Source organism: Bufo gargarizans, chromosome 5 (genome assembly GCF_014858855.1).
Source record: "Bufo gargarizans isolate SCDJY-AF-19 chromosome 5, ASM1485885v1, whole genome shotgun sequence".
Classification (NCBI taxonomy): domain Eukaryota; kingdom Metazoa; phylum Chordata; class Amphibia; order Anura; family Bufonidae; genus Bufo; species Bufo gargarizans.
This window is the reverse complement of record NC_058084.1, coordinates 224,013,893-224,085,981: the sequence shown is the minus strand read 5'-3', so window position 1 is coordinate 224,085,981 and position 72,089 is coordinate 224,013,893. Positions and strand designations below refer to the sequence as shown.

Genomic DNA, 72,089 nt, shown 5'->3' with positions numbered 1-72,089 from the left:
TTCAGGGTACGTGACCTCTGAACACTGGGCATTATTCTAGGGCCAAAGGAAATCACAGCACCACGACCACGACAGCCCCTGCCTATCATTTTTTTTTTGTGGTACTATGTGTGCAAGCTAACGTGACACCAGATATTAGTGGTGGCACTGGGCACTGGCAGTAGTGGGCACAGTACACGCTGTGGGCCTGACACACACGCTGGCAGGCAACTGCAATAATATTACAGTGAAAAAAGTGTTTTACTGTTTTAAATGCAAGCTACTGTGACACCAGATATGAGTAGTGGGCATAGTACACGCTGTGGGCCTGACACACACGCTTGCAGGCAACTGCAATTATATTACAGTGAAAAAAGTGTTTTACTGTTTTAAATGCAAGCTACTGTGACACCAGATATGAGTGGTGGCACTGGGCACTGGCAGTAGTGGGCACAGTACACGCTATGGGTCTGACACACACTCTGGCAGGCAACTGCAATTATATTACAGAGAGAAAAAAAAAGCAGACTGATGTACCAGCCCTAAAAAGGGCTTTTTGGGGTGCTGTCAGGACGCTGTCCTGACAGCAGATCAGATGAGTCTTTGAGGACTGGAGTGGACACTGAATACACTGGTCTAGCTTTCGATTTCCCTATTAAATCAGCAGCAGCTGCATTGTACCTGCTCTCACTAACACTGCAGCTTCCGAATGAATCTGGATGCTGTCCTTTCTTTTTGATAGGAGGTGGGAGGGTCTGGGAGGGAGGGTATGCTGCTGAATGGCTGGAATGTGTCTGCTGACTGTGAGGTACAGGGTCAAAGTTTGCTAAATGATGACGTATAGGGGGCGGACCGAACATCACAGAAGTTCGCCCGCCGCAGCGAACGCGAACAAGTGATGTTCACCGGGAACTGTTCGCCGGCGAATAGTTCGGGACATCTCTACTCCTCAGACCAGAGCACCTTCCTCCATACATTTTTGGGAGTCTCCCACATGCCTTTTTCGCAAACTCACAACATGCCTTTTTTTCTGAAAGTAATGGCTTTCTTCTGACCACTCTGCCATTAAGCCCAACTCTATGAAGTGTACGGCTTATTGTCATCTTATGTACAGATACTCAAGTCTCTGCTGTAGAATTCTGCAGCTCCTCCAGGGTTACCATAGGTCACTGTGCTGCCTCTGATTAATGCCCTCCTTGCCCGGTCTGCGAGTTTTGGTGGACGGCCGTCTCTTCACAGGTTTGCTGTTGTGCCATGTTCTTTCCATTTGATTATGATAGATTTGATGGTGCCCCTGGGGATCATCAAAGATTTGGATATTTTTTTTTATAACCTAACCCTGACCTATACTTCTCAACAACATTGTCCCTTGTTTAGAGAGTTCCTCAGTCTTCATGGCAGTGTTTGGTTAGTGATGACTCTTGCTTAGGTGTTGCAGCCTCTGGGGCCTTTTAAAAAAGGTGTTTATATGTAATAACAGATCATGTGACACTTAGATTTCACACAGGTGAACATCATTTCACTAATTATGTGACTTCTGAAAGTAATTGGTTGCACCAGAGCTTTTTATGGGCTTCCTAACAAAGGGGGTGAATACACACACACATGCCAATGTTTTGTTTTCTATTTCTGAACAATAGTTTTATTTATATATTTTTCTCATTTTACTTCACCATCTTAGACTATTGTGTTCTGATCCATCACATAAAATTTAACAAAACATTGAACTTAAGGCTGTAATGTAACAAAATACGAAAAAAGTCAAGGGGTTGAATACTTTTGCAAGGCACTTGTGTGTGTGTGTGTGTGTGTGTGTGTGTGTGTATGTGTGTATATATATATATATATATATATATATATACACACACACACACACAGACACACACTCGCATTATGTGGCAGATGATGTGCCACTTTGACTGCACACAGGGGGTCTGAATTAAATGTGACTTCTGAAGTTATTTGGTTGAACTAGACCTTATTACCTTATTTAAGGGGTTTGATGGCTAAAGGAGTGGATACATATGCACTGACAACTTTTCAAAAAATTTTATTTTTATAAGTAAGATTTTTTCCATTCCACTGTATCAGTGCGGTCTATTTTGTCAGGTCTTTTACTTAAAATTTATATAAAAATTCATTTTTGCAATGAAACAAAACTGGAAAAATCTCTAAGGGGTAATATTTTCTCAAGGCACTATATGCATTTGCCAGATGTCAACTGTAGCAATGTTTTGATAGTCACCCATACATATCAGCTTCACCATTTTTAGTAGTGCATTTCATCAAATCTGTTTTAATTTATGAAAAGAAAACAAAGTTTCTTTTGGAGAATCTTTTCCTGCTGCTCCATTACATGATGTGATGCCATTTTTAGCTCTAAATATGTGGTTCTCACATGCAATATGATCTTCTGACTAAAGCTCAAAGGCTACTTCTGGGAAGCAGGCTGTGACCTACTGTTGAGGTGGATCCATGTTTTTGGCAAGACTTATCAATATAGGTGGCACCATATATAAGGTTGTATTATGTACGTCCAATCTAGACAAACCCTTTGAGATAAAACAATTGGCTGGGGTTAATTCTGTTTACATATGCATTAGGTTGACACAGAACTCACATTGGAGAAATTATATTTTTTGCACATTACAGCTATATTTGGAATCTGTTGAGCCTCAGCTAGAATTTTCTGGTTGTTCACATACACAATAGCAGAAAAGTGCATTTTGCATAGACAAACTATTTTCTTTGTTTAACTTCTGTTATCTGACAAGCAGCAATGTACAAAATCCCTCAGCTGTAAGAGCAGATTATAGTGATGTTCAATGATAAATGCTGTGTGTGTGCTGCAAGACTACAAAAACCTTTTAGGTACATTTATCTTTAGTTCATTCTTGATACAAATTCTAAATATTTGATCCTCATTATACAGTATAAGCAGGAATGACCTGGACTAGTTCCATGTAGTTTATAAACATCTCCTGTGCATGTACTTACTTGGCCACTATGACAGTGTCTGTCTCTCCGCTCAGCAGCCGTGCAGTGGTCCTGGAGGAAATCAGGAGTGGTGCATGTGGTAATCCCACGGACATTTCTGGAAGGTTGCCATGCTGACCAGTCAAGTCCTGGTTGGTTCGTCTATCTGATTTAGAAACAGGCACTGACTCCTTGCAATTTTACATGTGTTCTGGCTCCTTGTTGTCCTACTCCTACTCCTTGATGCCCTACTAATTTTGCTCATACCCTCTGTCTACCAACTTTGGCTTGGCTCCAAATTAACCTCTTGTCTACTGATATGGCTTGTACTATGTTTCCTGGTTTTGACTTTGGCTAGGTGGCTACTCTTCTGTTTTTCTTTGGGTCATCCAGTATGGACTGCTACCTGTCAGCTTGCACCTATTTTCTGCTGTTTTACTCTGCTGATGTGACATAAGTGCCTAGAAGCTAAGTCCATCTGGCCTAGCAGCAGGCTCTGGTGAACAAATAAGGGTTGCTTTAGATTCTAACTGGAGTGGTGTAGTAAGATTGGTAGCACTTTTGAGTTTGCTGGTAGAGATAAGCAAATTTCTCAAAAATTGTTAGCCGAATGTTTCAAATTTTGGTTCAATCAGAACTTATTTTGGGCGAATCGTGTTAAAAAACGGCTATTTCCTGGCTGCAGAGAGCCTTTATAGTGGTGTAGAACACTGCGCCTTGCAGTAACACGCATAGTGAGTCTGCTGTGGTAGTGAAACAATACTATGAGTCAGTATGACATGCAGATGACAGGCGTCGCTCTTAGAATCACTGCACACTTCACTTATTTGTGCAGTTACGGGGCCAAAACTGACCAAATAACTCAAGTGTAAACTCAGCCTTACAGGTCAATGTTAGCTTCAAGAAGGAGGGCACTTCTTTTACACCATCGGCAGTTGATACATACATGTCTACAGAACCTGTTCTATTAAACGCTTATAAAAGTAGAGCCCCCCTGGCAGAATGGAGAAGGTGTCAGCAGTAAGATTGTGTTGACTTATTTTTACCTTCATGCAGGCCTTACAGCTGTTACATAAACAGGATCCGTTGTGCTTCTCATTTTTCCTTCCTTCTGACAGATCAGAAGAAGGGTAAAATAAATTATGTCAGCCAGACCGAAAGGCAAAAGAGTGGCCCAGTCATTAAATTTGGAGGGTGGGATCAGAATGAGAGGTCAACAGAGTGGCCCTATGACATAGTGGTGAGGTGGAAGCAGCATGAGAAGACCACAGTTTGGCCCAATGACAGTATGGAGGTGGCAGCACCATCAGCAGGAAGCCACAAGGCGGCACAATGACAGTGTGGAGGTGGCAGCAGCAGCATCAGGAGGCCACAGAGGGCCATCAGGAGGGCACAATGACAGTGTGGAGGTGGTGGCAGCAGCATCAGGAGGAGGCCACAGAGTGGCACAATGATAGTGTAGAGGTGGCAGCAGCAGCATGAGGAGACCACAGAATGGCACAATAACAGGGTGTTGAGGTGGCAGCAGAATAAGGAGGAGGACACAGGGTGGCACAATGACAGAGTGTGAGGGGGCAGCAGCAGCATCAGGATGAGGCCACAGGGTGGCACAATGACAGTGTGGAGGTGGCAGCAGCAGCATCAGAGGCCTCAGAGTGGCAAGATGAGGCCTCAGAGTGGCAAGGTGACAGTGTTGAGGTAGCAGTAGCAGCAGCATCAGAGACCACAGAGAGGTAGAGTGGTTGGAAATCCTGGCTGATCCACGCCTGATTCATCTTGACAAAGGTAAGTCTCTACACATTTTGGGTGGACAGGTGAGTTCTTCTGGGGGTAACTATGCCCCCTGCCACTCTAAACACCCACTCTGATGCCACACTACTGGCCAGCCAGGGCAAACTCTGCCAGTTGTTGCCACAAATCCAGTTTGGCTACCCAGTAGTCCAGAAGATCTTCAATGTGGGGTGGCCAAGTATGCCACCACCTGCTGGTTTAGGTCCTGCTCCAGGTCTAGCTGTTGCTGCTGGTGAGTAGTTTCTTCACTAGGGGGGTTAAGAAAGCTGCTCATCAGCGACTATAGACTCAAGTGGCTGTTAATGGAGCTGGAAATGTTCCTACCCCCCACCCTGCCACAGCTTTGGCAGAGGAACATGAGCACAGAGGGTCCCCCCAGTCAGACCTGCGAGAGGATGGACAATGGTGCAGATAGGCAGCAGCCAACTGATTACATAGGATGTCTTTATAGTAGTTCAGTTTGTCCTCCCTCGGGTGTAAAAAAGGCAAGGTGACAATTCGGCTATCACTACACAAGCAAGTGAGCATGCATTGGGCCATTTGTGCAAGTGACTCAGAGGGACTCCCTGCCTCCATCTTCACTGCATACTGCCTGTGTGTCTGGGCCCTCTGACTCATCTTCCTCATCACCCTGTAGCTCCTCTGGCTGCTCCTGCTCCTGCTCCTCCTCTCCTGTCACCTGTGTAAAAAAAACACCCATTTCGCTACACATTGCTTGTGCTCCAATGTACTCCTCCTCCAGTTCAGCCCTCCCCACAGGGCTCATGTGGCCGTGAGATCTAGGCGCCACATCTACAGTCCCCTGACCAGCCAGATTTACCAGCATCTGTTCCAGAACATGAAGCAATGGGATGACGTTGTTCATCCCGTAGTCCTGGCGACTGACAAATACGTGGCCTCCTCAAAGGGCCTGAGCAAATTGCAGGTGTCATGCATGACTTGCCACTGGCTGACATCGAAGTTACACATTGGAGTACTCCTGCCCGCTTGGATCATCAATAAATAATTTATGGCCTTTCTCTGTACGTATAGTCGGTCCAACATATGGAGGATGAAATTCTAACAGTTGGAAACATCAGATATCAGCCTATGTTGGAGGATGCCGTTCTGCCACTGCAGCTCAAGGAGGGTGTGCTTTGCGGTGTACGAGTGGCTGAAGTTGCTGCAAAGTTTCCTGCCCATTTTTAGGATGTCTTGCAGATGGGTGGAAGACTTCAGGAACCGCTTGACAACCAGATTGAACACGTGTGCCATGAAGGGAGCATGGCTCAGCCCTCCTTGATGCAGAGCCGACACCATGTTCTTCCCGATGTCGGTCACCATGGTTCCGATTTTCAGTTGCCAGGATTCTATTTCTTGAAGGACACAGAGCAGTTCCTCCTCTGTGTGACTCCGTTCGCCCAGGCAAATGAGGTGCTGAACAGCGTGACACCACCGTGCCCTGCACATGTGGTTTGCTGGAGGGGCACTGTGAATTGTCCCTGCAGTGGAGGCTGATGACACTGTGGAATATGAGGAGGCAGATGCCGACATTGTCACAGGAACAACAGCATGAGAACGTGGAGGCGGAAGCGGCGTCACCTGGTTAAGTTGCTGGTGTGGCTGTGCAGGAACCACATTCACCCAGTGGGCCGTAAAGGACATACGGTATATTGTCCCTGACCATTGTCACAGCTCCACACGTCGGCGCTGCCGTGCACTTTGGCAGACACCGACAGGCTCAAGGACTGGCCCACCTTCTGTTCTGCATGTGTGTATAGGGCTGGTACTGCCTTTTTGGCAAAGAAATGACGGCTTGGGACTCTCCACCTCGGCTCGACACAAGACATCAGTTCTCTGAAAGGTGCAGAGTCCACCACTTGGAAAAGGAGGGACTGTGACACCAGCAACTTGACCAGGAACATGTTCAGCTTCTGCGCCATTGGATGAGTGCACGCATACTGTTGTCTCTTGGCAATCGCTTCGGTGATCGAATGACTGACGACGAGCAGCAGGAGCATCAGGACCAGCAGATGATGGGAAGGACAGACAGCTCCCTTCGGCTGAGGTGGTGAAGCCTTGACTGCCTGAAATCAGGTGAGTTTCACTGGGTGATGCAGCGGTTGGTGACGCTGGCTGGACCACCATATTGGAGCCATGGTTCTACCAGACCACTTTATGGTGACGCTGCATATGTTGACGCAGGGCTTTGGTGCCAACATTGGCACCCTGGCCATGCTTCACCTTCTGCCCACAGATTCTACAAATGGCCATGTTCATCTCTTCCGATGGCTTAACAAAAAAATTGCCACACCTCCAAGTAGGTGATTTTACCCCCAACACTCGGCACTGACTGACTGCTACCATCGCTGCTTCCATGAACCCCTGCACTACTACTTTCCAGGCAGATAGGCTCCTGCGAAGCAGGAGGTCTACCCCAGGCACATTTGGCTCCCAAACTCACACTGCTGCCACCCTGCTGACTCTCGGCCACGCTAGCAACTTGCTGGCTCTGCCACTGCCTCACGGGCCAGCTGCCACCCTCTTCTCCCGATGATGATGATGAAGCCCCTAAATCACCCAGCTCCCAAGTGCGATCAGATACATCATCATCATCATCAAGTACTGTCTGCATGTCACTGATGTCCTCCTCAATGGTCTCTGGGTCAGGAGCCTGACCGCTCGCAACACCACCTACCGGAGGAAGCGGCAGATATATCCTCTACTTTTTGGCTGGCCAGTAGCTGCCGACTGTCCTTTAGTAGCTCGTCCTCGCTGTATAGGGGATTTGAGCCCACAACAAATAATACTTCTCTGGCTGAGGGAACAGAAAAGGACAGAGGCAGGTTGAGGACAGGTGATGGCACAGGGCCTGCTCCCGGGCCATGCCAACTAAGGGTTGTGTCTGACAAACCCACCGACTCTTCGCTGGAGGTGTCTGATGTCATTTGCGACAAAGTCGAAGATCGAGTCAACCATTCAAGAACCAATGGGTTGCTGGTCAAGACACGACCACTAGATGACACCAGGAGCTTAGGCTTCTCGCTGCAACTCCTGCTGCCACGCCCCCTTACTCTTTCGCGACCTGTGCCAGAAACATTTAGGACTCTACCACTCCACTGTGCAGGGCTTGGCACTTTTAAGTCCGACATACTGTTAGATCAAATAAATAAATAAAAAGGAAATTACTGTATTTTTCGCTTTATAAGGGCTTGTTCACACGACCGTATTTTGCATTCCGTATACGGGCTGTTTTCTGCATTCCGCATATGGTCCGTATACAGAACCATTCATTTTGATGGATCTTCAAAAGATGCGGACAGTCGTGTGAACATACCCTACGACTATAGTCTTATTACATGCCGATTACTGAATAGTACCTGGACAGTGGTTATATTTAATGTGACTATAACTCCCATCATCCTTAAGAATATGCCAATTCTTTAGAATGATGGGGGTTATAATCACATAACTGCATCATCCACAGGTCCCCCATAACAGTGTCATCCACAGCGCCCCCATATGAGTGTGTCATCCACAGATCCCCTCCATAACAGTGTTGTCCACAGATCCCCTCCATAACCGTGTCATCCACAGAGCCCCCATAACAGTGTGTCATCTACAGTTCCTTTTTATAACAGTGTCCCTGTAAAGAATAAATCAAGGCAGCTGGACTTACTGTAGATTTCTTGAAAACGTTTCACTCGTTCCAACAAAATCTACAGTAAGTCCAGTTGCCTTGATTTATTCTTTACAAATATACCATCACCTGGATAAATGAGAACCTTCACAGACATATAACAGTGTCATCCACAGACCACCATTAGTTCAAAACCCACAAAAAGCACACCTTTTGGTTCAAAATATTTGAGTAATTTTCCTCCTCAAAAATCTAGGTGCGTCTTATAAAGTGAAAAATACGGTGAAACACCCCAAAAAAGTCTGTAATTTTTTTCACTTCACCACATAAGCCCCTTTTTTTCCACTAATACCTGCCAAAAAGGACTTTAGAACATATGACTGCAGCGCTGAACGGCAAAAATATATATTTTTTGCCACTAATAAACACCAAAAAGTGTTGTAATTTTCTGACTTTACCAGATACAACGGCAAATAAACACTTTTTTTCCCACTAAAACAAGCCAAAAAATGCATATAACTGCACCACACAAGGGCAAATAAGACATATAAATATTTCCTTGTAATAAACTCTGTTAATGGCTGTATCAAACAGCACTTGCACCCCAATAACAAGAACGGTTTGCTGGAATTAAAGAGCTGTATAATGGCAATTTGAGTTCAGTCAGTGCAGCAAGGTGTAATAGGATTGTTCCTATTACCCAGGCTGTAACCTCCCCTACTAAACCCTGTTCTGCTTCAATACAGTGTAATAATTCCTCCCCATCCTTTCTCTGATCTTCTATACTGCAAAATAAAAGTTTTAAAGTATTTTCTACCACTGTCCATAACGCCTGCTGACGTCTCTCCTTGCACTAAGTACAGTGGAAAATGGCTGAATCCAAGATAGCTGAGACTATTTATAGGGCTGTGACATCACCTAGCTGGCTGCTGATTGGCTGCATGCATGGCATTGTGGGCGATCCCCCATTCCCAGAGTTCCTTGCTCCATGTCCATGTCCTGTGCAGCCATTTTAGGAAAAAAATTGATTTGTTACCACGAAGCATGGAGGAAATTCGGATTTGGTGCAAATCGAATTTTTCCTGAAATTTGGATCGAAATACACTTAGTCAACTTCAATTTGCTCATCTCTATTTGCTGGCTATGGTTACAGATGGTGCTGGTGACCTATGTAGTTTACCTTATGCATTAACGATGCCTTCTCCATATTCTAATACTACTAGCTCGCAGGAGGCTTCTCAGATTAGTCATACAGATAGACTCTTACATTCTTCAGCTTGAGTTTTATTGTCCTCTCTTTGGCATCTGAGTAGCCCTTGAAAAGTGGTGGTAGCGCTCTCAGGTGCCCTCAGGTTAGAAGGCATAACTGTCATTTTGTACATAGATGACTGATTGGTTAACCCTCTTACTGAAAAAAATCCCTATTTTTCAAATTGGAGTCTCTATGTGGTAATCACTTTGGAATGCTTCTAACGTGCATACAAAAGCAATTCTGGCCTTGTTGTTTTTGTGCCATATTGTACTGTATGTTAGACGCAAATAAGGGTTGCTATGTTTTGTGCTTCTGTCTAAACAAATCATACTGTAAGGGATCGCTCTCTCTCAGGGGGACACAGACTTCTTTGCAGACTACAGATTTAAAGTCCAAAATGGTCATTTATTTTGACACCAGCACACACAAATCAGCAAAACAAACACCTGCCTGTCTGGGCTCTAACGAATACATAGTAGTTACCCTGACTCACCTCTAAGCACAGGGTCTCAGGCTTCAAGCCTTAGCAAGTCTGTTCATCAGACACAAGTCCATACGGTAAGAGATCAGGCTTCACATAGCCTTGTGGCCCCTCAGCCACATACGGTCCAGCAGCAAAAGCACCCTTGTGCGGAGAAGGTCCAGAAGTCCTCCCGACTCTGACCGTGCGACCCTCTTTCTGTAAGCGTTGCTGGGCCCCCCAAAGTTCAGGCTTTACAAAGCCTTGTGGCCCCTCAGCCCTCCTGGTTGAGACCACACAGAGCCTGAGTAGGCCTCTGTTTCTCTCTCTCTAGACTGACACAGAGAGGGTTGTTTTATCCCTCCTTAATTACAGCAGGCCTTACCTGCGATCACCTCAAGTAAAAGACAATACCCGGACTGGAAGGATGTGAACTGGCAGATCCCACTACCAAACCTATCCACCATTCCAAATGAAATGCAGCCCAGCTGAGGTATCTGGGTGGGATATACACACCTTCCAGCACTCATCCCATACACATCACCACAATAACAATTTTTGGGAAGGGGGGTGGCATTATTGGGCTTCAAGAAAATTTCCTAATCCTATATGTTAGGGACCAGTTCCGTTCTGAAGAGACTTTGAGAGGCATATATTAGAACCCCCATAACTCCCCCAATTCAAAGTATTTAAAATTACATATGTTAATCCTTTAGGTGTTTCACGGGAATTAAAGCTAGATAGATAAAGATAGAGGTGAAATAAAAAAATTATTTTTGCTAAATTTGAGTTTTAATCCATTTTTTGGATATAGAAGGTGATAAAATGTAACCAATACTCCAAATGTATTACTCTGATTCAGCATTTTTTTACAAATATCCATATTTAGCCTTACAGTGCTACTCGACTCAAATATTGGCTTCAGGATTGAAGGAGCAGCTTGTGGATGGTGGGCCTCCATTTTTAGGAAACGTTTTGGGCACTATTTCAGGTTTGCAGAGGCCTTGAGGTGCTAAAACATAAGAAACCTCCCCAAAATACCATATTTTCAAATAATTAATTTAGGGTGCAGGGAGCATTTTCACCTCACTATGTTTCATAGAATTTATTACAACTAGGGCATGAAAATTGCATGTTAAAAATATGTAGCTGAATATTTTTTCAACAGGAGAAAAAGTACCCCAACGATTGTTACACCCTTTCTCCTAAGTATGACAATACTCTATATGTGCTTGTAACCTGCTGTTTGGGGCATACAGCATGGCTCAGAAGGGTAGGACAGCCATTTGGCTTTTGAAACCCAGATTTTACTGAAAAGGGTTTGAGTGCCATGTCATAGGTACTAGTAAAGTGATTTTTAACTATACCTCTTAAGAAATTCAGCTAGGGGTGTAGTGATGTTTTTCAACCTAAAGGTATTTCATAGAATTTATTCACTTTGAACTGTAAAAATATAAAAAAATATTATTCAACTTTTTCATTTTTGCAGTGGATAAAAGGAGAAAGGACATAAAATAATTTTTTTACATTTATTACTTAATTTCTTCTGAGTGCAGAAATACCATATATGTGGTAATAAACTGCTGCTTGTGGAAACAGCAGCGCTCAGAAGGGAAGGAGCGGCATCTGAATTTCGTAACATGGAGTTTACTGAAATGGATTTTTAAGAGCCATAACTTCTTTTTATTTTTTGTTGACTGAAGTATGTGAGGGGTTGTATTTTGCAGGACAAGCTGTAGTTTATATTGTTACTAGGGATGAGCGAACCCGAACATTTCAGTGAAAGTTTGGGTTCGTTGAAAGGCTTTTTGCAGAGCAGCCAATCAACAAGCCTTTAACTGTGTGACCTTAGAAGCCATCACAGCCATGCCTACTAATGGCATGGCTGTGATTGGCCAGTGCAGCATGTGACTAGCCTCTATATAAGCTTGAGTCACGTAGCGCTGCACGTCACTCTGCTGTTACTAGTGTAGGGAGAGGATGCTGCTGGTGATTTCAGGGAGAGAATAGGAGAGAATCTTTGTTCAGAACTTGAATCTAACTCAGCGATCCACATACATTTGGTGCAGTGCACAATCTTTTTACCCTGCCTCGAGCCCAGTGACAGAATTTCTTTTTTTTTATCCGTCTGTTAGTTAGGTGGGCGGCGGCTATTTTATGCAAGCTCAGTGCACCAGCACTGCCTCTGTGCTTTTGTGACATTCAACTCCAAGCTTGAAATACTACACTAATAATCTGGTTTTAAAAAAAAACACCCTTTTGTGCCAAAATACAACAACATCTGGTGCATTTGCAGGATTAGAAAGGTGCAATTTAAGCTAGAAATACAGCCATAAATTTTCTGGGTTTTTAAAAACACCTTTTTTGCAAAATACACTATTTTACAGCCTTAGCTGCATCTGCACTTGTGAAATTTAATCGTTTTATAGAGTTTTCATATTCTGGTATAAAAAAATAAAAATAAAAAAAAACTTTTGCTGCATCTGTGATTGTTAAAAACAAGTTTTAAAAATGTAAATAATTTTCTGGCTTTGCAAAAAACAAAATTTTTGGGAAATATCCAACATCTGAATTATTCAATTTGAAAAGCAGACATTTTGTGCAAAAAAACTTTAATTGCAGCCTAGTCTGGATCAGTCTGTGCGAGATACAACCTTTAGATACTGTGGTTATATTCTATTAATAAAACACCCTTTTTGGGCAAAATACACAATTTTACAACCCTAGCTGCATCAGCAAGTGTGAAATTCAAGGGTTATATACTGCTGTCATATTCAGTTATTAAACAAACACCAATTTTGGGCAAAAAAATAAATTTTGCAGCCTTTGCTGCATATGTCATTGTGAGATACACACTTTAGGATACTGTGGTTATATTCAGTTATTTGAAAAACAGCTATTTTGTGCAAAAAAATAAATTCCAGCCTAATCTGGATCTGAATGTGTGAGATACACCTTTTAGATACTGTGGTTCTATTGAATATTTTAAAAAACAGCCATTTGGGGCAAAAAACTTTAATTATGGCCTAGTCTGCATCAGGACAGGACGTGTGAGATACACCCTTTACATACTGTGGTTCTATTCAGTTATTAAACAAACACACATTTTGGGCAAAAAACTTTAATTGCCGCCTAGTCTGCATCTGTATGTGTGAGATACAACCTTTATATACTGTTGTTCTATTCTGCTATTAAACACCCATTTAGGGCAAGATCCTGAATTTGAGAAATATGAGAGCGTCGAATAAGGGACGTGACCAAGGTCATGGTGCTGCTTGTGGAGCTCCTGTTGCAGGGAGAGGACGTGGTCGATCTGTGCCAGCTACACGCACAAGTGAAACCCCTTCGTCAGGTGCGAGTAGGCAACAGAACCTGCAGCGGTATTTGGTCGGGCCTAATGCGGCTCTACGAATGGTGAGGCCAGAACAAGTACAGGCGATAGTAGATTGGGTTGCTGACAGTGCCTCCAGTTCCTTCACATTGTCTCCCACCCAGTCTCCTGCTGAAAGATCAGAGTTGGCACCTGCAGCTGATGTCTATCAGTCTTTCACCTCACCCCCTTGCAAATCAGCCAAGCAGTCTGAGCCCCAAGTCATGCAGCAATCTATTCTGCTTTTTGATGACTCTGTTAGCAGGGTTTCCCAGGGCCATCCACCTATCCCTGCCCCAGAAGTGGTAGAGATTGAGTGCACCGATGCCCAACCACTTGATGATGACGAAACACAGGTGCCAACTGCTGGGGCTTTCGAAAGTGTGCAGACTGACAAGGAGGGCAGGGGTGAAGACTGGGTGGAGGACGATGAGGTCCTCAACCCCACATGGAATCAAGGTCACGCGAGTGACCTATGTAGTTCGGAGGAAGAGGCGGTGGTCGCACAGAGCCACCAGCACAGCAGAAGAGGGAGCAGGGGGCAAAAGCGGAGCAGCCGTCCCTTAGACAGTACGCCTGCTACTGCCAACTGCAGAAAGGGACCGAGCACACCAAAGCCAGCTCCAATGAGTTCCCTAGTGTGGCAGTTCTTCAGACAATGTGCTGGCGACAAGACACAAGTGGTTTGCACACTGTGCAATCAGAGCCTGAAGCGAGGCATAAACATTCTCAACCTGAGCACAACCTGCATGACCAGGCATTTAAGTGCAAAGCACGAGCTGCAGTGGAGTAGACACCTCAAAATCCAAGAAAGTTCTCTGGCTCCTCCTGCTTCCTCTTCTGCTGCAGTCTTGGTCTCTTCATCCACCTCTGGAGTGACAGCGCCCCCTGCCACCCCGCAAACAGAGGATCTGCCAGCAACACCACCACCTGGGTCACCAAGCATCTCCACAATGTCCCACGGAAGCGTTCAGCTCTCCAAATCCCAAACACTGGAGAGGAAGAGGAAGAACCCCCCCTACCTACCCGCGATCGCTAGCCCTGAATGCCAGCATTTCTAAATTACTGGCCTTTGAAATGCTGTCATTCCGTCTGGTAGAGACAGAGTTTTAAATGCCTTATGGCGGTGTCTGTCCCACAGTAAGTCGTGCCCAGCCGCCACTACTTTTCCAGGTGAGCCATTCCTTCCTTGCACAACGAAGTGGGGGGACAAAAATCAGGTGTGCACTGCGCAACGCCATCTGTGGCAAGGTGCACCTCACTCTGGATACGTGGATCAGTAAGCAGGGGCAACTGTTTGCTACAGAATTTACCATAAAGAATGCATCACGCCAGAAATTAGCACATATTACGCCTCATTTATCATCCTCTTATAGGCAGAAATGGCTCAAATTGTAACGGACAATTAAGACAGCTCAGGGTACTTTCAACACTTACGGCAGAGGAATCCGGCAGGCAGTTCCGTCGCTGGAACTGCCTGCCGGATCCGTCAAAACGTATGCAAACTGATGGCATATGTAAGACTGATCAGGATCCTGATCAGTCTTACAAATGCATTGAAATGCCAGATCCGTCTTTCTGGTGTCATCTGGAAAAATGGATCCGGCCTTTATTTTTTTCAAATTTTGTGCGGTATTTTGAATGCCGGATCCGGCACTAATACATTGCTCTCCAGTCAGAATGCATGGGGATAAAACTGATCAGTTCTTTTCCGGTAAAGAGCCCCTAGGACGGAACTCTACGGCGGAAAAGAAAAACGCTAGTGTAAAAGTACCCTAATGTAGTGGTGCTTTGTGTTAAAAAAATTTAAAAAAATTATGGCAAGGCAAGAATTAAAATAGGATGCATTTATTTTTATCTAATAGAAATTAGCAAAACAGGCTTTTGTCAGTAAATAAAGTTTATATCTAAAAACAAAGTCACATTTTAAAAGTGGCGTGAGGTTTTTGATATAAGAGATGAAACAAAATGTAATGTAATGTTAGTATTCTTTTGGCGCAAATTGTCATTATTGATAAATGTTCCCCATTAAAAGGGGTTGTCCGGGTTCAGAGCTGAACCTGGACATATCCCCATTTTCACCCAGGCAACACCCCTGACTTGAGCATCGGAGCAGTTCATGCTCCGAAGCTCTCCTTTGCCTTACGCTAAATCGTGCAGGGCAAAGGCATTTTCTGGAGTTCCAGTGACGAACCGACTCTGCATAAGGCTGCCAGGCAGAGGCTTCCACCCAGCAGTGAAACAGCTAGGGCAGCACTAAAGCCTGCCCATCAGAGCCAGTGACATCACCGAACACACTGCTGGGCGGAAGCCTCCACCCGGCAGTGTGTTATGGTAAATAAAAGAGCCCTTGCCCTGCGCGATCCAGCGCAGGGTAAGGGAGCGCATGGGAGCATGAAATCAGGGGGGCTGCCTGGGTGAAATTATGGGTCCGGAATCAGCTCTGAACCCAGACAACCCCTTGAAGTAGGTAAACGTTAAAGAAGAAAATGATCCAGCACTTGGATAAAATCCATCTTCGTTCCGGTATTCATTCTGATTAAAATAATCACATAGCATCTTATAAGTGGCCCTCTCAGCTTCTTAGGTGCCATCGCTGAGGGGGCAGCTTATGACATGATGATTTTAATCATAATCAATAAAGATACAAAAGATTGATTTTATCCGTGCTGGATCGCTTTCTACCGCAAGTCTAGCGGAATCCGCACAGGAATTTGCATAGCCACAATGAGACTGGTGAGCTGGAGCCGTTTCTTACTTCCTACTTTAAGAAAGTGCTCAGAATAAATTGGCACCAAATATATGCATAAATAATACAATATCTAAATCACTGAAACAAAGGAACTCAGCCCAAACTATGAAAAGAAATTTAAATAAGAGAACAGCCCAGACCATTATTTTTACTGTACCTGTTAGCACAAAAAAAATAAAAAAAAATAAAAAACCTCAGGTTTGCAACTTTTTAATTGCCACATACATCAGCTAGGCTCGGAGCTGCCGTGCATTTCAGTCTAGACGCACAAACTGCTGGAGATTGCTCTTACTTTATGACAAGGCCTGTGCCTCATCACAAATTAAGTGCATCCTCCAGCAGAAGAGGGGATATTGTCGGTCGATAAATATACGTTTTGTTAGATAAAAAAAATAAAATAAAATTCTGTCATCTGTTAAACTGAAAAATTGTCTGTCAAATAGTGAACTAGAACATTTTTAACATTTTTATTTATTTTTTTAAATACATTTTCATTGCTCCAGATTTTTACTAGCAGGATGCTTTACATCCTAAGTTCTCAACCTTTGGTACATGTTCCCTGGAGGCTGCAGTAGATAACATGTCTTGAAGAACATTGCAAGATCATAGGCTTGAGGGTCCTATGTTGAATTTATTTGAGATGGGGGGTATGCATATAGGATGGATTTGTCTATACGGTCTATGCTTGCCATTAGGGTACTTTCACACTAGCGTTTTTCTTTTCCGGTATTGAGTTCAGTCACAGGGGCTCAATATGGGGGAAAAAAAAAAAAAAATGATCAGTTTTATCCTAATGCATTCGGAATGGAGAGCAATCAGTTCAGTCACTTTTACGTTTTTTGGCCGTAGAAAATACCGCAGAATGCTGCAGTTTTCTGAACACTTGCCGGAATGCCGGATCCGGCATTATTTTCCATTAAAATGTATTAAATTACTAAGTGTTCTGGAAAACTGGATTTGATATCCCGAACTGCACATGCGCAGATCTTTAAAAATGAGAAAAAAAATATAAATACTGGATCCACTTTTCCAGATGACAATCAGAAAGATGGATCCGTTATTGCAATGCATTTTCTCAGATGGGTCCGCATCCGGATCCATCTCACAAATACATCAGTTTGTGTCCGGATTGGCGACAACAGAACTGCCTGCCGGAATCCTTTGTCACAAGTGTGAAAGTACCCTTATACTGTACAGGTGGATCTCTAAATGCAGTTTGGAATTCAGTAGTGAGTGATGCATCGTTATTTTTATTAATATTTTATTCGTACTTGAAGCAGTCATTTCACCTCACTGAAAAGCAACATGAGAAATAATTACACTAAGAACAATAAAACTGGACAGTATCGTTTGACAAGAGCTGAATCAAAGTTGGCTCCGTATTTATTAAGATTCTGCATGCTTTTCTCTAAGTTTTCTAAGCATCCAGTTTTAATTCTACTGTGTTGATATAGCAGATACCGTGGACTTCCCCTCCTGTTTTTACTCAAAACCTGCAAAACACAGAAAAAAAATATATATTAATTCTCAGAGTTGATCCTTCACAGGTTAGGAAAGTTTAAAAAAACATTGGCCATATAAAAGTATGTAAAATCTAGTACAATACATGAGAAACAGAAAGAATTCTGGCTCTCAAAGACCTGTTACTGTGCCTTTAAAAGGTCCACCTCTACTCCACTCATTAATCTAACTTAGTAGAACCTGTCTGAGCTCTTTAAAAAGACACCTATCCACCTCAGTAAGACACCAACTACTACCATGGGCAAGACCAAAGATAGTTGTCAAAAGACACCAGAGACAAAATTGTGGACCTCCACAAGGCTGGAAAGGGCTACGGGGCAATTGCCAAGCAGCTTGGTGAAAATAGATCAACTGTTGGAGCAATTGTTAGAAAATGGAAGAGGCTAAAAACTGTCCGTCTCCCTCGGACTGGGGCGCCATGCAAGATCTCACCTCATGGGGTATCACGGATGATAAGAAAGGTGAGGGATCAGCCCATAACTACAAGGGAGGAGCTGGTCGATGATATGAAGAGAGCTGGGACCACAGATTCAAAGGTCACTGTTGGTAGAACACTACGCCGTCATGGTTTTAAATCATGCATTGCACGGAAGGTTCCCCTCAAGTCATCACATGTCCAGGCCTGTCTGACGTTTGCCAATGACCATCTGGATGATCCAGAGGAGGCATGGGAGAAAGTCATGTGGTCAGATGAGACCAAAGTAGAACTTTTTGGTCTAAACTTCAAACGTTGTGTTTGGGGAAAAAAGGATGAGTTGCATCCCAAGAACACCATCCCTACTGTGAAGCATGGGGGGTGGTAACATGTTTTGGGGGGTTCTTTTCTGCGAAGGGGACAGGACGACTGCACTGTATTAAGGAGAGGATGAATGGGGCCATTTATTTTGAGATTTTGAGCAACAACCTCCTTCCCTCAGTCAGAGCATTGAAGATGGGTCGTGGCTGGGTCTTCCAACATGACAAAGACCTGAAACACACTAGGATAACCCAGGAGTGGCTCCGTAAGAAGCATATCAAGGTTCTGGAGTGGCCTAGCCAGTCTCCAGACCTAAACCCAATTGTAGAACATCTTTGGAGGGAGCTGGAACTCCGGGTTGCTCAGCGACAGTCCCGAAACCTGACGGATCTAGAGATCTATCTGGAGGAGTGGGCCAAAATCCATGTTGCAGTGTGTGCAAACCTGGTCAAGAACTACAGGAAACGCTTGACCTCTGTAATTGCAAACAAAGGCTTCTGTACCAAATATTAACACTGATTTTCTCAGGTGTTCAAATACTTATGTTTAGCAGAGCAAGAAATACATTCTTTAAAAAAAATAAATAAAATCATACAATGTTAATTCCTGAATTTTTTTATTTTTTATTCTGACCCCTCCATGAAGTGGGAGAACTTGCAAAATCGCAGGGTGCTCAAATACTTCTGTTCCGCACTGTATGTGTAGTGGTTTGTGCATTGCAACCAAGAACCACTCAGCAAAACTGTGTGGTTTCACCACAAATTGCGATGGTTTTGTAATGTGGTTTCTACAGATAAACACATTGAAATAAAGAGATTTGCACTGCAAAACCACTGAGTTGTTCCATAGAGCGCAAGCTGCTGCGAGAAGAGCGCCCTGTTACATAATCATACATATACTGTGATAAATATATCAGGTGGTATCTGTGCTCGGATTTCCTGGTGAATACCACCTCCCACAGCTTTCAGTGAGAGTCCATGCTGACGTCCATACAGCAGCAGATTTCTGCATGGAATTTCCAGACCACCAGAAACCTTTGTTAACCGTGTCCTCTTGTGGAGGATCCCCACTAAACAGGGCTAAAGCACGGGTGGATCCACAGTGTGCAAAATCACAGCAAAAACCTTATGGTCAACTTTGGATTTCTGCTGTGCTGAATATTTCTGGTGGAAAAAAAAATCTGTGTGAACATACCCTTAAAGCTCATTCAAAGCAGCACTCCATTATGTGCTTAAACTCCAAAATAGACATAAAAACAGATCTGTCAAATACACCCATGTAGCAACAGGGTGTTTTTCTGTACATTGCATAGAGTGCAAACAAGCCTGAAAAGAAAAACCTCAAAAAATATTAGAAATGATGATTTATAGTTGTTTGGCTCTACGATGAGGAATCAAAGAAGGAGCTTGCATAAGGGTTGTCTTAAAGGGGCAGCTTTATTTTTATTCGTTTATATAATGGGAACTGTGGGCTACTGGTGGAATACTTATTAATATTGTGTTTGTTGCAACTTCATTGTGCATTTACATGTTTAATATGGCTTCCTGTCTCTGGGTGGTATATTACAGCTGTCTGTCTGAACTATAATGGGAACTGTGAGAGAAAAGTTTAGCCCACGGATTAGTCAAATGTAATGCATCCATGGAATAACTAAACATGGCAGTGTCATTTTTTGCTCTGGCATGTGGTTAACGCTAGCAATTATCCAGAGGCTGAGCAGTAATTTATAAAGGAACAGAACATTCCTACAGAAACATCTCTGCCAGTCTACTGTGTGTATTTGCAACAACGTGACTTATAGCAGTGGGTGTGGAACCACCGAGTCAACCAACAGATTTGGATTTAAACTAAAACTAAGGGCATTATCTGGTCAGTCCCCTGGTATTTACTCTAACTGCTTTATAGGGATCTGTAGTTCGCTGCAGGGGAGCCAAAAGACTACTACTTCCTGGACTAGTCTGTGTTGTTGACAGCAGACCCATTGGTGTCTGAGACACCAGTGGAGGGCACCAAGGAGTCTGGCAAAATTGTAGTCAGGGACCGGCTGAGATCAGAGCAGGCAGACTATGTGAATAGCTAAAGAATCCCAGGTCAGGGCAGCCATGTTTCAGGTCAGGCAGAGGAGGGTCAGAATCCAGGAATCAGGCAGAAGTTGGTACATGAGCAGACAAACAGTTATGGTGCATCTATATAGGGAACTAGCAATCTAGATAACCTATTGCTCAGGCACTTTCCCACAGGGAAAGGTGCCTTAAATGAGGTGACCAGCAGGACTGCAGCAGACCGCCAACACAACAGTGACAATATTGTCATGTTACACAGACAGACAGCTGTAATATACCACCCAGAGACAGGAAGCCATATTAAACATGTAAATGCACAGTGAAATTGCAACAAACACAATATTAATAAGTATTCCATCAGTAGCCCTATGCAGTTACACCATGAATGTGTCCAGTCCGTTGGCCAAGCATATGAATGTCGTTGGCCTTTTGTTAAATGCATGCTGGGGGTCACAATGTGTGGGAGAAGGGATTAGGTAACATGTTTAGTCTTATTCAGTTAGCCCATGAATGCAATAACTGTCTGTTATTACCATTCTACTGTGCAGAGATAGGGGCTACTGCACTATTATAAGAAAAGTAAGTAAGGTCACTTTCACACTGCCAGCATCGGTATTTTGTCACTAATTTGCATTTGTAAGCCAAAACCAGGAGTGGGGCCTAAAGAGACAAAGTCCAAAGTCTTCTTCTGTTAATGTTCCTCTGCTTTGCTTTTTTTCATGGCATGTCTGTTTCTGGCTTTCATCCATTAAAAGAAATAAAATGATTCAGGGGTCATTTTGATTACACTGCAGTTTTAAACTCTTCACGTGCTCCTTGGATATCAAGATGCAATGAGCTGGTAATGGATTCTTAGCAGGGTTTTGGATGGATCAACAGAGCCTTATATCTTTTCTGAACCAATACCCTCCTAAGACTGGCCTTCCGTAGTACATCAGTGCACCTCTATGGAGTTTGGTTTCAGTTCATTGAATTTTGGTCTCAATAAATAAGCATAAGTGAATCACTAATAATAGAGCTGCTAATAATTTATAAAACAGTGATGTGTCCATAAAATGAACTAATTTAAAACAAAATAGCTTTGAAATGAAATAGAAAGAAACCCAATTTGTGAGGTACCTTTCATTGTGGCCTTCTGTACAGGTTTTTATCTTGTTCATCATGCTGACGATGCCATTCATCTCCATATCCATTGCTTAGCAATTTGCCAATGTTCACAGAGTCACTTTTATTTCCTGGCCTGCAATATCAATAAATGCAAAGGCTTACCTTCATCATTCTGTACATCATGTTTTCTAGTATGTGCTACCTAAGCCCTGACATTTACATCAGCCTGCACCATAGACCCGACCATTTAAGAGGTTGTCCAGGATTGTAATGCTGATGACCTATCCTTAAGGAAGGTGATCTGTGTCAGATTAGTGGGGTTGGTCTGACCAGCTGTTTGAAGGAACAGTGGAGATTTTACTAGCCTTACGGCCTCTTCATCATCAAGGATAGTGCCATACATTCTGTAGTTTCTGTTCATGGTACTGTATGGAGCTCTGTCCCATTTACTTGTTCGGGACGGAGCTGCAATAAGTTGCAGTACCACACAGAGCCAATAGCAATTGGCACTGTACCTGGTAAACAATGAAAAGGCCACAAACCTCACTAGACTACCGCAACCGCTTCAAAAAGCTGACCATCAATATCTAAATTGGCAGGGGTCTGACACTCAGCTGCTCCCATTGTAGTGAATGGAAGCAGCACTGCAGTACCCAGCTCCGTCCACTACACAATGGAAGAGCTATGTAGTTACCTCGGAACAGCTTATCGGCAGGGGTGCAAGGTGTCAGACTTCTGCTGATCAGATATTGATGACATATCCTAAGCATAGGCCATGCATATAAAAATCCTGGACAAACCCTTATGTTATTAATAGTTTAACTTGGGATAAATTTGTCTTAGTTCCCCCCAAAAATTCCAATGTAGTCAGCAAAACTCATGATTGCATTTTACTTTAGTGTCTTTTCAGAAGTAGCCAAAGGCAGGGTCTCTGTGCCATGTGTTAAAACTGTATGTGTTTGGTTGTGCAGTGTGGTTTTGACTGTATAACTTTTACAAGTATAACAAGTGCTTTCAACTTCTTTTACCTGTAAAAGTTAAAAGGAGGAAAAAAAAAAAAAAGAAAAAAAACCCCAAATAAAACTTGCATTTATTTTTTGGGGGTAATTTTGCAGATGCCATCTAATGCTGTTTGTTCCTCAGCATTTACATGGAATTGATTTGTGACTGTAACAAGACCGATTCACCCGTCTCAGTGATGTTTTCTCATAAATGCTCTACTTACATTGGTGGAAAGAAACATTTCTTTCCAAGCTTTTCATCCCTGGCTTTTGTTGAAGGAAGTCCTTTCCCGGATGCAATTCCAGTGTTATCCTTCATAAATTTTGGATCTATTGCTGGCAGTTTAACCTATTTGGAAAGAAATAGATAAATATATTTCACCTGACAAACTATAGCAATTGTGGGGTTTTTCCCTGGTAGATAGGGTAAGCGGACGCAGTACAAAGGCAAAATACAAGTTATTAACTCAAAACGTCAGTCTTTATTCACACTTGAGGCAATTGTACAAAACCGCATGTAACTTTGCAGTCTTGGTGTTAATTCACACACAAAGGAAACTTCATATAACACAGTTCTGCCTCCAGTAGTCCACAGCAGGCTTTAGGGGGCCCGTTTCCCCAGCATGCGGCTCTTAGCCCTCTAGCACAGCACAAAGCCTCAGATCCCAAAAACAGACATCTCTGCTGAGCCCAGCTGCCTATTTAAGGACAGCCAGGTGCTGCCAAAACCCGGACCTACACCTAAACTCCGGTCCGGTATTTGACCTCACCTGGCTGGAAATAAGGCCAGCCGCACATGCTGGGAGGATAATACCTGCCTTGCCAGACACAACCCCTCACTGTGTCACACAATATAGACATATATTTTACAATACTTTACAAGCAGAAATGTGATGTGTTTTGGCCACTTGTCAAGAGTTGTTTAGCATTATAAACTGATTTTAATAACTGCAAGCCGATTTATGTGGAGGCAGATAGAGCAGTCAACAAATCTAAGTAAAGTTTCTTTGAGGTAGGAGTAAAGGTTCCCTAAATGGGGAAATATAACTCAGGAGTTCCCCTTATATAAAAATAAAAAAATAAAAAAAACACCACGACCTGTATTAGCCAATACAAGCCTTTCTCTTCATATCCCAACTGCCATACACACATGTCCCTTATCAGCCAATAGAAGCTCGCAGGCCCTTAGTCTCCACATACACACAGTTTTAGGCCCCATGCACACGGCCGTGTTTCACAGCCGTGTGCGGGCCGTGGAACCGCGGCCTGGATCCCTCCTGAGAGCAGGAGCGCACGGCGTCACTGGTTGCTATGACGCCGTGCGCTCCCTGCTGCAGCCGCAATACAGAGATACACTGGTATGATCTATACCAGTGTATTACTGTACTGTGCCGGCAGCAGGGAGCGCACGGCGTCATAGCAACCAGTGACGCCGTGCGCTCCTGCTCTCAGGAGGGATCCAGGCCGCGGTTCCACGGCCCGCACACGGCTGTGAAACACGGCCGTGTGCATGGGGCCTTACTCTGGGTTTCCATAACAACCCAGCCATTTTTCTTCACTGCTGTAGGTCCGCTTTAGGCTAGGGCTACATGACGACAATAAGTCGCACGATACATAGGGCACAACTACACTGGTACATGTGTCACACGACAATGATGTCGCTCAAATGTCACGCGACAATTTTTATAATGATAGTCTATGGTGTTGCACTGCGACAGTGACATGCTGCGACTGCGACGTGACAGTCGCAGAAAAATCCATCCTGATAAGCGATGCAGGCTCCCGGCAGCTTTCCAAGGACAGCCAAGTGATAACCATATTTAAATATGCATCGCCATTGCCAAGATATGATCAAATCGAAATTACAGGACTAAAACGTGCTGTAAAGCTCCCAGCTCCTGATTACATTTCCTGATAGTTCACGCACGGTTTTGTCATAGAAACCACTTGTACACGTAATATTGGCAATTTTTCGCTGGCAATTCTCAAATTTGTGCTGGATTACACAGCCAGGGATGTTGTGCTGTGCTAACATAAGAGAGAACTCCTGTGCGCATGCACAGCAGTCCTGACAATGTATTTAGGTGCATCTTTTGAGAGCTGACAGCGGGGAAATGTGGGGCAGTAGCAAAAGTGATCTAGACTCATTATCTGCAGTACTACTCATACTACTGCAGATAATATTCCAAAATCAGGGTGGCAGATTCCCTTCAAGTGTCCGCACACACAGTGAAGCCCTCTTAAGTGCGCCCCACAGTATAATGCCCCCATACAGAGTGATGACCCCTTAAGTGGCCCCAAACACAGTATTATGTCCCTATGGGTGCCCCCATACTCACCAACGTTCTCATGACAAACATAACAGAGCCAAAATGCTCTGGACTGTCCTAGTGGATCCAGGATGGTTGAAAGGCATGCAAGCTTGGTAGATATTGCTGCATTTACTACAAAATCTTTACAATGGAAATACACCCGACAAAAATCAGAATCTCCCAGTAGTGCTATCCAAGACGTGGGGCCTATAATTTCAAGTGATCATATCTCAGCATAGAAAATAGAATGTTATTCATAGTTTTAGGGTCCATTCACACGTCCACAATTTTTTTCCGGATCAGTTCCGGATTTTGCTGACCCATTCATTTTCAATGGGGCTGGAACGGAAGCTATGTGCTGTCTGCATCCGCATTTCCAGATCTATTCTTATCCGCAACGGTGGACAAGAAAAGGCATTTTCTATTATATTGACGGCGACGTAACGCACATTGCGGGTGTTCATGTTTTGCGGATCTGCAATCTGCGGACCGCAAAACACCTACAGACGTGTGAACGGACCCTTAATGCGTACTAAATGACATTTTTACATTTTCTTCCATATCCTTCCTTATACAAAGTGGCCCAATTACCGTACCTCAGCAACAGATGAAAGTGGCCTCTAGGTGGCACTGCTGAATCTTCTCATTCATGTAGACATTCAGCATTGTCACCACTTTCAGTAGAAGGCTTGCTTATTCTTGTTAATATGCAATAGCAGCTCTTCTAATTACAGTTGCTTAAAGAGACCTTTCATCTGTTTTAACATAGGCTAATTATGGCATTACCTTGTAGGGCGGCCCCACTGATGCTATGGATGTTTTTTTTTTTTTTTTAGCACCTTGTATGGGGTGGAACGCAGTCTTCTGCTGTGGGTGTCTCCTTCTCCCTGGCTGTGAGCACGATCCAATCAGAGCGGACCGCTCACAGCCAAGGAGAACGAGCTCAAGGCGCCAAATCAACAGGGGAAACAGCGGACGAACGGGGTGGCGGGGAGTACCTTTGAAAAAAAACTAACAAAACAAAAATAAATAACAAAAACACCCATGCCATCAGTGGGGGCCGCCCTACAAGGTCATAGCATCATTAGCCTATGTTAAAACTGATGAAAAGTCCTCTTTAAGGCTGGGTTCAGACCTGAGCGTTTTACAGCGCGTTCCTACGCGCTGTAAAACGCTCAACAGGCAAGAACCAATGATTCCCTATGGGAATGGTTCTCACCTGAGCGTTTTACAGCGCGTACGATCACGCTGTAAAATGCCCGATGCCCCAAGAAGTACATGAGCTTCTTTGGGGCGTCTTGTCGCGTGTTCCTGTACATAGACTTCAGCGGGAGTGCGCGACAATGGGCGTTCGCTTGCCTCTGTATGCGCGATTGCAAACGCCCGTACAATCGCGCATACAGAGCGCTCCATCGTGAATGCTCAGGTCTGAACCCAGCGTTAGACATAGAGCTGTTACAGAGGCGTATGTGGAGGGGTCAGGGTAGTATTTTTTTTCCTGTGGAATTTTTATTTTACAGTGATATTATTCAGTATTTACTGCAAAGTAGCCCAAAGGGGGAACTGAATTCTAACCCTGTCATTGCATTTTAAATACCACTTGCAGATCACAAGGTGGGTTATTACCACTATTTTGGGTTGGGTAGTTTTTGGCAGAATAAGGGTGGGATGCCATATAGTGGTATCCACTCACCATAGAGTTCCATTGTAAAAACAACAACAACCCAAAAAATGTATGTTAGGCTACTTTCACACTAGCGTTAATATTTTCTGGTATTGAGATCCGTCATAGGGTCTTCCGTTTTGTCATTCATTGTCAATGGGGACAAAATGTAACTGAACAGAATAGAATGCTCCAAAATGCATTCCGTTCTGTTCTCGGATAGCAAACCGCAGCATGCTGCATTTCCGTCATGTGGAGTCATGACCCACAATGCAAGTCAATGGTAACGGATCCATTTTCTCTGACACAATAGAAAACGGATGACGGATCAGTCTTGGCTATTCATAATGGATGCAGATGGTTGTATAATCAGTAACGGAAGAGTTTTTGCTGAGCCCTGCCGGATCCAGCAAAAACGCTAGGGTGAAAGTAGCCTTAACGTATACATTTTTTGCAGGAGTCACAGGACGGAAAAGCTTTTCCATCCTACAAGGTCCAGCAAAAAAAGTATACATTTTTTTTCACAATGGAACTCTATGGCGACGGATGCCACAGTATGGCATCTATGTGAGGCATCCATTAAAGTATATGTTTTTTCCGTTTGTTGAGATGTGAACCCACTAGTTGTCTAAAATATTATTCTCAATATCTTTGTGCTGTCTGGGTATATATTGGACAGCACACAGACCCTGACATATTATAATCAATATTATTCACTTACCCATTCAAGTTAATGGGTCTGCTAGGAGAAAAAAAAAAAAGAAAAGAAAAAAAAAAAAGGCATTTATTTAAATTCATGCTCATTTTGGGCTTTGGAGTCAAGGAGGCGGTCCTATGAGTGATTGACAGCCTTCCCCCTATGACTCCTTGAGGGAAGGTTCCCTTTTATTACACCCAATGCGACATATCAGCTCAGTGGGAACTTTTCTCAAGCATGACATACTGATGCCATAGAGATGGACAAGCAGACAAAAATCTGAATAAGTCTGAATAAGCCATATACGGCAGATTTTAGTTTTGATTATCATTGACTTTTCATCTTTTCTAGAGCCACAAATTTTGGCTAAAAAGAAAAAATTATGCTTGGGAAAAAGCTAGCGGTAAAACTTCACTGCATTTGTGGCTGCAATAAAGCATCAAGAATATTTCTGTAATGATATGGACATGAATGGTTGTATAGGGTTACTGAAAGCAATGAGGTGCAGAGCGCTGTGTCCATAGTCCTTGTAGAAGAGTGAATCCTAGTTATAGTAGAATTGCTATAGCCGATATACTGTATGGCTTACTTTACCATACTTCGGACTGGAGTAGGCAGTATGATTTGTAGTTTTCCTGTTTTATAACCTCCTTCCTACTGTACAATCTGATTAGTTCTGTATCATGAAGGTTAGAGTATTGTTTGAAACAGCACACATCCTATTTTAACATTATACATCCTGTAATTCTTGAAACTTTCACAACAGAAATGACAAAACGATAGACCTAAAAGCAGTGATTACATTAGGAAGTATATAGAGAGCAGAATACTGGAAGAACTGCTGTAAACGCTAAATAGCAGCGTACTCTCTTAAAAGAACATCGCCGAGAAAAAAGCCTTATGTGTAGTGCAGCGCTGGAGCGGCCTGTGCATGGCCTAGGGACTCCAAGAACACCAAAGAGAATCCCTCTTTTGGTCTTCCCCATCAGGCTCCGCACATTGCCTCAGTTGTGCTTAGAGTATTCCTTTAAAGAGGTATTCCAGTACTGTATTACTGATGGCTTATCCTCAAGATAGGTCATCAATTTCTGATCGCCATGAGTCCGATACTGCAACCATCCCCGCTGATCACCTTTTTTGGGCTGGTTACTGCAGCATTGCTCTTGAGCAGCGCTAGACTAAGCAGCTGTGGAGTTCCAATGCCAAAGCTACACCAAAAGAGCTGACTGGGGGGGGGGGTGCAGTATGTGGGACCCCTGCCGATCAGATATTGATGGGCCATCAATAATAAAATCCTGGCATAAACCTTTAAGCCAGGATAGCAAAGAATAAATGTCAATCCATGATCATAAAAACAATATCTATAAAGCAGGTGGAGTCTAAGCCAGACAGGTCAGTCAGGAGAACAGCAGATTTTGCCATAAAAGCCCAGTCTCTACCATTCCTAGGGCTTTCAATTAATTTAATAGAGGCAACTAAAATATTTATATTAATAGATAAACTAAAAGGAGTGAAATCTCATGAGAACACACTCATTTTACTGATTCTCTACTGTTCCAGTACTGCCAGTTTGCTAGGTTCCCTACAGTATCACAACTACAGTCCTATGAGTCACAGAGCAAACTATGGACCAGGCTCCCCACCCAATGAACATTAAACCCAAAATTATTACGCTCCCCTCACACACTACAAATTGTTACACGACTGGATAAGGAGAGACATTCTTTGCGCCAAATTAATCAATGCCTAGTGTAAACCCTGCCGCAGTCAGTCCGCAGCCTAGTGTAAACCCTGCCGCAGTCAGTCCGCAGCCTAGTGTAAACCCTGCCGCAGTCAGTCCGCAGCCTAGTGTAAACCCTGCCGCAGTCAGTCCGCAGCCTAGTGTAAACCCTGCCGCAGTCAGTCCGCAGCCTAGTGTAAACCCTGCCGCAGTCAGTCCGCAGCCTAGTGTAAACCCTGCCGCAGTCAGTCCGCAGCCTAGTGTAAACCCTGCCGCAGTCAGTCCGCAGCCTAGTGTAAACCCTGCCGCAGTCAGTCCGCAGCCTAGTGTAAACCCTGCCGCAGTCAGTCCGCAGCCTAGTGTAAACCCTGCCGCAGTCAGTCCGCAGCCTAGTGTAAACCCTGCCGCAGTCAGTCCGCAGCCTAGTGTAAACCCTGCCGCAGTCAGTCCGCAGCCTAGTGTAAACCCTGCCGCAGTCAGTCCGCAGCCTAGTGTAAACCCTGCCGCAGTCAGTCCACAGCCTAGTGTAAACCCTGCCGCAGTCAGTCCACAGCCTAGTGTAAACCCTGCCGCAGTCAGTCCACAGCCTAGTGTAAACCCTGCCGCAGTCAGTCCACAGCCTAGTGTAAACCCTGCCGCAGTCAGTCCACAGCCTAGTGTAAACCCTGCCGCAGTCAGTCCACAGCCTAGTGTAAACCCTGCCGCAGTCAGTCCACAGCCTAGTGTAAACCCTGCCGCAGTCAGTCCACAGCCTAGTGTAAACCCTGCCGCAGTCAGTCCACAGCCTAGTGTAAACCCTGCCGCAGTCAGTCCACAGCCTAGTGTAAACCCTGCCGCAGTCAGTCCACAGCCTAGTGTAAACCCTGCCGCAGTCAGTCCACAGCCTAGTGTAAACCCTGCCGCAGTCAGTCCACAGCCTAGTGTAAACCCTGCCGCAGTCAGTCCACAGCCTAGTGTAAACCCTGCCGCAGTCAGTCCACAGCCTAGTGTAAACCCTGCCGCAGTCAGTCCACAGCCTAGTGTAAACCCTGCCGCAGTCAGTCCACAGCCTAGTGTAAACCCTGCCGCAGTCAGTCCACAGCCTAGTGTAAACCCTGCCGCAGTCAGTCCACAGCCTAGTGTAAACCCTGCCGCAGTCAGTCCACAGCCTAGTGTAAACCCTGCCGCAGTCAGTCCACAGCCTAGTGTAAACCCTGCCGCAGTCAGTCCACAGCCTAGTGTAAACCCTGCCGCAGTCAGTCCACAGCCTAGTGTAAACCCTGCCGCAGTCAGTCCACAGCCTAGTGTAAACCCTGCCGCAGTCAGTCCACAGCCTAGTGTAAACCCTGCCGCAGTCAGTCCACAGCCTAGTGTAAACCCTGCCGCAGTCAGTCCACAGCCTAGTGTAAACCCTGCCGCAGTCAGTCCACAGCCTAGTGTAAACCCTGCCGCAGTCAGTCCCACAGCCTAGTGTAAACCCTGCCGCAGTCAGTCCCACAGCCTAGTGTAAATCCCTGCCGCAGTCAGTCCACAGCCTAGTGTAAACCCTGCCGCAGTCAGTCCACAGCCTAGTGTAAACCCTGCCGCAGTCAGTCCACAGCCTAGTGTAAACCCTGCCGCAGTCAGTCCACAGCCTAGTGTAAACCCTGCCGCAGTCAGTCCACAGCCTAGTGTAAACCCTGCCGCAGTCAGTCCACAGCCTAGTGTAAACCCTTCCGCAGTCAGTCCACAGCCTAGTGTAAACCCTGCCGCATGCAGTCCAGTCAGTCCACAGCCTAGTGTAAACCCTGCCGCAGTCAGTCCACAGCCTAGTGTAAACCCTGCCGCAGTCAGTCCACAGCCTAGTGTAAACCCTGCCGCAGTCAGTCCACAGCCTAGTGTAAACCCTGCCGCAGTCAGTCCACAGCCTAGTGTAAACCCTGCCGCAGTCAGTCCACAGCCTAGTGTAAACCCTGCCGCAGTCAGTCCACAGCCTAGTGTAAACCCTGCCGCAGTCAGTCCACAGCCTAGTGTAAACCCTGCCGCAGTCAGTCCACAGCCTAGTGTAAACCCTGCCGCAGTCAGTCCACAGCCTAGTGTAAACCCTGCCGCAGTCAGTCCACAGCCTAGTGTAAACCCTGCCGCAGTCAGTCCACAGCCTAGTGTAAACCCTGCCGCAGTCAGTCCACAGCCTAGTGTAAACCCTGCCGCAGTCAGTCCACAGCCTAGTGTAAACCCTGCCGCAGTCAGTCCACAGCCTAGTGTAAACCCTGCCGCAGTCAGTCCACAGCCTAGTGTAAACCCTGCCGCAGTCAGTCCACAGCCTAGTGTAAACCCTGCCGCAGTCAGTCCACAGCCTAGTGTAAACCCTGCCGCAGTCAGTCCACAGCCTAGTGTAAACCCTGCCGCAGTCAGTCCACAGCCTAGTGTAAACCCTGCCGCAGTCAGTCCACAGCCTAGTGTAAACCCTGCCGCAGTCAGTCCACAGCCTAGTGTAAACCCTGCCGCAGTCAGTCCACAGCCTAGTGTAAACCCTGCCGCAGTCAGTCCACAGCCTAGTGTAAACCCTGCCGCAGTCAGTCCACAGCCTAGTGTAAACCCTGCCGCAGTCAGTCCACAGCCTAGTGTAAACCCTGCCGCAGTCAGTCCACAGCCTAGTGTAAACCCTGCCGCAGTCAGTCCACAGCCTAGTGTAAACCCTGCCGCAGTCAGTCCACAGCCTAGTGTAAACACTGCCTCCATTAGCCCACAGCCTAGTGTAAACACTGCCTCCATTAGCCCACAGTCTAGGCTAAACACTCCCGACAGAGTCCACAGTCTAGTGTGAAAAAAAAATAATGGGCCTTTCCATGATCTTTAGAAGAAAACATGTGGCCTACTGCTTAGTAGTTTAAAAAATATTTGTCGAGATATTTGTAAACAAAAAAAAAAAAAAAATATATTGATCAAATTACCTTTTTGTCACAGTGATTCTCCTTTTCATTTTCCTCCAGGTCACGCTGCCAAACAGTTTTCTTGTCAAAATCAAATGGACCTCTTCTCATCTCATATTTCTCGTCATTTTTATCTTCACTAAACTCTTCATGGATCATGTAGTCTGGAACGTTTCTTAATGGTGCACTGATATGGTAAAGCATAATAAATCTAGTCTAATGAATAAGTATTCAACATGACATGACAAAACATAAAAGATAAAAAAAATATACAAACATGAACAAAAGTCAAAAGATTAGTTCAAATCTTTGCAGTTTGGCTAGTACTAGTAGCAAACAAAAATGCTGTATTGTACTTAGCATCAGACTTGGGTCCCTTGGAAAATGATTGAGAGGAACCACCTTGCATCTATGCTTTCCTAATGCAGAAACACATACTGTACATGTACGTACCAGCTAAGGCTGAGTTCACACTTCAGTTATTGCGAGCCAAAACCAGGTGCAGGTTAAAAAAACACAATTCTTTAAAATTACACCTGATCTCTGAGTAGGCTTCACTACTGGTTTTGGCTCACAATAACTGATGGCAATAACTGACCAAATAACTAAAGGGTGAGCTAGGCCCAAGTAGTTAGCACAAAGCACTGTACATGTACGACAGGCGGATGTTGCGGGCAATTAAAGGGCAACTAAAGCCAGAAATCAAATGCAAAAAAAGAACAACCAACAAAATATAAAATAATATCATTTGTTATTTGCTCTTGTTTTGTCAGATATCACAATTGCAAACCATGAAAAACACAATAGAAAATCAGTGCCTTGTTCTCTCAGGCTGCAGCCATGACTTCTCCACCTCTCTCTCGCCCTCTGATACTAGTGCATTTGAGCCAGACAGTGTAGGAGGAGGGGGCTGGGTTTAGTCAGGAATCCTGTTTGTCTACACAGCGAGTGTGGCTTTTTGTTGGAAAGAATCTTAGTAACAAAATAGATTTGTAACTGCCAGACATACTGTAATGCCAATTCTACCAGCTTTAGTATAGTATATACAGCTGAATAGCTAATCTAATTTGTGCAGTCACAATTTCTTCATTCACTGCACAATTGTGCAGATTTGCCTTTCAGCAGCTTTGGAAAGCTGGAGGTATGTGGAGGCATGCTGGAGATCGAATTACATATATAGTATTACAGGGTATATATTATATTTATGGATATAGCGTATACAGAATGTACATACCCAGTGTGGCCTACATCTCTACAGAGGTTGTTACCCATATTTCCCAGACTGCTGAATTCCAAATTTGCCTAGTTATGTAGATCATTCCCTTCACATAGCTAGACCGACTTGCCATTTAGGGTCCTGGAAAAGCTGGGTGACAAGACTGTAGACTTGCATTGGTGACAGATTATGTTGCCCTGATACCATATGATTTACACAAAATATCAGGGCAGGATTGTGTGTATTTTATACTGTATAACCAATATATACCCTCATCACCACCTCAGAGATTACTGCCCAGCTTTCCAGACTGCAAAATGCCAGATCACTTTATGAATTCGTGAATCCCCAGTATTGTACAATATCTAGCTGGATTTGCTAACCAGGAGAGCGGAAAGGCTAAGTAAAAATCCCAATATCAAGTCCTCAATGCTGTAGCATAGTCAGATAGATTTGTCATCCATGGTACTGGGAAAGCTGGGTAACACATTATATTGACCTGTAATAGGGAATGTTAAATACCAAGTCTGACTAAAGAAATTATTCTCCTCATTCCCAAATAGCCTTAGCTATGCCTTTGAAGATCCTGGGAAAACTGGGTTACAACCATTTGGAACTGTAATACACAATCTACCAAGACAAGTCTCCTCTACTCCTAAATAGTGATATAGCTATACAGAGTTTCCTTTCAGGGTTATGGGGAAGCTGGGTTGCCACCACGTGGAATTATAATAAACTGCAGAATACTAAATCAGCCAAAATAAATCCCCTTCCTCATTCGTAAGCAGTGCCATAGCTAGCCTTTCAGGGTTATAGGAAAGCTGGGTTAACACAATGTGGAACTTAATACGTTGTAGAATACAAAATGTACCAAGATAAATCCCCCACACCATTCCTAAATAGTGTCATATCGAGACACATTTGCTCTTCGGGGTTATGGGAAAGCTGGTTACAACCATGTGGAGCTGTAATAGACTGCAGAATACTGAGGCTAGGTCTACATGACGACATATGTCGCGCGACATTTTGTTGCACTGTGTTGCGCGACAATTTTTATAATGGCAGTCTATGGTGTCGCACTGCAACATGCGACATGCTGCGACTGCGACGCGACAGTCGCAGAAAAATCCATCTCGAATGGATTTTCAGCGACCGTCGTGTCGCAGTATGTCGCAGTGCGATACCATAGACTGCCATTATAAAAATTGTCGCGCGACATTGGTGCAACAAAATGTCGCGCGACAAATGTCGTCGTGTAGACCTAGCCTTAATCTACCAAGATAAATCCCAAATCCCCACTACTAAATAGTGCCACAGTCAGACAGATTTGCCTTTCAGTGTCCTGGAAAAGCTGGGTTGCTTGCACTACATAAAGGTAACATTAAATGGTCAATGTGTACCCTTCCTGTAGTGTCAGTGACCTGGTACTGTATATTAAAACTAACAGGTTATTTATCAAGTATAGAAAAATGGTGGAATTGTGTTAAAGGGAATCTGTCATCAACTTTATTCTGCCATTAGTATGGGCAGCATAAAGTAGAGACAGGCGAGTTGATTTCAGCGGTCTGTCTGTCATTTAAAAGTAAGTGGTTGCTGAGAACCAACATCACAATCATTGCAGACTGGGCCTGGAAAAGAGTCATGGCCACCTGAGAAGAGTCATGGTTATTCATAATCTCCTGCTCTCCCTGCCGATGATTGACAGTCTTCTACCTAGTTTTCTCCAGGTCTCTCTATGAGAGAACTGCCAATCATCAGCAGATGGGCGGAGAGAGCAGGAGATTATGAATAACCAGGAGTCTTCTCAAGTAGATTTGACTCTTTTCAAGGCCTGAGCTGCAATTATTATGGATGCTGGTTCAGCATAAAGTTGATGACAGGTTCCCTTTAACTGTGTACTCCATAATGTTATTGTTGAAAACTAAAGCTTATACAAAAAAAATAAAGCCCCCATGAAGCCCCGTCAATAGGTAAAAAAAAAGTTATAGCTGTCATAAAGTACTTCAAAGCAATGTACTTCATTCATTTAATAAAAAAAGTGTATATTGTGCAAAAGTAGTAAAACATCAAATAAAAAATGATACAAACTGAGCTGTAGCCAGCAAGCTCCCCCACTGAGTAGTGGCCATGACTGCTTACTGCAGCTCAGCTCCCATTCAATCATCGAACCGCTATCGATCTGATATTAATGATCTATCCAGAGGACATGCCATTAATAACTAGAAGCTGGCAAGCCCCTTTAACATGTCATTTATACTGCATAGTGAATAACAAAAAGAAAGTCCAAAAACAATGAAAATTAAAATTTTTTAAAAGGTGGTCAGGAAAAAAAAATTAAAAAAAAAGATATTTTTAATACATTATACAGTATGTACTGTGACACAGTGAGAGGTTTGGTATGGAAAAACAGGTATTTTTCTCGCAGCATGTGCTGCTGGGCTGATTTACAGCCAGGTGAGGTCAAATACCGGACCGGATTTTAAGTGCCAGTCCAGTTTTGGCAGCACTTGGCTGTCCTTAAATAGGCAGCTGGGTTCAGAAGCCATGTCTCTGTGTTGGGATATGGGAGCCTTGTGTTTGGATGAAGGCTTGCTACCTGTTTGGCGTAAAAACAGGTTGGTACTGCTATGGTCAAGGACTCTGAGGCAGAACTGCCACATGGAGTGAATTATCACCAACACTGCAAGGTGACTTTTTGCTTGATTATGACTGCTTGTTTTGTAACTTTCCTAAAGTGTGAATAAAACACTGAATTGTTTGATCCAAAGAACTTGTTGTTGCCTCTATACTGCGTCCGCTAATCCTGTCTACCAGAGCGAAACCCCACAGTACCCTTAATGGTGCATTAAAAATACAGCTGATCATATAGAAAAATAAAACCTAACATGGCTCCATCACTGGAAAAATGTAAAAAGTTATAGCTCACCATGTGATAGTATCAATAAAAATATGTCATTACTTTTTGATCTGTGGTGGTCTGTCTTCTGGGATCCCCAATGACTGAGAATAAATTAAATTAGTTCTGTGGCCGATCGAATATGGTCATTGCACTGCAGCGCTCCTGCCCAGCACATGGCCCCATTCACTTTAAAAAATTCGAAACAATCTTCATATAGCAACAGCTTATGCTACCATGCTATCAGACCTCTGTTGTGTCACTGAAAGATCTGGGTGGCATCAGCAATGAGTGTGAACATGATAATGGAGTAAGAACTTACACATCTGATTCAGGTGGTGGTGTCAAAGGCTCGTGGCTGTACCAGTTGGGAGGTGCATATGAGACAGACTGTGTTTTCTTCGCAGGAGGATCAACATGCTTTAGTAGATCTGAAATACCGTAATAGACAGACGATTATTACAACAGTATAAGGGTCCATTCACACGTCCGTAGGTGTTTTGCGGTCCACAAAGTGCGGATCCACAAAACATGGACACCGGCAATCTGCATTCCGCACATCGCTGATACTATAATAAAAAAATGCCTCTTGTCCACAGTTGCGGACAAGGAATTGCGGATCCGGAAGTGCGAATCCGGAAAAAATGCGGATGCGGACAGCACATATTGTGCTGTGCGCATCTGACCCGGCCCTATTGAAAATTAATTGGTCTGCACCCGTTCCGCAAAATTGAGTATTAGAGTATATATTAAGTATACTCTAGTATAGTAAAAGTTATATTGCTTATGCTTCTGGCGGATGGTCTATTTCTTTTACTCAAGCAATGGACAGCTAGCAAAAAGTAAAACTGTCATGTGGCTAATGTACAGCCATATGGGTGAATAGACTTCATTCATGAGCAGCGTATTACATTCAGTGGCCCATGTCTTCTATAAAAACAACTTAACCACTGATATGTTCACACACAGGGTAAACAGCTTGCTGCACGCAAAGCCACAACGCTGTAAAGTACCAGCAAAGCGGATGAGATTTTAAGAAATCTCATCCACACACACTTTAAAAAATAGGTGAAATATGGATGCAATACTGATTATGTAATGACCATACATAAAAGAATAAAAACCACCTAATATTGAATAGGTCCCCCTTGTGCAGCCAAACAACTCTGACCCACGGAGGCACTGATTCCACATGACCTCCAAAGATGTCCTGTGGAATTTGGCTCCAAGACGTCAACAGCAGATCTTTTAAGTCCTGTAAGTTGAGAGATGGGGCCTCCATGGATCGGACATCCACACAGGTGCTCGATTGGCTTGAGACCTGGGGAATGTTGGAGGCCAGGTCAATACCTTGAAAGCTTTGTCCTGTTCCTCAGTCCATTCCTGGAAAAAGTTACTATGTGGCAGGATGCATTATCCTCCTGAAATAATTCACTGCTATTAGAGAACCCCGTTGCCATGAAGGGGCATTCTTGGTCTACAACAATATTTAGGTATGTGATATGTGTCAAGTAAGGTAGGTTCATCACATTTTGAACCTGCCATCAGTTATATGCTGGGATTCCTGGTATATACCTACTACAGAATTCATTCAGTGGGATACTTTGTCCATACACCTCCTCATCAGCAGCACATTGAATACTTTCTCTCCACAGGCTACTCTGTTCCCTCTCCCTCAATGCACTTGCAGATCAGTATGTGTCCAGCCACTTACCCAGTTTCACACGGCCGACATTGTTCCGGCTCTTCTATGTTCCGACAGAGAAGAGCCTGCCAGAGCTATCTGGATCCGGCATTGCCAGAATGCCTGCTGGTCCCATTGATTATAATGGCGTCCAGACAAATACCGTTGCAAGGTTCTCTCCACCTGCTAGCTCAGGCAACATCATCATGCTGATCCAAATCTCGGGAAGGAGTACATTCCCTTTCTGTGTTGCACTCACACGCTCTAATGTTCTGCCGGCAGCGGCTTCATTAACTGAACTGTGCATGTGCCAGCCACGCTAGGAGGTGGAGGCTGATGGGTGTGACTGAGCTCCTGCACTGATGCACTGATAAGTACAGCTCCTTGGCTTCTTTTCAACCTCATTTAGCACATTTTCTGGGGGGTTTTGACTTAAAAGATATATTTACAAATGGCATGGGATAGCTACAGTGCCAGGTTTGAGTTGAAACACTGATATTTACAAAACACCAGTAACTTAATATGTGTGTCAGAAAATAATGATTCACCAAATATATAAACACACACATATATTGTAAACTCAATCTTTATTATTAAAAATTATATCTAAATACATAATTGTGGACAGATTACATTCATGGCAGTGATTACAAGACAATACTGCGGCAACGCGAAAAGTTCCCCCCGTACATCACTCCTGCTGGCGACAGTACAAGATTTGCAGGATCTATGCACAATATCAATAATACTGTTGTACCGTCACTAATAACCAGTGAATTCCGGATTAAAGTTAGTTTACTGTGCTGGTCAAAATCTATCTTCCATGCATTTTATCATACGACAGCTCAATACATAATGACACTACATGGCCTCTGTATTCTAATATCAACAGTGAATTCACATGATCCAATCACAAGTATCAGAAAGATGTAATAAATATACAATATATGTATGCGCTGTATAGAGCGCAAAACTGATCGTTAAAAAAAAAAAAAAACACAACCTCTTGTCGTATATTGCTATGAAGGCAAACCTCTATTCAAGTCTCCCAAAAGAGGATGCTTAGATATCCAGAATCTTAGTACAACATCCATACATACTTGTCTATTGCACACAACCCCGTATGGCTTTTTCAGTATTTTGCGGTCCGCAAAAAACAGATCCACAAAAAATATGGATGACATCCGTGTGCATTCCGTTTTTTTGCGGAACGGAACATCTGGCCCTAATAGAAACATCCTTGTCCGTTATGTGGACAATAATAGGACATGTTCTATCTTTGAACGGAACAGAAAAATGGAAACGGAATGCATACTGAGTACATTCCGTTTTTTTTTTTTTTTGCCGACCCCATTGAAATGAATGGTTCCGTATACGGACCGTAAACGGGGGGGGGGGGGGGGGGGGAGTTTGTGTGCAAGAGGCCTTAAATGGCAGAAAGGGGCACATAAGCCATGGTTTAAAAGAAGTGTGACACTTACATAGCACAGAATTGCATATACCAGGAGTGAGGGGAGGGCCCCAAACGCGTTTCGCCTTTACTTCCTCTTGGGGGCGCAGTTAACATTAATCCGGAATTCACTGGTTATTAGTGACGGTACAACAGTATTATTGATATTGTGCATAGATCCTGCAAATCTTGTACTGTCGTCAGCAGGAGTGATGTACGGGGGGAGCCTTTCGTGTTATCGCAGGATTGTCTTGTAATCACTGCCATGAATGTAATTGTTCACAATTGTACATTTATGTATATATATATATTTTTTATAATAAAGATTCAATTTACAATATATGTGTGTTTATATATTTGGTGAATCATTGTTGTAGATTTCAGCTATAATGTACCCAAGAAACGACTCAGAAACAATCATTTTTTTTTTTTGCATTAGAAAACAGGCAGATAGGTTGTTCTGCCATTGTGTGTGAAACGTCTTAATTCTGACTGGCCTGCTTGTGGTATTGTGGTGTATAATTCGGATAGGTAACAGCCCCTTCCTGCTATCCGTGTCATACACTGCTTGTAACATTATTTACCTGGTCGACCTCCTTGTTTGGCCAGTTTCACATACTCAGAGTCCGATTCTTGAATCCATTTTTTTCGGCCTTCACTTTTTAGCTCATTATGAGGTTCTGCAAGGTCACTTAGTCCTGGAATTTGTGAGGTGGGGGGAGCATCGACTTTGCTTGTGTCCTCGGTGTGTTTCGAAGGTGCATGGTAAAACCAATCTGTAATCCAGGATTTAGGACACGTTACTTACATAATTGTCTAAGGAAACAAACTACCTCACGTCAGAAGAGATACATGTAATAACCCTGGATAAGTGAGGGCTTCCCAGGTGTATAAATACAAACCGGATTCCCAAAAAGTTGGGAAACTAAACAAATGGTGAATAAAAACTGAATGCAATGATGTGGAGATGGCAAATGTCAATATTTTATTTGTAATAGAACGTAGATGACAGATCAAATGTTTAATCCGAGTAAATGTATCATTTTAAAGGAAAAATATGTTGATTCAAATTTTCACGGTGTCAACAAATCCCAAAAAAGTTGGGACAAGTAGCAATAAGAGGCTGGAAAAAGTAAATTTGAGCATAACGAAGAGCTGGAAGACCAATTAACACTAATTAGGTCAATTGGCAACATGATTGGGTATAAAAAGAGCTTCTCAGAGTGGCAGTGTCTCTCAGAAGCCAAGATGGGTAGAGGATCACCAATTCCCACAATGTTGTGCAGAAAGATAGTGGAGCAATATCAGAACGGTGTTACCCAGCGAAAAATTGTAAAGACTTTGCATCTATTATCATCAACTGTGCATAACATCATCCGAAGATTCAGAGAATCTGGAACAATCTCTGTGCGTAAGGGTCAAGGCCGTAAAACCATACTGGATGCCCGTGATCTCCGGGCCCTTAAACGACACTGCACCACAAACAGGAATGCTACAGTAAAGGAAATCACAGAATGGGCTCAGGAATACTTCCAGAAACCATTGTCAGTGAACACAATCCACCGTGCCATCCGTCGTTGCCAGCTGAAACTCTACAGTGCAAAGACGAAGCCATTTCTAAGCAAGATCCACAAGTTCAGGCGTTTTCACTGGGCCAGGGATCATTTAAAATGGAGTGTGGCAAAATGGAAGACTGTTCTGTGGTCAGTCAGGATTCGAAGTTCTTTTTGGAAATCTGGGATGCCATGTCATCCGGACCAAAGAGGACAAGGACAACCCAAGTTGTTATCAACGCTCAGTTCAGAAGCCTGCATCTCTGATGGTATGGGGTTGCATGAGTGCGTGTGGCATGGGCAGCTTGCATGTCTGGAAAGGCACCATCAATGCAGAAAAATATATTCAGGTTCTAGAACAACATATGCTCCCATCCAGACGTCATCTCTTTCAGGGAAGACCCTGCATTTTTCAACAAGATAATGCCAGACCACATTCTACATCAATCACAACATCATGGCTGCGTAGGAGAAGGATCCGGGTACTGAAATGGCCAGTCTGCAGTCCAGATCTTTCACCTATAGAGAACATTTGGCGCATCATAAAGAGGAAGGTGCAACAAAGAAGCCCCAAGAGGATTGAACAGTTAGAGGCCTGTATTACCCAAGAATGGGAGAGCATTCCTATTTCTAAACTTAATAAACTGGTCTCCTCGGTCCCCAGACGTCTGTTGAGTGTTGTAAGAAGAAGGGGAGATGCCACACAGTGGTGAAAATGGCCTTGTCCCAACTTTTTGGGGATTTGTTGACACCATGAAATTCTGATTCAACATATTTTTCCCTTAAAATGGTACATTTTCTCCGTTTAAACTTTTGTTCCGTGATTTATGTTCTATTCTGAATAAAATATTAGAAGTTGGCATCTCCACATCATTGCATTCAGTTTTTATTCATGATTTGTATAGTGTCCCAACTTTTTGGGAATCCGGTTTGTAAAAAGCTCCCCACAAAAATTGTAATGTATTTACGCTGTAGAATGTGCGTTGCATTCCTTCCCGATTGTCAGGTCACACGACGGTCAGCCACATCAAGCCCCATGGAGGAACAATTGGGGCTGTGGTCATGTGGACATCTGCACCAGAGGTATATTCAGTTTTTGGGATTTGACATTCTAAGGGTACTTTCACACTAGCGTTTTTGTTTTCCGGTATAGAGTTCCATCGGGAAAAAAAAACAAAAAAACTGTTTTATCCTAATGCGCTCTGAATGGAGAGCGTTCCGTTCCGTATACATCAGTTCAATCCCTCCTACGTTTTGTGGCCGGAGAAAATACCACAGCATGCTGCAGTTTTCTCTCCGGCCAAAAGTCCTGAACACTTGCTGGAATGCCGGATCTGGCATTAAGTGTTCCGGCTTTCACTTTTCTGCACGCGCAGACCTTTAAAAACGCAAAACAAATTAATACCAGATCTGTTTTTCCGGATGACAGGAGAGATGGGTCTGGTATTTCAATGCATTTGTCAGGCAGATCCGCATCCAGATCAGTCTGACAAATGCCATCAGTTTGCGTGTGGACTGCGCCTGCCGGAATCCTCTGCCACAAGTGTGAACGTACCCAAAGGCTGAGTTCACATCTGCGTCCGTGGCTCCATATTGTGTGCAGCACTCTTTCTTCACGTAAAATAGCAAACATAATGGCGTCTCTCGGGACGCCACAAAAAGTCGATGTGGTCCGTTATGCAATGGATCCGGCACTTCATCATGACGGCGTATGTGTACTCTGCATAAGCCTCCTAAATTTTATTTTACAATCTGGAAAAACTCTTTAACCCCTTGATGACCTTTGCTGTACATGTATGGCGCAGCAGCAAGTGAGTTTGGGAATCAGTCACCATGTGACAGCGGCATCTTAGCAACAGGCCCTTGGGGGGAGTTGTACCATCCCCCTGCAGCTCTGAACGCTTCCTCATTATAAGGCCTCTATCACACGAACGACACAGATTGTGTCAGGGTGCGATCAGTGAAACTCCATTTCACAAGCAAGTTCAGTCAGTTTTGTCTGCAATTGCATTCAGCGGTTCATTTTTTTCAGAGTGGGTGCAATCAGGTTTGATGTGTTTTTCCCACAAGTGAAAAAAAAACAAAAAAACTGAAGACTTACAAACATCTCCAAGCAGCCTTCAGTGAAAAACACATTGCACTCTGATGCCATTCACTTCTATGGGGCCAGGGCTGCGTGACAAACACAGAACATATAACAAGCAATGCACAACTGATGGGTAAAAAACTAGCCGATGACGTCTTCTCTTTCGGTGACGTCATCGGCGCAGGCGCACTGAGGAGGCGAGCCTCCTTATCTCAGAGCACCTGCGTCAAATCAACACAGGTGCGCGATTTTTGAAATGCTGACAGGGACGGCCGGAGGAGGAGATCGCGGCTGGTCCTGTCAATCAACAAGAGGAGGGGGCGGTTTTCTGCGGCTGCTACCAGCAAGTAGACGCCCTGGTAGAAAGGTACTTAGCATATCAAAAAGTACTTTTTTGCAAAATCTACCGAACGAAAATTATTAATAACAAGGTATAGCAATATCGCAGGATAGGCATTATAAGTACACCAAAAAAAAAAAAAAAGTTTAGCCCTTTAATAATCTAACTGTACATTTGCAGCAGTTCCAGTATCCCCTAAATCCCAATCTCTGTCCCTACTCCTCTCTCTCTCCTGAGCACTTTGGGCTAAATCTAAGGGCGTTGTCCTAGAAGTTCCCTGGTATTCACCCTTTAACCACAGTACAGGGATTTGGACTTTGCTGCAAGGAATCAACCAGGCCGCTACTGGAGTAATCCCAGTTGGCTGCTGACCCACTGGGGTCAGAGTCACCAGTGCGAAGCACCAAGAACACAGGCAAAAGCGCAGTCTGAATACAGTCCAATAGTCAGGAAAGGGTGAGTACTAGTGTAATACAAGTCACAGTTCAAAGGAAGCGGAATCGGAAGCCAAACAAGGTTCAGTACACAGCTATCCAGACAAGATTGGTTACTAGCCAGGAACAACCTCAAAGCTCAGGCAAAGAGGTGGAATCACAGCCCAGCTAAATAGGGAGACTGATCAGCAACTTAACCAGCACCTGGACAGGAGCAGAGCATTAACCCTAAAAAAAAAAAAAAAAAAAAAAAAAAAAAAAAAAAAAAAGAGGAAAGTTCACAGAACTCAAATCCCAGTTTACACAGGGAGAGCAGAGCAACATCTGCGCCTTCCCGGGACAGCAAGACCGCGGTGAGCACACAGCGTGACACTATCTATAGCTGTCTAAATCTCTACAAGTACATTTGTGTTGGTTCAGATTTTTTACTGTAGCAAGATTTTATACTACAGGTTTTTCAATGCATTACGCGCACACTAAATTTTTATCTTAATGTTTTCTTTCTTTCTTCTAAATTTTACATCAAACTTATTACAGCCTCTTCACATGCAAAATCACTACATACACACCCCTATGAATAAATAAAATTAATACACACTTTGCACATGTTACACACCAGTATTTAAAAAATAAAAATGTCTCACTCATCTCAAGCATGGTATTCAACTGCAGAGGTATACACCATCATTGCCTCTGATACAGATACGGCCAGCAAGGGAGAAGAGGATCCTATATTCCTTTTGTCCTCCTCCTCATCATGATCCAGCAATGAAAGACCCTCAACAAGGTGTCCCAGGACAACAGTCGAGGCAGTCCCCCGAAGTGATCCCGTATGGACCCCACGTACTGAGGATTATTACAGAAATGTAGTTTTTCCCAAAATAAAAAAGGAATTTACAACTACATAAGGTGTGTTGCCATACTCAGGAAAAATGGGTTACAAATTGTGGGGTGCTTTTCTCCTCTTACCCCTTTTGATGATAACAATTTTGAAGCTAAAGCAATTTTCTAATTTTCATGGCCAAGTGTTTCTAAATTCTGAACCCACTGTGCCACATGATTAACCTCCTCTAAGGGAGTTGTCTCAGTGAACCCCTCGTTCTTCACAGTACCCCTGATGATGGGGATAGCCTTTCCTATGGAAAACACCAGGTCGCTACCTCTTGAGGAAGATTGGCACATGAGGCAGCTGGTCAAGGCGGAACAGGGGTTACCAGGGCACAGAAGAGTCAAGGCAGACAGGTAGCGTAGTCCAGAAACACAAGCAGAGATAACAGCAACTTTTGCAGGAGGGCTAGGATTGGTCAGCATGGTCACATGTGCTAAACCTATAAATCACAGGAAGTGACACGCGTTGGCCCTAAAGGAAGTGCTACAGGGAACAAGCTGACTATATGAAGTGCCCATGGCTGGAAGGAAACCGTGGAGCAGATTCACTGCTGAACATGGAACCTGGGACTGCGGGGGTAAGCAGGGGGTCACTTCTTGGTGGCTCTTTCACATCATAGCCCCTGCAATTGTCATACTGTGCAAATCACCAAGTTAGGCCTCAAACGTGAATGGTGTACTTTAAATTCGGAGGTCTGTCATACGTCCAGACAACAGTGTAGGGTTGTCAGGAAACACGTTATAATAAAACAAATAGTGCACAACATATTGGGCACTGAAATGGCATTTCTGTGGAAAAAATAATAATTTTATCGCAAGTTTCATTTTTCACCATCCACAGCACATTCATTTCTGGAAAACACCTGTGCGGTCAAAATACTCACTGCTTGAAAAATTCCTTGAAGTTTGTAGTTTGCAAAATGAGTTCACTTCTTGGGGGGTTACCACTGTAGGTGTACCTCAGGTTTTCTTCAAATGAGACATGCCACCTGAAAACATTTTTCAGCAAAATCTGCCCCCAAAAGCCATATGGCCGTTTACAACAGCCACATTTTGGTTGTATTGCTTTATTCAGCCCCTAGTCAAAATAAAAAAAGTATATATTTTTTACTTTCACAGCCAAGTGTTTCTAAATTCTATGAAACACCTGTTAAAATTACTTACTACACCCCTTGAAAAATTACTTGGGAAGGATGGGGTATAGTTTCCAAAATGGGGTCACCTCTTGGGGGTTTCCGCTCTAGGGACACCTCAGGGTCTCTTCAAATGCCACAAGGCGCCTGAAAACCATTACAACAAAATCTGTCCTCCAAAAGCCAAATAGCACACTTGCCATTCTGAGCCCTGAGGTGTGCCCATACAGCAGTTTACAAACACATAATGGAGGTTGCTGTATTCTGGAGAAAATTAACAAAATAGAATTTAGAAACACTTTTCTATGCAAATTACAACACCTGTTGTGTCAAAGTGCTCCCTATACCCCTTGAAAAGTTACTTGGGGTGTAGTTTCCAAAATGGGGTCACTTCTTGGGAGTTTCCACTGTAGCGGTAGCTCAGGGTCTTTTCAAATTTTACATTGCGCCTGAAAACCTTTTCAGCATAATCTGCCCTCAAAAAGCCATGAGGTTTTTTGCAGTTAATTCTTGCTGTTACAGGAAAATTTATTAAAATGGAAATTCTTTAAAAAAATGAAATTTTTATGTCACCTTCATTTTTCTTTAATTCTTCTGGAACATCTGAAGGGTTACCAAAGTTTGTAAAATCAGTTTTGTATGAATTGAAGTTCCTAAAAAAGGGTAATTTATCGGTGGTTTCTATTGTAAGCCCCTCAAAGTCACTTCAGAACTGGTCCTTAAAATTTTCTGAAAATTTGAAAAATTGATTCTAAAATTCTAAACCTAAAAAATAAAATTACATTTACAAAATAATGCCAACATAAAGCAGATAAAAATTTTAAATAAAAAAAAGGCAAAACAGAATTGACACAAATTTACCACTAACATGAAGTATGATGTGTCGCGGAAGAACAATCTCAATGTAAAAGCATTCTATAGATATTACTACATAAAATGATGTATGTCAAACTTGCAAGGCTGGGTGTTGAAGGTGAAAACTTACTGGATCCTGAAGGGGTTAAAGCAGATCTGTCATCACTATGCCACCCTATGGAGGTTTATTCAAAGAATAAACTGGACAGACTGCATAATTATGAGTCCAGCTGGATATTCATTAGAGGAACGCTCCCTTGCCTGTCCCAGCGGTGATTGATGGCTGGCTGCTGTGTGTCTGCCGGACAGATCCTCTACAAGCTACAGTATACAATTATATCTAAGGGTGCTTTCACACTTGAGGCAGAGGATTCCAGCAGGCAGTTCCGTATGCAAACTGATGACATTTGTCAGATGGATCAGGATCCCGATCAGTCTGAAAAAATCATTGAAATGCCGGCTCCGTCTCTCCGGTGTCATCCGGAAAAACGGATCCGGCATTTATTTTTTTCACATTTGAGGTCTGAGCATGCGCAGACCGCAAAAACTGATCCGTTTTGCATGTCAATGGGCATTCCAGCAAGTGTTCCGGGATTTTGGATGGAGATAAATCCGCAGCATGCTGCGGTATTATCTCCATCCTGAAAATACAAAAATGCTATGTAATATATAATGCTATATTTATCTGTAAGTTAAGTCCCTCATTACTCTTTAGGGTACTTTCACACTAGCGTCGATGGATTCCAGCAGGCAGTTCTGGCGCTGGAATCTGTATGCAAACGGATACCATTTGTAGACTCATCCGGATGCGGATCAGTTTCACAAATGTATTGCAATACCAGATCCGTCTCTCCGGTTTTGATCTGGAAAAACAGATCTGGTATTTATCTTTTTCACATTTTTAAAGGTCTGCACATGCACAGACCGCAAAACCGGATCAGTTTTTCCAGAACACTTAGGCTGGGTTCACACCTGAGCGTTTTACAGCGCGTTCCTACGCGCTGTAAAACGCTCAACAAGGAGAAACCAATGATTCCCTATGGGAATGGTTCACACTTGGGCGTTTTACAGCGCGTACGATCGCGCTGTAAAACGCCCGACGCTCCAAAAAGTACATGAGCGACTTTTGGGGCGTTTGTGGCCATAGGACACTGTAGTGAATGACACAAACGCGCGTCAAACGCGCGTTTACTATTACAAAAACGCGCATAAAAATGCGCGTCAAAAACGCGCGTAAAACGCGCGTTTGCGCAACGCTCAAGTGTGAACCCAGCCTAAGGGCCAGATCAGGCATTAATGCATTTCAATGTAAAATAATGCCGGTTCCGGTATTCTGGCAAATGTTGCGGAATTTTGGACGGAGAAAATACCGCAGCATGCTGCGGTATTTTCTCCGTCCAAAAACTGTACAGTGACTGAACTGATGCATCCTGAACGGAATGCTCTCCATTCAGAATGCATTAGGATAAAACTGATCAGTTCTTTTCCAGTATTGAACCCCTAGGACGGAACTCCATACCGGAAAATTGTGAAAGTCCCCTTACTGCCCAGCAATAACTACCTGTCTCCGTTACATGTATTCCCTGAGCAGAGTGTCTCTTGAGAACCTCCTCATCCGTTTACCAAAAAAATCTGGGAAACTGATCAGGCAAATTCTCTGCTGTATGTTAGAGATAATAGTTTTAAAGGGTTTTCACACTGCCTCAAAAAAATTAAGAACTGATACTCATTTCACCAGTCCCCTCTGCTCCCATTCCAACACTGCCCGTATCCAAGCTGGTCACTGCTGAGGCCAATGACTGACGGAGCAGGACCAGGAAGTAGAGACCAGAAGGGACCTGGGCAGCATTGGAACGGGAGGGTAAGGGATTGGTGGGATGAGTATTGTTTTTTCAAGATGTACTTCCCCATAAGACGCACCTAGGTTTTAGAGGAGGAAAATAAGAAAAATAATATTTTTCATCAGACCTCAGAAATTACCCTCAATGTTATAAGTCCCCCAATCAGACCTCCATGTGAATAACCCCCAATCAGACCTCCATAAATCAGGCCTGAGATTAGACCTCCATGTGAATGACCTCCATGCTCAGATCAGATTAAAAAAAGAAAAAAAAAAAAAAAAAACTTACCTCTCCTGCTCTGGATGCCGCCGCCACTTCTCGCATCTAGCACTCTTCTTCTCCCTGCCATGCGCTGTGCCCCGAAGCGCACAGAGTGAGGTCACAGCGCGCCAAACGTCCTCACACTGTGCACAGGTCACAGCACAGCGAGCAGCGGAGGAAGACAAGGAAGCCTTCATATTTTGTACGGGAAAGAAACCTGTCAATCATTGTCTGTAGCTGAGGGCGGGCGCAGCTTGGAGAATTGGACTGACACATTATGTGGGCGCGGGCAGGTCAGTACTACATTATGTTTAAATTGTGCAGCAATTTAAAGAATATATTTCACATTTCTGTAACCTACCGCAGGTAGTATATCTGCTGGGCGGGCCAGAGGAGTCTTTATTTAACTGTCTCATTGTGTTCTTTTCCTGTGGAAATAATGATATATAATATACAGATTAGGATAGCACTAGCACTGACCCGCTATGGCCACACAGTCACTTTCCACTGCAGTGAATCATTACGTTTCTTATGGCATATAGAGATGAGTGTGTGCTTTAGGCCTCATTCACACAACCATGTCCATGTTTGTGGTCTTCAAAGCACAAGTGCGTTTTTTTTTTGCAAACCTATTGGTCTATAGTCATATTACATTTTGCAGACAACATATTCTATATTTTCGTGGAAAGCACATACGGATGCGGAATGTGCACAGACGATCCTATACTTGGCTGCAAAATGAGGACCACTGACCTATGGAAGGCAATGGGTCTGCAAAAAATTGGGATATAACACATACAGTATCTGTATTTTGCAGATCCAGTTTGTGGACCGCAAAATACATATGGTTGTGAGCAGGAGACCTTACTTTGGAGATTTCTGAGATGAGCATCCACAATGCTTGGAATAGCCCTGGATTCTATAGTTTGTCCTGTCACGCAATGGATGGTCTACAACACGTGAAGTACACTTGAGGTTCTGTTCACATCACATCTGAGCCTTCCACCTCCAATGAAAGGCTCAGGTGTATGCCAGTGTATAGGGATACCGTGGCCTACCCATATGCTCAGACGTTAAAAAAGATGTACCGTGTGGCATACTCCTCCACATAGTAAATAAAATGGTATGCAGACGTACACCTGCCCGATGGAAGGCCTGTGTCAGATGAATGGAGTCTTATTGTTTGGTGTATACATGGAGAGCCTTCTGGTGTATGTGGCAATTGTAAGACTCCAACAAAACATGAACAGAGCCTTAAGGCCACCTGCACACGTTGCAGAATGTGTGTGGCTTTAAAGGCGCAGATTCCGGTGCAGGAAAAACGCTGCATAGTACAGTACCAGCAAGGTGTAGGAGATCACACTAATCTCATTTACACTTTGCAGATTTTTTTCTGTGCGGAAATTGACCTGAAGTGCGGATTTCCAAATCAGCAGCAAGCCAATTTATGTTTATGGTTTTAGTTGCGGATTTCACGCTTTTCAACGAAGGGTGAGATCTGCGGCAAAACCATATAAAATCTGACACACCAAAAACTGCAATAAAAAAAATTGTGGCCTTTGGTCTGGATGTGTCGCGGAAACACACATAAATCCGCGCAGAAATTCATGTGGATCATGTCAGTTTAGGAGGTTAGAGTGAAATATTTCCATGTCAGCGGGTTTAAGGTTAAGCAGAGGTCAGTTAGCTATAAACAGTGACAAAGCATTGGGGAGCCTGAGCTGGTAAACAGCGTATCCTGAGGAGTCCCCCGAGTGTTCCCCAGGCACCGCTGTTGTTTTCTGTGCTATTAACTGAGCACAACAACACATCTTCCCAAACTAGATTTCCACACCCTATGGTAGTAATAATGGGGAAGATTTATCAAACTGGTGCAAAGGAAAACCGGCTTAGTTGCCCAGAGCAACCAATCAGATTTCACCTTTCATTTTTCAGCACTCCTCTGGAAAATGAAAGTTGAAATCTGATAGGTTGCTCTAGGCAACTAAGTCAGTTTTCTTTTCTACCAGTTTGATAAATTTCCCCCACTGTGCATTAATAAGGGGGGGTCTCATCCTGATCCAGAGCTCTGGTGAAAGTGATTTTGGGATGCCAGCCTGTAACGAATGACCTAGAATGCTGAACATTTACCAGCTGAGAATTCTGCAAAGCAGCCATGTCTTTCACCTTGGGAGTTCCGGAAACCTTGTAGCTTGCTGTGCTCTGCTGTGGGAGGTACAGAAATGGCGGAGTGCCTCTGGTTTTGGATAAGTTTACTTGGATGTTGGACCTGAACCATTTCCAATGCACATGGAGTGCTGTCCGCATCTTTTGCGGCCCCATTGAAGTGAACGGGTCCGCATCAGAGCCGCCAAAACTGCAGCTTGGATGCGGACCAAAACAACGGCAGTGTGCATGAGGCCTAAGGCCTTATTGGGGGAGAATTATCAAAACTGGTGCATGGGAAAACTGGCTTAGTTGCCTATAGCAACTCCATCTTATATATTATTTTCATCTTATATTTTTAGAGCTCTTTTGGAAAATGAAAGGAGGAATGTGATTGGTTGCTATGGGTAACCAAGCCATTTTTACCTTGCACTAGTTTTGATAGATCCCCCCCATTGCTTTAGCCACATTTACTAATCATAGTGCGCCTGTTTTGGAGTCTTTTTAGACTTACTAGGGTATGACCACGCGGCGTGGTTGTGAACCGGTCGTGCCAACTTTGGCCAAGATCTGCACGATAAATTAGAGCACAGCTGCCTGAGATTTAACTTAAGAAGACCACACTGTATAGGCGGTTGGAAGTTTTAATGGCCATGCAGTATTGAAGGTGCCGCATAGCCATTGTGAATTCAGACCTCCTATACCAGTGGTGGTGAACCTATGGCACGCGTGCCAGTGGGGGCACTCAGAGCCCTCTCTGTGGACACACAGCTTTGTGTGGGCCGTGCGTAGGGTTGCCACCTGTGCACCATTGCGGAGCGCTCATTAGTACAGCCTTTGCTTCTGCTTATGTGGAGTTGAGTGCATGTATGCCCACTAAAGGAATCTGATTTGTCGCATTTACAATCACAAAATTTGCACACGTGCATCAGGTGTCCAGGAAGGTTTTAGGCAGAGTTTTAGCTCTCTAGCACGTGCTGTTCCGGAGATATTCCCCAAAAATGCATTAGCCAATAGAAGCCTGGTCACATGACCCATATCAGCCAATAGAAGCTTGCAGGCCCTTAGTCTCCACATACACACAGTTTTACACAAGGTTTTCATAACAACCCAGCCATTTTTCACTGCTGTAGGTCAGCTTTAAAGGGGGTGAGATGCTGTGGAGGTCAATGTTAAGGGAGCAGGCAGTGTGGAGGTCTCTGTTAAGGGGGCAGGGAACAGTGGAGGTCACAGTTAAGGGGAAAATCCATGTTAAGGGATGGGATGTTGTAGAGGTCACATTTTAAGGGAACAGAGCTCTGTGGAGGTCACTGTTAAGGGGGCGGGTTATTGTGGAAATCACTATTAACGAGACTGGGTACTGTGGCGATCACTAAAAAAAGGGGCGGCCTCTGTAGAGGTCATTGCTAAAGGGGAGGGCGCTGTGGAGGTTACTGTTAACAGGGCAGGCCGCTGTGGAGGTCACTGTTAAAGGGTCGGGGTGCAGTAGATGTCACTGTTATAGTGGATACTGTTGATATGTTTTAACACCACACACAAACATTAAATGAAATAGATTAAATATACCCGTGCAAAGCCTGGTCCTTCTGCTAGTAAATAAATAAAAAAAACTCACCTCATCCATTTGATGGTGCTGGGGAGAGGACCTGCTCTCCAGCATGATAAAGTTTCGCAACATTGGAAGCAGCAGGACCTGCGAAATGTAATCACCCTGGATCGCAGGTCTTCCCCATGGTGCAATCTAATGGATGTGGCGAGTTTAAATTTTTTATTTTTTTTGTACAATAAGAGTGGGGAAGGAGACATTATTAATACTGGGGGCCTATAATGGGGGCATTATTACAGACGTGGACAAAATTGTTGGTACCCTTTGGTCAATGAAAGAAAAAGTCACAATGGTCACAGAAATAACTTTAATCTGACAAAAGTAATAATAAATTAAAATTCTATAAATGTTAACCAATGAAAGTCAGACATTGTTTTTCAACCATGCTTCAACAGAATTATGTAAAAAAATAAACTCATGAAACAGGCATGGACAAAAATGATGGTACCCCTAGAAAACACAGAACATAATGTGACCAAAGGGACATGTTAATTCAAGGTGTGTCCACTAATTAGCATCACAGGTGTCTACAACCTTGCAATCAGCCATTGGGCCTATATATATGGCTCCAGGTAATCACTGTGTTGTTTGGTGATATGGTGTGTACCACACTCGACATGGACCAGAGGAAGCAAAGGAAAGAGCTGTCTCAAGAGATCAGAAAGAAAATTATAGACAAGCATGTTAAAGGTAAAGGCTATAAGACCATCTCCAAGCAACTAGATGTTCCTGTGAGTACAGTTGCACATATTATTCATAAGTTTAAGATCCATGGGACTGTAGCCAACCTCCCTGGACGTGGCCGCAGGAGGAAAATTGATGACAAATCTAAGAGACGGATAATCCGAATGGTAACAAAAGAGCCTAGAAAGACTTCTAAAGAGATTCAAGGTGAACTTCATGCTCAAGGAACATCAGTGTCAGATCGCACCATCCGTCGTTGTTTGAGCCAAAGTGGACTACATGGGAGACGACCAAGGAGGACACCATTGTTGAAAACGAATCATAAAAAAGCAAGACTGGAATATGCCAAACTACATGTTGACAAGCCACAAAGCTTCTGGGAGAATGTCCTGTGGACAGATGAGACAAAAATCGAAGTTTTTGCCAAGGCACATCAGCTGTATGTTCACAGACGAAAAAATGAAGCATATCAAGAAAAGAACACTGTCCCTACTGTGAAACATGGAGGAGGCTCTGTTATGTTCTGGGGCTGCTTTGCTGCGTCTGGCACAGGGTGTCTTGAATCTGTGCAGGGTACAATGAAATCTCAAGACTATCAAGGAATTCTAGAGAGAAATGTACTAGCCAGTGTCAGAAAGCTTGGTCTCAGTCGCAGGTCATGGGTCTTGCAACAGGACAATGACCCAAAACACACCGCTAAAAACACCCAAGAATGGCTAAGAGGAAAAAATTGGACTATTCTAAAGTGGCCTTCTATGAGCCCTGACCTCAATCCTATTGAGCATCTTTGGAAGGAGCTGAAACATGCAGTCTGGAAAAGGCACCCTTCAAACCGGACACAACTGGAGCAGTTTGCTCATGAGGAGTGGGCCAAAATACCTGCTGAGAGGTGCAGATGTCTCATTGACAGTTACAGGAAGCGTTTGATTGCAGTGATTGCCTCAAAAGGTTGCGCAACAAAATATTAAGTTAGGGGTACCATCATTTTTGTCCATGCCTGTTTCATGAGTTTATTTTTTTACATAATTCTGTTGAAGCATGGTTGAAAAACAATGTCTGACTTTCATTGGTTAACATTTATAGAATTTTAATTTATTATTACTTTTGTCAGATTAAAGTTATTTCTGTGACCATTGTGACTTTTTCTTTCATTGACCAAAGGGTACCAACAATTTTGTCCACGTCTGTATTAGTGGGAGCCACTAATAGAAGAAAAGTAATACTAGGGGGCACTAATGGGGCCATTCATTTTACTGGGGGCCATTAATAGTGACCTCATTAATATTGGCGGCCATTAATGGGGGCCTTATTATTACTGGGGCATTATTAATACCAGGGGGCCACGACTGGGACATCATTAACACTGGGGGGGTACTAATGGGACATATTTAATACTATGGCTGCTAACGGGGCATTAATTTTACTGTGGCCTGTGTTAAAGGATAACTGTCTTATTTATTTATTTTTGGAGTATTGGATTGTGGTGATTAATATCACCTTGGTGGCCCTATTTCAACTTTTCATTTTTGTTCCCTGTACTGCCTATTTTTACCTGTGCTTAAAATCAGGTTGCTATGCAGGGTCCATCTATGTGTTGAAGGACGGAGGACAAAGAAGCGTGCAAGGTCAGATTACAGAAAGCCAGGGACTGTAAGTAAATGATTAAAGCCAGGTCCTCCCCAGCAGCTGATAACAGTGCCTGGGATGTGGGCCCTGTCCCTGCACTTGGCAGACGCTCCCTCACTCAGCAGACTGGGACAATGCAGAGCCGAAGCAGCGCAGACCAGGGAAGGGAGATCTGCCATCTGCTCAGTGTATAAATTAAAGCAGCATGTGGTAAGAGGACCCCTTTGTGCTGCAGGAGATTAACCCTTTAGGGGGAGGGCTCTGGTTACTGACACTTTTGGGGGGCTATTGTTACTGGCTAGTGAGGGCAGGCGGGATTAGCCTCAGGGTGAGGGCAGGGGCAGCCATCTTAACCGAATAGTGAAATTGCAGTTTTAGGCAGACTGGTTGCTAAGGGTTGAATCTTATTAAATATGGGGTAAGTCAGTCTAAGGGCGCATTCACACGACCGTGTTTTTCGTCCGCGTCCGTTCCGCAATTTTTGCGGACAATGCATGGACCCATTCATTTCTATGGGTATGCACAAATTGCGGAATGCTTTTCATTGTCAGCTGTGTGCTGTCTGTTCCGTGTGTCCGTTGCTTTTATTTTAGAACATGTCCTATACTTGGCTGCAAATTGCGGTCTGTGGCCCAATAGAAAGTCATTGGATCCGTGAAAAACGGATAGCACACAGAAATGCATCCGTATGTCAGTGTTTTTGCGGACCCCTGGACTGAAAACATTCTAGGAAACCCCATTTCAGTTTTTTGCGGACCATGAAAAATGGATGACACACGGAAGCACCACATCTGTATTATATGGAGTTACGGAACGGAAAGATAACTGAAGACATACGGAACACACGGCTCGCGGACCGCAAAACCAACACGGTAGTGTGAACGCTCCCTTATAGTAACTGATTCTGGAATATCATCTTATTAGTACTACATATATGAAAATTTAAATTAGGGTCGAAATGTAACAGTTATCCTTTAAGTCACGCCCCCACAGCTTAAAGGGGTTCTTTGGGAATGAAGAAAATACAAATACTTAAATATAACTTTTGTATAAATATATTCCCAAATACATTTCATTAGTTATAATGGCTCATTTGGTCTACGGAGCAATCATCAGGAGAAATAAAATGGCTGCCGTCCTATTAGTACACACAAAACCTGTCCTAATCACACTGGAGGACAAGTTACTTTACAACACTGAGTGAAAGAGGTGCCTCATCCTCCTCACTGCTCTAATTGTCAGGGATTATGATCCTGAATACAGATAAGATGTTCAGCTCTGTCTATGTAGGAATGAAGTTCATGAGGAGACATGAAGTACAGAGTGGATGGACAGGACAGACTGTGGCAATAGAGACTGCATACACATTATCTACACCCCCACTATCCTCTCTGTACTTTCATGTCTCCTAATGAACTCCATTCCTACAGAGATTAATCTGAAGAACATATTAAACTGTAATTAGGATCATAATCCTTGACAAGTAAAGCCTCATGCAGACGTCCAGAACATGGTCCGTGAGATACCGGACTGGCACCCTGCTTAGTGCAGGAGCGCACAGTGTCATTGGTTGCTATGACGCCGTGTGCTTTGTGCCGCTGCCCCCACAGTACAGTAATACACTTGTATAATCTACACGAGTGTATCACTGTACAGCAGCGGCAGCACGAAGCACACAGCGTCATAGCAAACAATGACGCCGTGCGCTCCTGTACCAAGCAGGATGCCAGTCCAGTATCTCTCGGATCATGTTCCACGAATGTCTGCATGAGGCTTAAGAGAGAAAGATGGTGCAGCTCTTTAACTTGTCCTCATGTGCAATTAGGACAGGTTTTATGTGGACTTATAGGACAGCCGCCATTTTATTTTCCATGATGATTGCTACCCTGACAAAACGAGCCAAAATATCTAATAAAAGGTATTTGGTAATATATTTATAATGAAGTAATATTTAAGCATTTTCATTTTCTTAATTCACGAAGAACCCCTTTATTTTTCAGTATTCAGGTTTAAATTACCGTGTTTGCACTTTGCGATAAATAAGTGGGTTTTGGGTTGCAGTTTGGGCACTTGGTCTCTAAAAAGGTTCATCATTACTGTCCTATACAGTGTTCACTAGTTAAATATCCAGCATCTGCAGCCCAACCAGATCACGACCTTTTCGTGTGGTTGTACCCTTAGGGCTGTTTCACACGGGTGGATGCCGTGCGTGTCATCCAAAGTGTGAATGACAGCCAAGCTACACGCTGGACAGCAGAGACCCGGAGCATTAACATGATTGATAAAGCCTCATGCACACGTCTGTGAAAAACATTGGTTGCTATGACGTTGTGCGCTTCCTGCTGCCGCCGCAGTACGGTACTGCACTGGTATAGATCATACCAGTGTATTACTGTACTGCGGCAGCAGGAAGCGCACGGCGTCATAGCAACCAATGACGCCGTGCGCTCCTGCACTCATAAGAAATCCAGGCCGGTATCACACGGTCCGTGTTTCACGGACGTGTGGATGAGGCTTAATGCTCCGTGCCTCTCTATGATCTTTTTACTACGAAATCACAGTGAGATAAAGTTGTCACTGTGATTTTGTAGTAAAAAGATCAGAGGCACGGAGCATTATCAATCATGTTACTGCTCCGGGTCTCTGCTGTCCAGAGCGCAGCTTGGCATTCTTTCACGCAGCGGATTCCACACACTGCATCTGCTCGTGTGAAAGAGCCCTTAGAGAGCTTTAAAGAAGGAGTGAATTCTGTGGGCGTTGCTAGTTGTGCTGTGTTTTTTTTTTGCCTACTTATGTAAGTGCACCTATTTAACATATGAATTTGGTGAAAAACGAGCCTTATTTTTAATCCATTTCAGGATTGGCGTAGTTTTGTTCTGTGTGCCCCTGGGTCAGTGTGGCCACTCAGTGAATGTGGCTTAACAAAGAAGAATGAAAGGCAAAATGAGCACATTTGTTTTAGAAAAGTCAGATCTAGGCCGAATGCACACGGCAGTGAGCGGTCCGTGGAATTGGATTCCTCGGGCTGGATTCCTCCTGACAGCAGGAGCTCACGGCGTCACTGGTTGCTATGACGCCGTGCGCTCCCTGCTGCAATACAGTAATACACTGGTATGATCTATACCAGTGTATTACTGTACTGTGGCGGCAGCAGGGAGCGCACGGCGTCATAGCAACCAGTGACGCCGTGAGCTCCTGCTGTCAGGAGGAATCCCGGCCGGGTTTCCACGGTCCGCACACGGCTGTGTGCATTCGGCCATAGTCTATATGCAATCTAGATGGAGCGGTTTGAATGCCAAATCCCAATTCTCAACAGTTATAAGGCTGGGTTTTTGTCTTATGTTTAATGCATACAAAAACATATACTTTAAACAGATGCCTCCAATGGATGCCACACAGTGTCACCCATCACCATAGAGTTCCATTGTAAAAAAAATAAAAATAAAACACATACCTTAACTTACACGTTTTTATTGCAGGATTCTACAGGATTAAAAAGTGTGGAGTGCTGCGCTTTTGCATCCTTTTTCCAACATATATGTTAAACACGGGGTGAAAACGCGATGTGAACCCAGCCTTAGGTCTCATGCACACGAACGTGTGCTGGCTGTGTCCGTATTGCGCCCCGCAAACAGCATTCACTTGAACGGGTCCGCAATCCAGGAGATATGGAGCAGACTTTTTTGCAGTCCCAAGTGAATGGGTCCTGCGTCAGCATACAGCGGCCCTACGGTCATTGCCCATGCATCGCAGACCTCATTTTGCGATCCACGGCACGAGACCGGGCAGCACACGTTCGTTTGCATGAGCCCTTAGTCGGAAGAGTCCCAATCTATGTCCGAAATTGAATTTGAAGCATTCATGCTGTAAATGTTTCCTGTGACACAAACGTCTTCTTGCTGCAGCGTGAAAAGTTGCTCAACCGAGCCTTATTTGAAAAAGCCGGTGTCATGTTTATTTAACCAGAAACACTTCCTGTGCTGTTCAGGCGTCACGCCCTACCCTGTGAGTGATCTGAGAAGAACTGTCAGATTTGCTGCACATGAATCTGACAGACTGCTTTGTTGTGGCTTTGGGCAGGATCCCACCCCCTCACAGGTTCTGCTCATTAGTTAGTAATGCTATTTATTCCTGCTTCTCACTATAGCCCTTGTAGTTTTATAGTTTCTCCTGGAGATCTCTGCTGGTGGTTTGTGGAGCTCCTGTTCCCAGTTTGTCTTCAGTTAAGTTCTCTTTCCTTCCCTTCTGTTTTTATACTGGCTAGGCCTTAGGTAGACATGGGTTCCTTCATCTAGTGCAAGGAACCGGTTGTCTTTTCGCCTGCTCCCTAGCGGAGGGTTTGTATCAGTTGCAGCAGGGCTTAGGTTCGAGTGCATAAACACTTCTACCATCGAGATTTGTTCATGTTGGTAGCAGTCAGGGAAAGGCTCAGGGATTGTCAGGAGGTGACCTTTCCCTGTTCACTAGCTGTGGGGCCTAGCCTGCTGTTTTGTTTAATTTTGTTGTGTTTGGTTTGCTTCCCTTCCCTCACCTACCGTGACATCAGGTGCCTGCAAACAGTGCAGATTTGTTGTGGAAAAACCGCAGCGTAATGGAGTACCAGCAAAGTGTATGAGACCAGACATAAGGCTGCAGAAAATACATATTAAACCCTCACTGAAACCATACTAAAAAAACAACACACACAAATCTGCACTATTTATCGCTTTTTGTGACATGCTGTGGATTTCAGAATCTGCACAACGGGTCCATTTCTGCAGCGAAGCAAAAAAGCTAAGTGTAGGTTACACCTCTCTAATCTCATACACTTTGCTGGTACTGTATTAAGCCACAGTTTTTCCACACAAAACTCCTGACAGAACAGCCGCACATAATCCGCATGGTTTGCAGGCACCCTTAGGGCTCATGCGCACAAATGTATTTTCTTTCCGCTTCCGTTCCGTTTGCGGAACAATACACTTCAACCGGTCAGCAAAAACAATGGAAGGTTCTCGGTGTGCATTCCGGTTTGGCCAAAAACTAGTGAATGGGTCCACACAAAAAACAGAACACATCCGTATTTTGCTTTGCCCAGCCCATATTGCTTATGTGTTAGGTGATTTAATAAGTTACTGTTTCTGATCCTCAAAAAACTGATTGCATACGGAAACGATAAAGATATGTTTTGTGGAATAACGTAATAGAAGAGGACTTAAAGGGAACCTGTCACCAGTTTTATGGTGTCCTAACTAAGGGCAACATAAATAAGTGACTGATTCGCTTAGCAAAATGCTGGGTCACTTTCTTTAATTGACCCAGTCAATCTGCCAACATCTTGTATTGAAAAGCTCCAGCTTATGATGAGTCATGAATATTCATGAGCTCCTGACTCTCCCCGCCCACCTGCTGCTGAGTGACAGTTTGTTTCCATAGGAATCAGCAGCAGGTGGGCAGGGGAGTGGCTATAGCTCTGAATTAAATATACGCCGGACTCAATGACATCACGCCGGACTCGAATCAGCTCATTAGCATGCAGCATCTTTGTGTGTATATTATGTAACATCTGTCACACCAGTAAGTGAATACATCTAAGGGACTTTTTAGTAGTTAATGATTGTATATAATTAGTTAGATTATAATCCAATATCCACATGACAGGTTCCCTTTAAATCGGAGAGAAAAAAAAAACAAAAACAAAAAAAACTCAGATACGGAACAACGGACCTGAGAAAAATGGACCACAAAACAACGGTGCATGAGCCCTTAGGATGGGTTCACAAGTGACTGAACATTTAGCAGAAAAATCTGTGGATATAGCTGTGTTTCAGTAGCAAAAACCGCAACAAAATGGCATGCATTACATGTTGTTTTTACTGTGGAATAGCCAGCACATTTTGCCCAGGGTGAAATCCACAGGAGAAAGCCGCTGTACAAACGGACATGATGCGGATTACAATGCCGCAACCTTTTCTGCCGTGTGTTTATTTTTTTTGTCCTAATCATGTGGATAAAAATTCAGATATTCTCATCGACTTTGCTGGTTCTGTACAATTCTGGTTAAAAAAGGGACTTGACTTTTTTTATGACCAAAATAGTCACAGGATCCTTAAAAATTTACCCCTATTGCCTCAAAAAATGAGGGTTTCTGATGAAATATGGGAGCTCTATGTGTCTTTAATTGCATGTATATAACTCCAGCAAGGTAATATTACCTCAGAGTTGAGCCTCATTCACACATCAATGGCCGTGCTTAAATCTGTGGTCAGTGTTGGATCTGAGTGTCCGTGTGTCATCCATGTTTTACTGCCACTACACAGCTGAAAAATACATTTCAAAGCATCTTTTCCTAATGATCCATGAAACACGGATGAAATCTGTGTGGTTTTCATAGAATCATAAAGTGTGTGATGGATCCATGAACAAGGACAAAATAAAGAATGCTTCCGTGCTACAAACAGGCACCCACGGACCGTGGACAAATTAGATTAAATGGCTATGTGGGATGTCTGTGGAGAATATGTACAGCACATGTACGTGGAACATGCGTGCGCTGTACATGTCCTCATTCACACATCAGTGATTTCTATCAGTGATTGTGAGCCAAAACCAGGACTGGAGCCTCCAGAGATGAGGTATAAGGCCCCTTTCACACGGACGAGTATTCAGCACAGGTGCAATGCACGAGGTGAACGCATTGCACCCGCACTGAATCCGGACCCATTCATTTCTATGGGGCTGTGCACACGAGCGGCGATTTTGACGCATCACTTATGCGTTTCACGTAACGCAGGCCCCTTGAATGGGGTTGTGTGAAAATTGCAAGCATCCGCAAGCAAGTTGCTGCGTGATCAAGGAAGACACACGGAAGAAAAAACGGACACTGAACAACGGAACTCCGGAAAAATACTGTTATGTGCATGAGGCCATACTCTGCTGTTTGGCAATTCTCTTCCTTCTCATATATTGGGGGAGATTTGGCAAAACTGGAGTAAAGTAAAAAGGGCTTAGTCACTCATAGCAACCAATCAGATTCCACCTTTCCAAAGGAGTTCTGAAAGGTGGAATCTGGTTGCTATGGACAACTGAGCCATTTTTCTTTGCACCAGTTTTGATAAATCTCCCCATTGTGTGTTTGGTTCTTAATAGTGTCATAATATATCCTAAAATACTTGGGGTCCCAGCCCCTGGCACACCTCCTCCAAGCCCTCAACACTCCTATATGTCGAATGTGGTGCAGAAACGCCCATGTGACAAAATATTGTTTAAAAAGTTGCAAAAACGTATTGTGACATTTTTATGCCAAAAAAGAGGTGTAAAAGTGTTCGCAAATAACCCCCTTGTGCCCAAACTGGGTCTGAATTTTAGCACAAAATGGTTCAAAATAAGGGCTTGTTCACGTTGATGTCCCATTTCCGTATTGCGGATAGGCAATACACAGGCACAGTTTTGTTGTCATTCCGCATCACGGATGCGGACCCATTCATTTCAATGGGTCTGCAAATCTGGAGATGCAGAACGGAAGCACGGAACGGAAAACTACGGAAGCACTGCGGAGTGCTTTCTGGGGTTCCGTTTCGTGCCTCCGTACCGCAAAAGGATAGCACATGTGCTATCTTTTTGCGGAACGGCGGGATCACGAACCCGTTCAAGTGAATGGGTCTGCGATGCCCCATGCGCCTGCCCCACGGAAGATGCCCGTGCATTGTGGACCGCAATTTGCAGTTCGCAGCACGGGACACAAACAGTCGTGTGAACGAGCCCTAAAGCAACTAATATTGGGTAAAGGTATTCATGCACATGGCTGTAAGGCCCCTTTCACACGGGCGAGAATTCCGTGCCGGTGCAATGCGTGAGGTGAACGCATTGCACCCGCACTGAATCCGAACCCATTCACTTCAATGGGGCTGTTCAGATAAGCGGCTAATTTCACACCTCACTTGTGCGTTGCGTGAAAATCGCAGCATGTTCTATATTCTGTGTTTTTATGCAACGCAGGCCCCATAGAAATGAATGGGGATGCGTGAAAATTGCAAGCAAGTGCGGATGCGGTGCTATTTTCACACATGGTTGCTAAGAGATGATGATAGTAAATTGATGAAAGTCAATTTACTGTATTTTCCCTTACAACATGGTTATCAAATAATTGCATTCGTTATACAGAATGTTTACTAAAATGTGGCTTTAGCGGTTAAAAAAGATTAACTCCCCTCATCCACTTGTTCGCGCTCCCGGCATAGTCTTCTTTCAAGACCTGCAAAAAGACCTTTTGACGTAATCAGCGCAGGTCCTTCTGAATGAAGATGGAAGATTTCGTCATCAAAGGTCCTTTTGCAGGTACTGAAAGAAGACGGCTGCACGAACAAGGGGATGAGGTGAGTTAATATTTTTTAACCCCTCAATCCACAGTTTAGTAAGCACTCTGTATTAAGAATGCTATATGTTTCCTTTATAACCATGTTATAAGGTAAAATAATAAAGGGAATAGAACACCTAACCCAAACTTGAACTTCAGTGAAGAAGTCCAGGTTCAGGTCTGGGTACCAAAATCATTTTTTTCTCACACGCGTGCAAAAGCATTGCACTCGCGCGAAAAAAATAAAATAAAAATGAACATCGAAACGCAATTGCAGTCAAAACTGACTGCAATTGCGTGCCTACTCACGTGGTTTTCCCACAATGCACACGCAGCGCATCCGGAGCAAATCCACTCGTGTGAAAGAGGCCTTGTGTCCTTACCAGCGTCATGTCGTATCCTGATGGGTTATGTGTTGTGTCCTTACCAGCGTCATGTCGTATCCTGATGGGTTATGTGTTGTGTCCTTACCAGCGTCATGTCGTATCCTGATGGGTTATGTGTTGTGTCCTTACCAGCGTCATGTCGTATCCTGATGGGTTATGTGTTGTGTCCTTACCAGCGTCATGTCGTATCCTGATGGGTTATGTGTTGTGTTCTTACCAGCGTCATGTCGTATCCTGATGGGTTATGTGTTGTGTCCTTACCAGCGTCATGTCGTATCCTGATGGGTTATAACTTTCCTACAAAAAACCTAATACAACATGACGAAAGAACAGCACAAAATTGACAATTCCAGGTGTCCAAAAGCAGTGGAAACCAGTATGAACAGAGTCTGAGCTCAGTAATAGACATCAAACACCATCTGGTACAAAGTTGAACTGCAGCCACCTAATGCCACCTGTTATTAGACAATCCTTTCCAGAAAACCAATGTGGGCATGGACAGAACGGTTCCCCTACGGTATGGTGTAGTAAAATCAGAACATTACTACAGATAATAGATGTCAGCAGGACTGTATATTCCTCCTCTAGTAGCATCACTATCAGGCGATCGACATTGCCGGGCCACCCACACCTGCACAGGGTGTAACGCCCGCTACACCTTGGCATGCATATACGTATGGGGAAATCGGTACAGTACCTGGTCACGCTCCTGCATCGACCTCCAAATGATCACAAAGAAGCTCCGTTAAACTGAAATACACAAACGAGATCTCCAGAGCGACTCTCCCGTTCCCATAGCAACCACGAGTCATTGCGGTCGCTAGAGGGTGAGCGGCGTACCACATTCCTGCATACAAAGTAGACGGCGGCCATTTTCTTGAAGAACAGACGGAAGCCACACGCACAGACTGGTTCAGGCAGTGAGAGATGAGACCGCAGCTGTGACTGGCGGAGGTAGCAATGCCCTATTTATAATAGTAGATGCTAGACACGGTGCACCGGACTCCTCCCACAGTGGCCTCCAGCACCGATAATCTCCCCCACAGGGGTGCCTAGCGCAGATAATCTCCCTGTAACATTATATTTCCCTACATCGTGAGATTTCCCTACCCTCGTCACTTCCGGTCGCACCGGACAGGACATGACCTAAAGAGGTTTGCCACCCAGGCGCATAACGATGGGGTAGGGAAATTTCACAGCAGAGTGCGCATGCGCCGGGAGCCTCGCCAGTTAGGGTAGAGAAAAATTATGAGCCAGTGCTTTTTCCCTACCCTAACCGCTGGTGAGGCTCCCGGCGCATGTGCAGTGTCGGCTGGTGTCCAGCTGAGAACACCCATCCGATCACCGCGCCTGCGCACTGGCCTGTAATATTTCTCTGCCCTAACCGCTGGCGAGACTCCCTGCGCATGCACACTCTGCTGTGAAATTTCCCTACCCCGTCGTCGCGTGCTTGCTCGGCACACCTCGTCACGTCATGTCCAGTGCGACCGGAAGTGACGAGGGTAGGGCTCCCCCACAGTGGCCCCCAGCACTAATAATTTCCCCCTTAGTGGCTTCCAGCAGTAATTTAAAAAAAAAAATTAATGGCCAAAAAAATTTACAAAAATTCACTTGCACGTGTAGAGGCAGTCACTGAAGGACCTGCACTCCCAACGTGATGACTTCATCATGTGCTCCCAGTGGTCACGCTGGGAGTGCAGGTCCTTCAGCATCAAGAGAGGAGACTACCTCTGCACGTGCAAGTGGAGGAAGGGTATTTTATTTTAACAATCAATCATGTGGCGTGTGGTCATGTGGATGCAGCCTTACTGCCAACAGTGCATAAAGTGAGTTAATCGATCAATACTTGTCGGGTGTAAAAAGGATTTTTAATTATTATAGTCTAATTTCATGTCCAAAATTCTGGAATATATGCAGGACAAGGAATCCACCCTCCTGGTGTTTCGGGAGTCAACGCCTCATGCATGTCTTTTATTTACTAACAAAAGGGGCTGGGCCAAGACAAGGATGCAGGAAGTGATGACATAGGAAGACAAGACACCATCATTTAGAATAACCTAGCCAGCTAACACATGTATATTATAACCTCCCATTTCCACTGGAGTTAATTTTATCCAGCCTTGCTCAGTGATCAATGCCAGATAAAGTTACTATGATCCTCATGCATGTTTATTTACAGGACAACGTCATTATCTCCAGCAGCTGATCAGGCTCACTAGAGACAACAAACGCACGTTCCTTTCATATATTCTTCTCTTAACAAATGCATCCACGCCAAGCCAATAAATCCGCGTCTTGCGCGTGGTCTCTAGCCGGCGTCCATACATCAGCCAACAAAACACTGCTCTGCTGAACACTTCAGCCTCCCCCGGCCCACAGCCCAGTGCTTAGCACATGGACCATTTGCCGACGGAGGCCCCTGCGCCCAGCAGCTGTGACAGGACATACACGGGAAGATATCCACTCCAATGGTTTACCCTGACACTGAGAGACATGATGACAATATATTAAATAATAACATTTCCACAACAAATTGTAGTCATGTAATCCTTAATTATAAAATGATACATTTATATTGTAAAATTGTGGGATTTTAAGTGAACACACCCAGAAAGTATTCTGACTGACACAATCCATATTTATGTGAAAGAGGCCTACATTATTTTCTATTCCTATACTATGCATGATCAACCTATAGGAATTTACAATTGGTGTGTGTGTATGTATGTATTATATTAATAGGACTAACAACCTGAGCGAAGAGGCAGAAGAATCCAACACTTGAGCTGCTGGAATTTCTATTCTGCCGGAGAAAATCCAGTAGCACCTACTCCTGAGTCATCACAAGAACAGCTTTTTGTTGTGACCTCGTGAGAGGGCACAGCAAAATATTTAAGAAGAGGTGCCAGTAAATACATCTCGCCATTCATCAGGCAGACGAAGGGGTCCTCTTCCTCACAATTCTGGTTTAGGTACCAGAACCATAGTTGAATCACATTTTCTTGACTATCTAAACCAGAACCATGTTGAGAGTAATGAGGAAACTTTAGGAGCTATGGTCATGATAATGGACCTATTTGCAGGTCCCAGAGAACCTAGTGATGTAATTCACTATATGGAACAAGCGCATGATGTGATGTTGAATTGAAGACCCTTTAGGCACACTAGTGTTTGCTCTGATCCTCCTCCTCATTATTACCAGTCTTCAGAAACAGGAGAAGGCAGTTCATGGGCAATTACCAATCTACTTCGTGGACAGTTGTGAACCCTCTGTTAGTGCAGGCCATTTTACAAGGGAACTTTTCGATCTTTAAAGGGGTTGTCCGGGATTAGGGACCATTGTTTAATAGCATTGCACATACCCACACTTTACATACACCCATGTCCTATCTTTTCAGCATGTTTCTAAGTACCCTTTTTACCCAAAACCTTTATGGCAGGAAGTAACTGATTTCTTTCAGTCAGTGACGTACCGGGTCCCTTGCAGAGGAGGAAAGCTTCCTCTTCCGCTGCTCCGGGAGCCCGGTGACGTCACTGACAGCCTAATTAATTATTCAAAAGTCTAGGAGGGGCAATAACTCTCCTGGCCAAGATTGCGCTAAGCTCCGCCCCTCCAGTCCGGTGACATCAAAGTGAAATAAAGTGCCTCCCCTAAAATGCTCCACTCCTTTCTGCCCCCATTGTCCCATATATAACATCAGCAGAGAGCGTTAGCTGTAACTGTAACAGCTAAATCTCTGTAACAGGTGCGCGGCATCCAGATCCATGTGGTTGAGAAGGAGGGAGCTCCCTCTCTCTACCATCGCGCCCCTGCTGCTGCGATTGCAGCGGCCGATCGTTGCCATGGCAACCGGACGCCTAACAAAGGCGTCCTGGTTGCTATGGACCTAAGGCTAATCAGACCCTGAGGTCTGATTAGCCTTAGTCAGGGCTCCAGATGGCGACCAAAATGCGCCACCAATGAAGAAAGCTGAGCTGTAATACAAATACAGTAGGCGGGTGCCGGAATAAAATAGCCGGCACCCGACCTCTGTGACAGGGATCTGCGATCAGCTGCAGTTGAGTTAATCCTTCAGGTGCGGTACCTGAGGGGTTAACTGTCGCTGATCGCAGCTCCCTGTCACAAAGGTCGGGTGTCGGCTATTTGATTCCGGCACCTGCCTACTGTATTTGTATAAGAAACGTTGGTGGCACAGTGCGCCCCCTAACACCCCAGTATAAGAAACGTTGGTGGCTCAGTGTGCCCCCCCAACACCCCAGTATAAGAAACATTGGTGGCACAGTGTGCCCCCCCCCCCTCCCCAACACCTCAGTATAAGAAACATTGGTGGCTCAGTGGGAAGTGCCAATGAGGGTTAAAAAAAATAAATAAATTAACTCGCCTCCTCCAGTTGAACGCGTAGCTGCCGGTCTCCTGTTCTATCTTCAGGACCTGTGGTGACGTCACTGAGCTCATCACATGGTCCATTTCCATGGTGATGAATCATGTGATGTATCATGTGATGAGCACAGTGATGTCACCACAGGTCCTTTGACAGGTCCCGAAGAAAGAACAGGAGACGATCAATTGGAGGAGGTGAGTTAATTTTTATTTTATTTTTTTAACCCTCATTGGCACTGCCCACTGCACCACCAATGTTTATTATATTGAGGGGGGGCGCACTGCGCCACCAATGTTTATTATATTGAGGGGGGGGCGCACTGCGCCACCAATGTTTATTATATTGAGGGGGGGCGCACTGCACCACCAATGTTTATTATATTGAGGGGGGGCGCACTGCACCACCAATGTTTATTATATTGAGGGGGGGCGCACTGCGCCACCAATGTTTATTATATTGACCTTCTACTAAGCATTCTGTATTCAGAATGCTATTATTTTCCCTTAGAACCATGTTATAAGGGAAAATAATACAGTGAATAGACTTTCATCCTAGCAACCATGAGTGAAAATCGCACCGCATCCGTACTTGCTTGAGATTTTCACGCAGCCCTATTAACTTTTATGGGGCCTGCGTTGCGTGAAAAACGCACAATATAGAGCATGCTGCGATTTTCACGCAACGCACAAGTGATGTGTGAAAATCACCGCTCATGTGCACAGCCCCATAGAAGTGAATGGGTCCGGATTTAGTGCGGGTGCATTCCGGTATTTTGAATGCCGGATCCGGCACTAATACATTCCTATGGGGAAAAATGCTGGATCCGGCATTCAGGCAAATCTTCAGTTTTTTTCGCCGGAGATAAAACCGTAGCATGCTGTGGTTTTCTCTTTTGCCTGATCAGTCAAAATGACTGAACTGAAGACGTCCTGATGCATCCTGAACGGATTGCTCTCCATTCAGAATGCATGGGGATATGCCTGATCAGTTCTTTTCCGGTTTAGAGCCCCTGTGACGGAACTCTATGCCGGAAAAGAGAAACGCAAGTGTGAAAGAGCCCTAAAATATTAAGTTTAAATCCCCCCTTTCCCAATTTTACATATAAATACAGTGCATTGAAATAGATGACTATTGCAATGCACTGTATGAAAGTGAAAGTATTAAAAAAGGGAATGAAAAAAAGTGACAGTAAGGCCCCATGCACACGGCCGTGTGCGGGCCGTGGAACCGCGGCCTGGATTCCTCCTGAGAGCAGGATCGCACGGCGTCACTGGTTGCTATGACGCCGTGCGCTCCCTGCTGCCGCCGCAATACAGTAATACACTAGATACACTGGTATGATCTATACCAGTGTATTACTGTACTGTGCCGGCAGCAGGGAGCGCACGGCGTCATAGCAACCAGTGACGCCGTGCGCTCCTGCTCTCAGGAGGGATCCAGGCCGCGGTTCCACGGCCCGCACACGGCCGTGTGCATGGGGCCTAAAAAAAATGTGAAACTGAAAAAAAGGGAACGTGCAAACAAGTGAACGTGCATACAAATTGAAAGTGAAAAAAAAAAATTGAATTAAAAATAAAATAAAAATTGTCTTTTATCCGTTCATTTATTACATAAAAAAAATTTAATGAATAAAAAAACCTACACATATTTGGTATTGCCTTGTCCGTAACAACCGGCTCCATAAATATATCACATTACACACCATGTCCGAAAAGCACCTTAAAAAAATATCATAAAAACTGTTTAAAAAAAAAAGCTTTTTTTTACCTAACATCACATAAAGTGCAACAACAAGTGTTCAAAAAGGCGCATGTCCCCCAAAATAGTACTAATCAAACCGTCACCTCAACACGCAAAAAATTAATCCCTAACTAAGACAATCGGTCCAAAAATAAAAAATCTGTGGCTCTCAGAATATGGACACACTAAAACAATATTTTTTTGTTTCAAAGCTGCTATAATTGTGTAAAGCTCTCAGTCATGTTTAGGGATCTATATGGGAGCGTGGCCCTTATAGTGGGACGCTGTCAGCGATGTTTATAGATAGATGTGGGAGCATGGCCCTTATAGTGGGACGCTGTCAGCGATGTTTATGGATAGATGTGGGAGCATGGCCCTTATAGTGGGACGCTGTCAGCGATGTTCATGGATAGATGCGGGAGCGTGGCCCTTATAGTGGGACGCTGTCAGCGATGTTTATGGATAGATGTGGGAGCATGGCCCTTATAGTGGGACGCTGTCAGCGATGTTCATGGATAGATGCGGGAGCGTGGCCCTTATAGTGGGACGCTGTCAGCGATGTTTATGGATAGATGTGGGAGCATGGCCCTTATAGTGGGACGCTGTCAGCGATGTTCATGTATAGATGCGGGAGCGTGGCCCTTATAGTGGGACGCTGTCAGCGATGTTTATGGATAGATGTGGGAGCGTGGCCCTTATAGTGGGACGCTGTCAGCGATGTTTATGGATAGATGTGGGAGCGTGGCCCTTATAGTGTGACGCTGTCAGCGATGTTTATGGATAGATGTGGGAGCGTGGCCCTTATAGTGTGACGCTGTCAGCGATGTTTATGGATAGATGTGGGAGCGTGGCCTTTATAGTTTGTTGCAGTCTGCTATCCCTAAGGTTGTATACCATGAGTAACTAGCACAAGCATAAAACTAAAAATGATCTACCATTGTGGAAAGATGGAGCTGCTCCCTGTTAGTTCACTGTCTGCAAACACTGAGCACATGAAGTCCAAGAGACAGAGCAAGGAGGAGTTTATGGGGGAGGAATATGTAAGAGGGGGGTGGATCTATGGAGGAGTGGAGGAGGCTGAATATGTATGAGGGGGGTGGATCTATGGAGGAGGCGGAATATGTATGAGGGGGGCGGGTGCAGGGAGGTGATCTTACACTGTAGAAGCCAGGAGCTGCTGATCTGCACTGAGAGCCACAATGCACTGCAGCAGGAAGTAATGGCATACATAAACATGTATGTACACAGCCTGCTGGGGACTGTAGGAGCCATGCAGCAGTGCAAAAGCTACCTAAAAACATCTTAGGAAGATAGATTTGGCTGCTAACAGTGAGTAAGCAGTTTAAAAAAAAAAAAATTTGATCCCGGACAACCCCTTATTCTGATTTTGTTTATTATATAATGTTTAATTATAAAATGTATCTGACTTTCTATTAATTAATTTAAAAATTTCTAGAACATTATACACAGCTAGTTTTCAAGGTAAGGGACCACCCTGCAATCCATCATACAGTCCTGATCAAAAGTTTAAGACCACTTGAAAAATGGCAAAAAAATAATATTTAGCACGGCTGGATCTTAACAAGGTTCCAAGTAGAGCTTCAACATGCAACAAGAAGAAATGGGAGTGAGACAAAACATTATTTTTGAGCATTCAATTGAATGAAAACAACAAATAAACTGAAACGGGCTGTTTTTCAGTTGATCAAAAGTTTAGGACCACACCTCCCAAAAAAAAACTAAGCCCCCCCCCCCCAAAACAGAAATCCAACTTCCAAACATGAACACAGTAATGAGTAGCTCCGCCGTTATTGTTTATCACTTAAGAAATTTGTTTCAGCATGCTTGATGCAAGCGTTTCCATGAGGTGAGTGGGAACATTTCCCCAAGTGGTGAAGACGGCTGCACAAAGGCCATCTACTGTCTGGAACTGTTGTCCATTTTTGTAAACTTCCCTTGCCATTTATCCCCAAAGGTTCTCAATTGGATTTAGATCAGGGGAACATGCAGGTTGGGCCAAAAGAGTGATGCTATTCTCCTGGAAGAAGTCCCTTGTCCTGCGGGCGTTGTGTACTGTAGCATTGTCCTGTTGAAAAACCCAGTTGTTACCACACAGACGAGGGCCCTCAGTCATGAGGAATGCTCTCTGCAACATCTGGACATGGCCAGCGGCCGTTTTGACGCCCCCGTACTTCCTGAAGCTCCATTGTTCCACTGAAGGAAAAAGCACCCCAGACCATTATAGCGCCCCCTCCACTGTGGCGCGTAGAAAACATTTCAGGTGGGATCTGCTTGTCATGCCAGTAACGTTGGAAACAATCAGGACAATCAAGGTTCAATTTTTTTCTCATCAGATAATAAAACTTTCTTCCACCTTTGAATGTCCCATGTTTGGTGCTCTCTTGTAAAGTCCAAACAAGCAGTTCTGTGGCCTTCAAGGAGATGAGGTCTTTGAAGATGTTTTTTGTTTTTGAAGCCTTTCAGTCTCCGATGCCATCTGATGGTTATGGGGCTGCAGTCAGCACCAGTAAGGGTCCAGTGTCTTGACGGACAGCCAATTGGATCCTCTGGCTCAGTGCTGGTGAAATTTTTTGGGGTCTCCCACTTGACTTTTTTTTTGTTCCATAACCCTCAGGATCAT

At 44.1% G+C, this 72,089-nt stretch overlaps 1 protein-coding gene across 2 annotated transcripts; it reads right to left on the bottom strand.

Moving 5' to 3' along the window:
* Nucleotides 1–17,443: 17,443 nt before the first annotated feature.
* C5H7orf57 (chromosome 5 C7orf57 homolog) lies at nt 17,444–64,393 on the bottom strand. 2 transcript variants are annotated; one of them, XM_044294280.1, is made up of 8 exons: nt 64,024–64,393; nt 48,909–48,975; nt 39,741–39,932; nt 36,345–36,453; nt 31,932–32,097; nt 22,852–22,976; nt 21,639–21,759; nt 17,444–17,692 (listed from the first exon to the last, which is right to left on the bottom strand). In XM_044294280.1, exons 1-7 carry the CDS (start codon nt 64,039–64,041, stop codon nt 21,642–21,644), a joined length of 795 nt encoding a protein of 264 aa, XP_044150215.1. In that variant the 5' UTR covers nt 64,042–64,393; the 3' UTR covers nt 17,444–17,692; nt 21,639–21,641. The 2 variants fall into 2 exon arrangements, with proteins under 2 accessions (XP_044150215.1, XP_044150216.1); XM_044294281.1 differs by lacking the exon at nt 64,024–64,393 and adding an exon at nt 58,063–58,383.
* Between the last annotated feature and the right edge of the window lie 7,696 nt (nt 64,394–72,089).

What these genes read in the sequence shown, in the direction of transcription:
- C5H7orf57 (XM_044294280.1), bottom strand. An exon ending in CAAACAAGGAGGTCGACCAG is followed by an intron (nt 36,454 to 39,740) that starts GTAAATAATGTT and finishes ACGGTATTTCAG; the next exon opens with ATCTACTAAAGCATGTTGAT. An exon ending in AAATGTTTCTTTCCACCAAT is followed by an intron (nt 21,760 to 22,851) that starts GTAAGTAGAGCA and finishes TTGATATTGCAG; the next exon opens with GCCAGGAAATAAAAGTGACT.